Source organism: Theobroma cacao, chromosome 2 (assembly GCF_053813885.1).
Source record: "Theobroma cacao isolate CCN51 chromosome 2, ASM5381388v1, whole genome shotgun sequence".
Lineage (NCBI taxonomy): Eukaryota > Viridiplantae > Streptophyta > Magnoliopsida > Malvales > Malvaceae > Theobroma > Theobroma cacao.
Window position 1 is genome coordinate 41,584,500 of NC_142640.1, and position 72,089 is coordinate 41,656,588.

The 72,089-nt window shown below is 34.0% G+C and overlaps 2 protein-coding genes, 2 long non-coding RNA genes and 1 other non-coding gene across 5 annotated transcripts; 2 read left to right on the plus strand and 3 right to left on the minus strand.

Annotated features, from left to right (window-relative positions):
* Positions 1 to 11,869: 11,869 nt before the first annotated feature.
* On the minus strand, positions 11,870 to 16,890 carry LOC148764291 (uncharacterized). The gene is made up of 2 exons (XR_016024758.1): positions 16,697 to 16,890; positions 11,870 to 12,356 (listed from the first exon to the last, which is right to left on the minus strand). It is a non-coding gene; the product is annotated as an uncharacterized LOC148764291 (long non-coding RNA).
* A 7,582-nt stretch (positions 16,891 to 24,472) lies between these two features.
* On the minus strand, positions 24,473 to 29,850 carry LOC18609460 (Nucleic acid-binding, OB-fold-like protein). The gene is made up of 3 exons (XM_007044579.3): positions 29,714 to 29,850; positions 28,853 to 29,083; positions 24,473 to 25,155 (listed from the first exon to the last, which is right to left on the minus strand). The coding sequence occupies exons 2-3, from the start codon at positions 29,073 to 29,075 to the stop codon at positions 24,965 to 24,967; spliced, it is 414 nt and encodes a 137-aa protein (XP_007044641.1). The 5' UTR covers positions 29,076 to 29,083; positions 29,714 to 29,850; the 3' UTR covers positions 24,473 to 24,964.
* A 169-nt stretch (positions 29,851 to 30,019) lies between these two features.
* Positions 30,020 to 33,022, plus strand: AOR (Oxidoreductase, zinc-binding dehydrogenase family protein). Its single transcript, XM_018115955.2, has 4 exons — positions 30,020 to 30,528; positions 31,248 to 31,571; positions 32,166 to 32,325; positions 32,635 to 33,022. Exons 1-4 carry the CDS (start codon positions 30,112 to 30,114, stop codon positions 32,898 to 32,900), a joined length of 1,167 nt encoding a protein of 388 aa, XP_017971444.1. The 5' UTR covers positions 30,020 to 30,111; the 3' UTR covers positions 32,901 to 33,022.
* TRNAT-AGU (transfer RNA threonine (anticodon AGU)) lies at positions 30,775 to 30,848 on the plus strand. Its single transcript has one exon. It is a non-coding gene; the product is annotated as a tRNA-Thr (tRNA).
* A 10,216-nt stretch (positions 33,023 to 43,238) lies between the features above and the next one.
* On the minus strand, positions 43,239 to 45,111 carry LOC148764292 (uncharacterized). Its single transcript, XR_016024832.1, has 3 exons — positions 45,002 to 45,111; positions 44,272 to 44,345; positions 43,239 to 43,415 (listed from the first exon to the last, which is right to left on the minus strand). It is a non-coding gene; the product is annotated as an uncharacterized LOC148764292 (long non-coding RNA).
* Between the last annotated feature and the right edge of the window lie 26,978 nt (positions 45,112 to 72,089).

The following is a 72,089-nucleotide window of genomic DNA, read 5'->3' on the forward strand; positions in this document are numbered from 1 at the left end:
CGACATCATTCTACGCTTGCATCATATGCATACGTAAGACCAAGTGAATAACTCAGTCTGACAATTCAATAAAAAATTTAATTAATGAAATAGGGATTAAACTAAGAAAAGGCTATATTAAGATAACTTAAGATTGAATGGTACCGTTCGTAGAACGGGCGTCACGGAGATGCTAACCCTTCTCCGTGCGTAACCGCACTCTCGAACCCATCTCTAAAACGTGGACCAGTTCTCGTTCTTTCGACGGACCTAAAATTAGTTTAGGACTTCGTCGATTAAGAATCGGGTTAATAGGTGACCAATCACACCTAGATAAAAAAGATTGGTGGCGACTCCCACACCTTTGAGAATTTTAATTTTCGCCCGCGTCTGGCGGACGGGTTCCCGGACCCGCACGTCACGACAGATGGCGACTCCACTGAGGACTTCGAGAGTCAAGCCATTAATTAATCATAAGTTATCTTTAGCCTTGAATAATTTGTTGTTTTCCCTAGCATCAATTTTGCATATTTTTGTTTAATGCATTTATTTATTTTGCTATTATTACTTCACTATTTTAATAATTGCGGGAAATTTAGGATAAGGGGAATGTGAAATTATTGGTCCAAGGTCGGTATATTCCTTCTCACACACTACACATCTTGCATTCATGCATAAGCCTTCCACCCGGGCTTTATCCTTGATTAGGAGGGAGTTAAGTAGCTACGCTCTCGTGAGGTGATAACCTCCGCATGGGCTAGTGAAGACTCCCACTCAAATCGAACCTAGTCCGTTTGAAGCCTGTAATGGGTGAGGACCGGGGTGCCTTACTAGTCCGTGTGGACGACAGTGAGGAGCGATTTGGGAACCTTTAGCTCCATTTTCAACCCAAACTCAGCATGTAGAATACCGAGAGTCGCCTTTGCTTAGGTAGAGCTTCACCCGTGAGAATATACCTTTTGACTAGGTACACATGAAGGAATTTTCATAATCCCCTTGTTCTAAATGTTTCTCCGCGAATAATAAAGGTATCAGGTTACTAATTACTTTCATTCATCTTTTGGAATTTTTGTTTATAGTGCTAACTTGAACTTTTTGCATATGCATGTTTGCATCATAATTTTGTATATAGGAAAAGTATGTCATTTGACAACCATTGACAAAGTAGATGCAAAAGATGACTCCTGAATTGCAACAAGAAATAATAGCTTATGCATTGAATTACTTTGTTGAGGGGTGTTATGTGACAGATACTTTTAGTACATGATCATTCATATGTGCATAAATCCTCATTTCATGACAATAAGTATTTTCACCTGTAAATAAAGATAAGGGGTTCATTTTTTCATTCATACATGCATCTAATTCACGTTTATGATTACAATAAGGTTCCAAAAATAGCTCGACCACCTAAGTCAAGTGACCAACGTGTTCATAATACGCGTCGACGAGCAAGGATCATGGAAGAAGAACAAAGTGAGCGAATGGATAGAATGGAGAGAGCTCAAGAAGAAATGAGAGAACAGTTAGCAAAGATGATGGAATTGATGATGAGTCTCAGTAAAGGAAAAAGAGCGATCGAAGAACCAGCTCCGTTAGAAAACCCACCAGCATAAGACAGTGAAAACCAAAGGGATGATCCATCCTATCCCCCAGGGTTCACTCCACCACATGCCCAAACCTCTCAAAGGGTCCACCCTCAAGTGATGCCATCCATCTATTACAATGCACCACCCCCGCTAGGCCATCAACCGACTCAGGGGCAATTTGGGCCATACCTTGGGATAAATCCTGCTGAACCAATAAATGTTCCAGACTTAGACGATCCAAAAGAGCAAGAGAAACTGAGAAAGGACTCGTCACAAACGGGGGAAAATGAAAAAGATCAGAAGAAGTACGATCTGTTGGAAGAGCGTCTGCGTGCTATCGAAGGAGTTGATAGGTTTGGTACCATGGACGCAACTGAGCTATGCTTAGTGCCGGATGTATTGATCCCTGCCAAGTTCAAGGTTCCGGAATTTGAAAAATATGACGGAACAAAATGTCCCATGGCACATATCACCATGTACTGTCGGAAGATGGCTGCACAGTCTCACGATGATAAGTTACTGATCCATTTTTTCCAAGACAGCTTGACTGGGTCAGCTGCTCGGTGGTACGTACAGCTAGATCGAAACCGTATCAAGACTTGGAAAGACTTAGCAAGAGCCTTCATAGCTCAGTACAAGCATGTGGCTGAATTAGCCCCTGATCGGTTGTCATTACAAACTATGGAGAAGAAGCAAAGCGAGAACTTCAAGGAATATGCCCAAAGGTGGAGAGATACAGCAGCGCAAGTTCAGCCACCTCTCACTGATAAGGAGATGACTGTTTTGTTCATAAATACCCTCCGAGCTCCATTCTATGAGCGCTTGATCGGCAATGCCACGAAAAACTTTGCAGATTTGGTCTTATCGGGAGAAATAATAGAAGGAGCTATCAAAAGCGGAAAAATTGAAGGGCATGAAGTTGCCAGCTCAAAGAAAGGGAGTATGCCTAAGAAGAAAGAAGGAGATGTGCAAGCAGTCGCTCACGACAGCCAACAAGCCCACAACTTTAACCCATATTACCCGTACCTTCCATACGAACCCTTCTAGCCGCACATAGGCAACATTACACAAAACCCATATGTGTACCAACCCGCCCCGCAACCAACATTTCAAACCAATGTTCTTCCACAAACTCCACCACCAAGACCGGTAGCTTCAACCAATAATCCTGGCAATGGTCAAAGAGGACCTAGAACTACCCTAGAAAAACCAAAGTTTGATCCTATTCCAGTCCCTTACACTACATTGTTGCCACAACTCATAGAAAATCGACTCCTTGCTCGAACCCCTTTAGAACCACTCCGACCACCTTTCCCGAAATGGTATGACCCGAATGCACATTGTGATTACCATTTTGGAATTCAAGGGCACTCCACCGAGAATTGTACTGCTTTAAAACATAAGGTCCAAGCGCTCATTAAAGCAGGACTTCTAAATTTTGCCAAAAAAGACAATTCAAATGTTGATGGGAATCCCTTGCCTAACCATGGAGGTCCGACAGTGAATGCAATACATGAAGGGATGATTCGAAGGGTGAAAAAGAATGTCGACGAGATTCGAACACCGATGGATAGAGTGTTTGAGGCGTTGTCCAAAATAAAAACCATCACTCCAGAACCGATAGAGATAAAAGAAGTAGGACATGATCTCACCCTTTCTTGCAAATTTCATATGGGGATTGTTGGACATTCCATTCAAAATTGTGATGGCTTTCGTCTTAAGTTGCAAGAGTTGATGGATTTGTCAGAAATCGAGTTTTATGAAGAAAGTGAGGAGGAAGAAGTTTGGAAAAAGACAATTCCCTTTTTGTATGAAACCTTTCGATTCGTGGGGTGCAAGGCATCGGACGAGGTCAATCAGGTTCCACGGATGTTTGATGAGCTATCAATTCATATGATCAAAGATGAAGAACTTAACGAGATCCCTATGGTGTATCCAGTACTGCCAGGAGAGGAGCTAAGCAATTGGACAGCCACGGAACTGCCCATCATCTTTAAGTCTTCCAAAATGTAATGAACAATTTTATCTAAATGCCTATGCCCAATGGTGTTAAGATTAATTTTCTGTTTAAGTAGGGCTTTCTATTACCTTCATCATTCGAATAAATGACAATGCATAATGTGTTTCATAATTCATCAATCTTTTTGCATATTTCCTTTCATCTATTCTTTTAGCCAATAAATACCTGCCCATACACCCGTCCAACTTTACCTGTTTGCAGGTCTTTAAATAATGAACACGAAGACAATCTAGACAACGATTTGAATATCGATTTTGAGATAATTTCGAACATTGATGAATTGAAAAATGAAGAGGAGGTGGATGACTACAGCTTACCCCCTGATTTGTCGAGAATGTTGGAACAGGAAGAGAAGGAGATTCTACCTCATCAGGAAATCACAGAAATGATTAACCTCGGAAATGGGGAAGAGAAGAAAGAGGTTAAGATTGGCACCTCGCTGTCATCCGATGAACGGCAGAAGCTGGAAGAATTGCTCCGTGAATACGTGGACGTGTTTGCTTGGTCATATCAGGACATGCCAGGTCTTAATACTGACATGGTTGTTCACAAGTTACCTTTGGAACCAGATTGCAAGCCTATTAAGCAGAAGTTGAGAAGGATGAAGCCAGAGATGTTGCTGAAGATTAAAGAGGAAGTAAAAAGGCAATTCGATGCTGGATTTTTGGAGGTGGCTAAGTACCCTGAATGGGTAGCTAATATAGTTCCAGTTCCTAAGAAGGATGGAAAAGTTCGAATGTGCGTCGATTATAGGGATTTGAACAGAGCGAGTCCGAAGGATAGCTTCCCTTTGCCACATATTGATACTCTTGTGGACAACACGGCAAAACATGCTTTGTTCTCATTCATGGATGGCTTTTCTGGTTACAATCAGATTAGGATGGCACCCGAAGATATGGAAAAAACAACGTTCGTGACCATGTGGGGAACATTTTGTTACAAAGTAATGCCATTTGGATTGAAGAATGCAGGCGCCACTTACCAAAGGGCAATGGTAGCTTTGTTCCACGATATGATGCATAAAGAGATAGAGGTATACGTGGATGACATGATTGCAAAATCTCATACAGAAAGGGATCATACTGTCAATCTCAAGAAACTGTTCGAGAGATTGCGGAAGTTCCAGCTCAAGTTGAATCCTGCAAAATGCACTTTCGATGTAACCTCTGGGAAATTGTTGGGGTTCATAGTCAGTGAAAAAGGAATTGAAGTGGACCCGGATAAAATACGAGCTATTCAAGAGCTACCACCTCCCAAAACGCAAAAAGAAGTGAGAGGATTTTTAGGGAGGCTGAATTACATTGCTCGATTTATATCCCAGCTCACCTGCAAATGTGATCCAATCTTCAAGCTGCTTCGGAAACGAGACCCAGGAGAATAGAATGAAGAATGTCAAATAGCCTTTAATAAAATCAAAGAATATCTCACAAATCCACCGGTGTTGATGCCACCGACGGTCGGAAAACCTCTCATTCTGTATTTGACTGTGAACAAGAATTCTATGGGATGTGTATTGGGACAACATGATGAAACTGGGAAGAAAGAACGAGCCGTATATTACTTGAGCAAGAAATTCATGGAGTATGAGTCCAAATATTCTGCGCTCGAAAAGATGTGTTGTGCACTAGCATGGACCGCTCAGAGGCTCCGGCAGTATATGTTGTATCACACAACATGGTTGGTGGCGAAATTAGATCCCATCAAGTACATTTTTGAAAAACCTTGCTTGTCCGGAAGAATAGCTCGATGGCAAGTGCTATTGTCTGAGTATGACATTTTGTATGTGTCCCAAAAATCAATCAAAGGAAGCGCCATCGCCGATTTCCTTGCAGATCGAGCTAATGAGGATTATGAATCTGTAAGTTTCGATTTTCCAGATGAAGATTTGATGGCCGTCTTGCATATAGAAGAGGTTAGTCCCAATGAACTTAATCCATGGAAGGTGTATTTTGATGGAGCGTCCAATGCTTTGGGGCACGGAATTGGGGCAGTGTTGATTTCTCCAAATGGAAAGTACTATCCAGCCACGACGAGATTGAATTTCAATTGTACCAACAATATGGCGGAGTATGAGGCGTTGGTAATGGGATTACAAGCAGCAATTGAGATGAAGGCTAACGCGATAGATGTTTACGGAGATTCGGCTTTAGTGATATGCCAAATGAAAGGTGAATGGGAAACTAGAGATCCTAAACTAGTTCCATATAAAAAGCTGGTTACAGAATTAAACAAACAATTCAAAGAAATCAGCTTCAACCATTTGCCTCGAGAAGAGAATCAGATTGCTGATGCTTTGGCCACCCTCGCAGCGATGTTCAAAATAAAAGAGGCAGCCGATGTACGCCCTTTTGATTTAGAAGTTCGTGAAGTCTCCGCACACTGCTTGAATGTTGAAGAAGAGGTTGATGGTAAGCCGTGGTATCATGATATCATGCAATACATCAAGCATCAGGCATATCCCGAGAATGTCACGGATAATGACAAGCGAACTCTTCGAAGACTAGCAATGGGTTTCTTCCTTAGCGGAGAAGTGCTTTACAAAAGGAGTCGAGATCAAGTACTCTTGAGATGTGTGGATGTTGCGGAAGCCAACAAAATAATGAAAGAAGTCCATGAAGGAACTTGTGGAGCTCATGCTAATGGACATATGTTGGCTAGACAAATTATGAGAGCTGGTTATTATTGGTTGACATTGGAATCAGACTGCATAAACTTTGCTCGAAAATGCCACAAGTGTCAAGTATACGCCGATAGAATCCATGCTCCACCAGCCCCATTACACGTTTTCACGGCACCTTGGCCATTTTCAATGTGGGGAATGGATGTGATTGGACTTATTTCGCCAAAAGCCTCTAATGGACATCGATTCATATTAGTGGCCATTGATTATTTCACGAAATGGGTAGAAGCAGCTTCCTATGCCAATGTGACACAAAAGGTAGTGTGCAGGTTCATCCAAAAGGAGATCATATGTTGGTATGGACTTCCAGAAAGGATCATTACGGATAACGCAAGCAATTTGAATGGTGCGATGGTAAAGGATGTTTGCGCTAAATTTAAGATCAAGCATCATAACTCGACAACTTACCGTCCGAAGATGAACGGAGCAGTAGAGGCGGCCAACAAAAACATCAAAAAGATTGTCGAAAAGATGACTGAAGTTTATAAAGACTGGCATGAGAAACTTCCTTTTGCCTTACATGCATATCGAACTTCAGTGCGTACCTCCACCGGGGCAACTCCGTACTCATTAGTATACGGTGCAGAAGCAGTTCTACCTGTTGAAATAGAAATCCCATCATTGAGGGTGTTGATGGAAACGAAATTGGAAGATGCTGAGTGGGTCCGCTCCCGCTACGAACAGTTGAATCTGATTGAGGAGAAAAGGCTGGCGGCTCTTTGTCATGGTCAGATGTACCAACGAAGGATGATGAGAGCATATGAGAAAAAAGTTCATCCCAGGCAGTTCCGAGAAGGAGAGTTGGTTCTCAAGAGAATACTCCCTAATCAAACTGATTTTCGGGAAAAATGGATGCCGAATTGGGAAGGGCCATACGTGGTAAAGAAGGCTTTTTCAGGAGGAGCTTTGATTTTGACTGACATGGATAGGGGAGATCTGCCTAATCCAATAAATGCGGATGCGGTGAAGAAGTACTATGCCTAACAAAAAAAAAAAAAAAAAAAAACGAAAGGGGTTCGTGCTGAAAACCCGAAAAGGGCGGCTCGTACCTAAAGGAGGGGGTTCGTGCTGAAAACCCGAAAAGGGCAGCTCGTACCTAAGGGAGGAGGCTCATGCCGAAAACCCGAAAAAGGGCGGCTTGAGGCTGAAAAACAGGAAGATAGAATGGAATTTGGGGATGTCAGCCTAAATACACCATGGATGGAGCTCCACAATTTCACAAAGAAGGGGAAGCTAAGGAATCTGCAACCTACAGATTTGATCAAAGCATCAATCAAGGACAATTCTTGAAGTCGAATATCAGATTGTTTTCTCTTAGTGGTCTGGGTGTTCATTATTTAAAAGATCTAATGTCTGCCCTGTAAATTCTGTTTACCTTGAACTATTTGATTCCTCATATATGAAGTTTTTCTTCGTCTCTTTATTTCAACTCTTTCGTTTTTTACCATCCCATGATTCACATAATGATTGTCATGAAAATGAATGATGATTGGTAAAAGAAATAAACTAATTAAGCAAGAAATTACACTCATTGTTCAGCAAAAGACTTAAGGATGAAAAAAGGAATGGCAGAGCCCTGAACCTAAGGCAAAGTCAAATGTCAAAGGAGAGGTTACTTAAGGGAAAGTCTGGAGTTACCTGAATTCTACAGAAGGAAAGAAAACAGGCAAAGAAGATCGAAAGTTGCAGCGAAAAATCGGATGAAGCAAGAGGATGGTCTTGGAACCTTAATGAATCGTAAACATGAAAAGCATTCGATCATGTCAATCATGCATACATGCATACATGCCTAGCCACGCACTCGACAAGAATCAAAATTAATTCATGACCCAAGCGTCGAAGGTAGAAAGTCACTCGACCTAAAGGGTTGAGATTGTAAAACTCCAATGGAAGGATTTGAGTCTTTTCATTTCATGTTATTTCCATTAAGTTAGCATTAAAGAAATTTTGTTTTTAATCGAACCTGTTGTGAGATAGGTCGAACCTAGATTAAGTCTAGGAATTTCAATTTTGTTTAAATCAAACCTGTTGTGAGATAGGTCGAGCCTAGATTAAGTCTAAGAATTTTAATTTTGTTTAAATCGAACCTGCTGTGAGATAGGTCGAGCCTAGATTAAGTCTAAGAATTTTAATTTTGTTTAAATCGAACCTGTTGTGAGATAGGTCGAGCCTAGATTAAGTCTAAGAATTTTAATTTTGTTTAAATCGAACCTGTTGTGAGATAGGTCGAGCCTAAATTAAGTTTAGGAATCTCAACTTTTAAATCGAACCTGTTGTAAGATAGGTCGAGTCTAGATTAAGTCTAGGAATTTTAATCGAACCTGTTGTGAGATAGGTCGAACCTAGATTAAGTCTAGGAATTTCAATTTTGTTTAAATCAAACCTGTTGTGAGATGGGTCGAGCCTAGATTAAGTCTAAGAATTTTAATTTTGTTTAAATCGAACCTGCTGTGAGATAGGTCAAGCCTAGATTAAGTCTAGGAATTTTAATTTTGTTCAAATCGAACCTGTTGTGAGATAGGTCGAGCCAAGATAAAGTCTAAGAATTTTAATTGAATTTGTTCTAACATGGGTCAAGCCCAGATCAAGTCTAGAAATTTCATTTTTGTTTAAAATCGAACTTATTTTGAGATAAGTCGATTCTAGATCGATTTGATTAAACCAACTGGCTTCGAGATAAGCCAAATGTGGTGTCTACGTCTTTGCACTATCCTTGATTCTCAAGAATGTACAAAGAGGGGCAACTGTAGACACCCTAAACCATCCCCTCACCATCCCTTCACCATCCTTTCCCATCAAGTCCCCAACCACCACGCACCAGGGGTTCTGGCCACTAACTCCCTGGTGCCAGAACCCCCCCCTCGCCGGGTTGTCCAAATTTTTGGACAACCCGGCTCTTTAAAAAAACACAGACCAGAGGAGACGAAAAAACCAAAAAAAATCACCAGCAGTTAGCCACAGAAAAAGAACAAAAAAACAAAAAAAGCAAGCAAAAAAAAGAGAGAAGAAGAAGAGAGAGAGAGGTGAGAGGTCGGCAAAAGAGAAAGAAAGAAAGAAGAAGCCAACGGGGAGAAGAAGGAGAAGGAGAAAGAAAGGAAGAAAGAAGAAGAAGAAAAAAGAGAAGGGGGACCCGCGGGGAGAAAGGAGAGAAAGAGAAGGAGAAAGAAAGAAAGGAAGAAGAAGCTAACGGGAAGAAGAAGCTAACGGGAGAAGAAGGAGAAAGAGAAAGAAAGGAAGGAAGAAGAAAAAGAAAAAAGAGAAGGGGGACCCGCGGGGAGGGAGAAGAAAAGAAAGAGAAAAAGAAAAAAAGAGAAAGAAAGGAAAGAAAGGAAAGAAAGGAAAAAAAAGGGAAAAAAAGAAAGAAAAGGAAAATAAAAAAGAAGATAATGCAAGTTGACCAAGAAACAAGACAAGAAAAAAGTGTGGTCTCTTGAATTCACCTGGATTTCGTCGGACTTAAAATTAGGTAAGTTTTGTATTTTATATTATTTGAGTTATTATATTATTAGTATTAATTTTATTAACATTCAATATAGTTTTTACAAAAATTATAAATGTATTTATAAAATAATAAATAAGAAAAAATATATTTAAGAAATCAAATAAATAATTAAATAATAATAATAACGATAACAAGAGTAAGTAAATGTGAAAAATAAAATAAAAAAAAAGAGAAAGAAATAGTTATATTATAAATATATTTAGATAGTTGTAAATATAATATACATACAAAAATACATGATACGAATATAAAAATATATATATATATATATATATATAAAATGAATGAAAAAATAAAATGATTATTGGAAAAATTTCACTTAAGAAAGGCAAAGAGTTGCTTTTTTTTAAGTGAATTTTTTTTGGGTGCAAAGTTCGAGACGGATTTTCACCGAAGCGTCGGGATAAGTCCGAACTCTAAACTCCAATACCCGTTAAGTCAAATAGTCATTGTTAAAAAATAATATATGTAGAAAAATTTTGTTTCATTCGAATTAATTTAAATAAATATTACTAAATAAAGTTAATCCAATCGTTTAAAAATTAATTAATTATTTATTAGATAAGCTTTGAAATCAAGTAAAAAATTGACCAACAACAAATAGGGATTTAAATAGAAAACCAAAAAATAAAGTATATATATAAATAAAAAATAAAAAATAACAAATAATCAAAATTTTTAAATAATCAATAAACGCGTACATGTACATACCATCCTTTTATAATGTCATTGCATGCCACTCTTATTTTGCAAATGGCGCGGGAATCCCGATGATGGGATTTCCCCGAGGAGCTCGTAGAGACGAGTTCTTCCGGGGATATCTCTAGGTGAGGAGAATTTCGAGACTTCACCAAAGCGTTGGGATAGTCTTTGAATAATTTTCCAATAAAAGATTACCGACTCCATCATTTAAAATAAACAAGTCACGACATCATTCTACGCTTGCATCATATGCATACGTAAGACCAAGTGAATAACTCAGTCTGACAATTCAATAAAAAATTTAATTAATGAAATAGGGATTAAACTAAGAAAAGGCTATATTAAGATAACTTAAGATTGAATGGTACCGTTCGTAGAACGGGCGTCACGGAGATGCTAACCCTTCTCCGTGCGTAACCGCACTCCCGAACCCATCTCTAAAACGTGGACCAGTTCTCGTTCTTTCGACGGACCTAAAATTAGTTTAGGACTTCGTCGATTAAGAATCGGGTTAATAGGTGACCAATCACACCTAGATAAAAAAGATTGGTGGCGACTCCCACACCTTTGAGAATTTTAATTTTCGCCCGCGTCTGGCGGACGGGTTCCCGGACCTGCACGTCACGACACAACTCCATGTAGACTAAGGTAGACTGTGTTGCACATAGAGGCATGCAAGTGTAAGGTGAAGAGGCCATTCAAAAAAAAGTGTAAAGTGAAGAGTTCGGAGATCAATCGTGTGCCACACTATAAAAAAATAGGCTATTATCAATAGAATATTCCATTAATAATATTTTTGCCTCCGTCAGTATGTCACATTACGGACGAAAACTTTCAGTGGCATTATTATCATTGATAATGGCATATTCGTCGGTAATGGAATATTTCGTCAGTATTTTTGTCGATAAAGATTCAGATCTATAAACCAATCTATTTGTCGATAATTGAAAATTTTTGTCAACTATTTCAGTCGATAGTAATGCTGATGGAAGTGAATCCGTCAAAATAGCCTATTAGCAAGCGACGATGGAATACATCTGTAGTAATTTCCTTGCGAATTTAGCGATTACATTGCAGACAGATTATAGACGAAACACTAATAGAGTTGGTTTTGAAGCTTGAAAGCCATATCCATCAAATATGCCTTAGAATTCACAAGTAATCCGTTAGTATTGTTGTTATGAACTTCATTGATAATAGATGATTTTTGTCAAAACTGATGAACTTTGTTGGTAATGGATGAATTTCGTTGGTAATAACTACAAAATTGATTTTTTACTTGAAAATTGAATTTGATCTTGTTGGTATTATAATTATTATATGATATTGTTATTGAAAAACAAACATATATGTTATAAAAAATATGAAAATGTAATACAAACTATAAGCAACACAAATAAAAAAAATCCAATGTTAACGTTTATGAAAAGAATGAAAATACAAAGAAGTACATAACATTTGATCACTGAGGGGGTGGCTACTTGTCTTGTTGTTGCTGTGGTTGGTGCGAATGACTCAACTACTGTGATGGAGAAGAAGTGGAGGAGTTTGAAGGCAGTAACCTTTCAACAATCACCTACAACAAGTGATTAACATTGCCCATTGATGTCATTAAGTGATTAATGTTAATAACTAATTGATGATAGCCCTCGGGCTTAGGTGTAGAATGCAAAAGAGGTCGTGCAATCTTAACACCACAAGCGGACTCAAACGTCATTGCTGGAGCTAGAACTGTAAAAGCGAGGACTCTGATGCTATATTCATAAACGTGGGTTCGAGTAGTTTTCAGCCCTCCAACTGTTGTTTCCCATGCTGCAAGATTAAACTTCGATTGGGATGATATCTCATCACCATACTTTTGCGATAAAGCCACAGCGTATGATTCTTACAAATAGAAAAGTAATTAAAATTATTATGGTATTTAATTGGTAAGCAACATATATATCGAATATAAACACACATATTATCACTTAATTTGACAGCTTTGGACTTGTTGTCTACAAATTCACTGGTAACCTTCTGCCTGCTTGTGATTACATTTAAAGAACTTAGAGAACGTCACTTGTCTCTGCATGGACTCAGACTATAATCACAGAAGACAATAAGAATAAAAACCACATCATTGCATGATAACGCAATCATTAACAACACAAAGAACAACAAGTAAAGTGAATCATTTTTGTAGTACTACAATAAAAACATGTACGATTCTCTTTTGGTGTAGTGCAAAAGGTAAAGAACTGCTTGTATGTTTTGATACACCATCGTCCTTCTTTGTCAAGCAATTCTGTTGGGCCTTGTGTGTGCGTGCCTCCCACTCAAGCATGGACCATATAACCGGTGCCATACCTCTATAATGATCCAAGGTCACGACTTACCTTTCATAAATAAGTTGTCGACTCTAGAGCCACCTGCATCCCTTTTGACCTTCTCACTCTCATCCCCTAATAGACCCTTTACAAATCTTCTCCCATATTTTACAAACCTCTGTTGCATCTACAACATCCCATGTTGTGACAAATGAGATTCGTATCCCAATATGGTAACTCTCAAAATATGATTTTTTAGCCTAATTATGGATTTGATCGAAACTCGGTAGCTTTTAATGGCCAACCTTTGTCCCACACATGATATTTGGAATTGACTCTAATCATTCCAAGATCTTAGCACCAAATAATCGTGGAATAAGGGTTCCCATTCTACATGTTTTTTAAATTTATCTCTTTGGCGATGAAAAAGGATGATTCATTGGCAAAAATTCCCGATGACAATAAAAAATTAAACAAAGCCTCTTCTTGTACTCCAAGGTGAAACTCTTTCCATGTTCCATGCAATATGGACATGATAAATGTCCATGAGTACTCCACCCAAATAATATACCATATGTAGGGAAGTCATTAATGGTCCATAGGAATTCTGCTCGTAGAATAAAATTTTGGTGAGTAAAGGCATCGTACGTGACCACACCTTCATCCCACAAAACCTTAACTCATTTATCAAAGGTTGGAGGAAAAAATCAATGTTCTATCCAGGACTTGTCCTCCCCAGAATGACCATTATAAGAAAGATGTATAATTGCTTCATGCACATCCACGGAGTTAAGTTATAGATAGTGAGCATTATCGGCCAACAAAATACGATTTCGCTATCGACTCGAATGAATTGAAACCATTTGAACATAAATTGAGTCTAACGCTACGAGGTTCAATAACAAAAAACTAATGGGTGCGATTAAAGTGTTGCTAAGCTTCACCATTAATAGGATGCCTAAGCATTCCATCATTGGATTGGTGAGTGGCATGCCATGTCATGTCTTTTGCTGGTTTTTCTAACATATATAGTCTTTGCAATCTCAGTATGAGTAGAAAGTATCGTAAAATCTTATAAGGAATTTTGTTCTCCCTTCTTCCCGTTGATATTCGGTTTATACAAAGAATGACCACAATATGGACAATAAAACAACTTCGAATATTCATTATAAAACAACATGCAATTATTCTTACATGCATGAATTTTTTGATAATCAAGCCTACCTTCCATTAGTTATGTTTTCATCTTATAGAAGTTTTTTGGTAATGATTCATCAAATGGAAACATCTCTTTCACTAGATGCATCAAATGATTAAAGCATGCCTCGCTCATATTAAACTTTGACTTCACATTCAGTAATTGGAACATAGCTGACAGTTTTGTGTACTTATTGCATCCGAACCATAAAGTTGCATCAACATCATTTAACACTGAAAAGAATGATGTAGCATTCAGATTTAGATCTTCAGGAAAGATTGGTTCATTTCGAATCTCTTCATTGAACTGAAACTCCGGTCGTAAAGCATTCATAACTATTTTAGCATATGGATTTTCTACTTTGACTTCATTAACTACTTCATTTTGCTCATCAACAAAATTTCTTGATTGTCCAGCAAATAGTGATGCACCATGTGCATCCCATATTGTATACGCACCGGTAAAACCTTTTCGAAATGGGTGTTTTTGAACCTTATTAGTAAGCAAAAACTTGCTATTCATACACCGAGAGCAAAGACATCTAATTTTATTATTAGTCACATATCTTGGTTGACTGAATGCAAATGAATTAAATTCATCTACGCCATTCACAAAATTTGTCGTTGAAAATCCACTTGAATATACTTGAGAACATATCAAACTCCTATCTCTTTCCATTTGGGGAAAAAAATATTGTAACAAATATATGATGTTGACTGTTAAAAGATGTTAACCCAAACATAAACAAAAAATAATTAATACAATTATTAAGAATTTATTCATCTTCCAAAGAAAGTTTATTTTTATGTTTTTTCCTTTAGTGTAATACTTGCAGTATACATAATTAGCAAAGTGATACATAATTTTTAAATAAATTACTTAAAAATTAAATATTAATTTTAGTTAATTAATAAAATTAGTTGATTTTTAAATTTCCAAAATTATGTATTTAATTAAATTACATAATAAATCCTATATATTTAACAAAAATTCAAAAATTACGTATTTAATTAAATTACATAATAACTCTTAATTTATTTAATTGCTTTTTAAATTTTTAAATGTTACTTATTTAATTAAGTACATCCCTAATAAATTATTGATTTTATTTAATTAATAAATTTATTTAAGTAATTAGTAATAAAATATAATTTAATTTAAACAATCAAATTATTTCATGCTAAATAGTAATTAGTAAATTAATTAATTTACTTAGTTACTTAATTAATTACAATCCTAAAGAATTATTTATTTTATTTAGTGTTTATTTTCCCTGATTTTTTTAACTTATCTATCTTTTAAAAGAACAAGCCAAGCCAAATAGGGATTTTGAGAAATTTTTAAAAAACAAGGTAACTTATTTTTAAAGAACAAAATTAAAAAAAAAAAGAGCTTAAAGAAAAACTCCAAAAAAAAGTTTTCCCTTATCTTCTTTTAAAAACATGTCAGCTTTTTAAGAAATACCCTTTCTCTCAATTTATCTCCTTCTCCTCTCCCTTCTTCTACAATTCACCTTTTCTCCAACACAAATCACGATCTCTCTCTCTCTTTCTACAAAGATTACTAGAAAAAAAAGGAAAAAGAAAATCTAAGTAACAGAATAGCAAAAGTTGAGGTTTTTTTGTTCTTACAAAGATTAAGAAAAAGAAGATCCAAAATTCAAAGCTACATTAAGGTATTATTTAAAGGTTTTCTTTTTTCTTTACAAAAAAAAGATTTTAATGTCAAATACATCATTTTTTTTCTTTTCTTTCTTAGGGAATTGAAGCATTATGATCCAATTGCTTACTAGATTAATAAAAACCTAATACTATTATTGCTCTAAAAAGTTTGAAAGTTATTCCGTTTCTGTATGGATTTCTTTAATTTTAACATCTGAAAATAATATATAAGCTCGAAGCAGACTTATTCCATTTTAGATTATTAAGTGATTGAAGATAACATGAATATATTTTATGGTAATTTTAACTAAAATTAAAGCTTATTTAATTTATTTTGCCAAATAGCTTACCAAATAGTTTTAATTTAATTTTAAACTATTATTTTTCATAAGAGTTTCATAATAGCTTTTAAGTTAAAAAAAAAATTAGACCAAACAGGCTTTTAATCCATAATCTATTTAATTAATTAGTAACAAAAGAAAATTAATGGCTTTCATAGGTGCTTCACTTGGATTATCATAAAATTACCCATTTGTCCATGTTATGATTTTAAACTAAAATTGCTCATTATCCTAAAATTTACTTATAAAACAAAATTGCTCATTCATCTTCACGTAAAATCCCTATGCAGAAACTCATTTTAACAATTATCATAGGCCGAAACTTTAACAACTTTAACAATTTCAAGTGTAGGCAGAAACTCAATTATCATCCATAATTATCATTCCTTGAAACATAAGTAGAAACTCAATCATAAGCAGAAAATCGTCCTCAACTCAATAGGCAAAAATGAACAGCTTCAACAGGCAAAAGTCATGAAACCATAAACCAGTGTTGGAAATTCCATGAAAATAATTGCAAAAATCAAAAATTATAAACAGGCAACATGAAACTAGTGTCCAATTAAGCTAAAATCTAAAGCAAAATTGCCTTAAAATTACCTTAAAATTTAACCCTCAACTTAGTAACTCCAACAAGGCAACCGAATAGGAAAACTCAACAAGCAAAAAATCTTTTTCATGCCAACTAAATGGGAAAACTAAAACAAAATCTTACCTAGATTGTTGGAGCAAATCAAAGGAGAAACAAATTGGAGGAAAGATGTCCACCTAGCCCGAATGGGAGAAGCAAATCGAAGGAGAGATGTCGTCGCTCAGGGTAGGTTGAAGGTAACTAATGTTGAGGACTTTTTAATTGGAGGGAATGGTGGCCAGTTGGCGAGAATAGGGCAAGGGGGGGCTTAGAGGTGTGAAAGGGAGAAAGAAAGAGTAGAGTGAAAGAGAAATGGGAAGTGGGGGGGGGGGGGGGGGGGGGGTTGGGGGGGTGGGTTGTCCCGATCGAGATTATAAGTTCAAATTACCAACAAAATTTCTTTCAGTAATTTTGTTGATAATTAACAATAACACTATTGATGGAATTTCCATCAACAAATCAGTCGCTAACGTTTCTAATAAGTTCAATGGTATTATCGACAAATTTTTCATCGATAATTTCATTGACACTCTAAAATCATTTCTAACTAGATTGATGTTCTATCGACAAATTTAGTTGATAAATTTCATCAATAGCCCTTTTATCAACAGAATATTTTGGTCAGTAATCTTGGCATGCCCTTCATTAATTTCACACCATTGTATTGCTGACGGAATACCGGTAGATTGAGTTTCGTTAGTATATTTTGTCGATATTTCGTTAGTATCTCGTCGGTAATAATTAAAAGACAATTTCGTCGATAATTGCTGATGAATTTTACTGACGAAAAATTTTTTGTTGGTAAAACCCTATATTTTTGTAGTGCCATGAGAAGCAAACAAAATTGTATCAATTGCCAAAAAAAAAGGGGGGTAAATAGACACAACCGTTGCTCATTGATGTGTATGAAACAGATGCGAGTAAAGAATCCAAAAACAATGCTATGGAGACTGAGGAGGACGATGTTGCACACAGAGGTGTGCAAGCGTAAGGTAAAGAGCTAGCAGATCAATCATGTGCCACAGGAAGCAAATGAAATTGTAGAGCAATTGGAAAAAAATGAGGTAACTAGGACACAACTATTGCTCATGGATATGTATGAAATGGATACAAGCAACGAGTATGCGTGAGGTGAGTTTTGCTGTTTCATGTTGGTCGCGGTATGCTCGGGATATGGCTATTGAGCGGTGCTAGTTGTCTAAATCTGTGTTGACTAGGCAGGAAAAAAGTAGTGGTGTGAACAAATAAGTTACTTGTGTTATTGTAAATTCATTGGATGTTGTAGGGGGGATAGTTTAGTCTGTGGTGGTGCGATGATACCGATTTGTGAGCCTAGGAGTCCTACCAGAATGTGTTGAACAACAATGAGAAGTGAATATCTTATTTAGCTTGATTTCAGACACAACTGATACAGGTTGATTTTATGTTTCTTATACATTAGGGTATCTGTAGGTGGGGAGTTTGATGCCCCCTGTGTGCCACCTGCACTACTACCGTTACCATTGTTGTGTTTTGTAATGTAATCTTTATTAATGAAGTCAATATTTATACTTTTCAAAAAAAAAATCCATTCATCACATTCATAAAATGATAGGTTAAAGTATTTGAAAATTTTGAAGTTCAAATTTTTTTCGTTTGTTAGTGTATGTGAATTTTATTGATGTGACTATTTAATTTTTTAGAGTGTTTATGATCTTTATCTAGTTTAAACATTATTCATTCTAGAGTTAGATTGGTTGAACTCTTTCTCTAGCTAGCATCATATTTTAAAATTTGGTAAAAAGCAATAAGGTGAACAACAAAAATGAGAAACTTCTCACATGGGTGTAACTCAAGTAGTAAAGATATTCGTGAAACAAGATAAAGATTTTTTATTCAAATCATAATGTTTTTTACATAAAAAAGTTGAAAAACTTACATTTTTTAAACATTTAAAATCTAAATCCTTCAAGAATAGGAGGAAATAAAAGGAGACGTCTATCAGAGTTAACTATATATAGTCAAAATTTTACTAAATATATAAGCTTTACTTATCTATGACACTTATCAATCCATCATAAATCAAACAAATCATGATATTTTATGTTATTAACACACATAATATATTTAGTTACGTGTCAAATCTTGATTTATCAAGTTTATAATTGATTCCTTTTATTCAACGAAATAACTAGAAAAGTCTTTTCCATTCATTTCTTTCCATTTCCCCTTCTATTCCAATTTTCTATTTCTCAAATTTTCAAGAGCATAAAAGAACAAAGCTATTAGCGAACTATTGTCGTGTGAACTTATCTTTATATCTTATCCAAGTCCAAACAAAATCCTACCATATAGGTATAGAAATGCCACCAAAAATCACCATTCAAATATATGAAAGAAAGAAAATAGCTAAATAATATGTGTCTGTTGTATGTTTTTGTGTGGTATATGAGAATTGCAAAGAAAAAAAATATATAAAATAGTATACTCCCATATGAGTCCAAAGAAATCGTTCCATTGTTTTAGTGCCCTCTTGGAGCTGCTTTGCTGCCCCTCCGCGTTTTCTTTATTACACAATCTTGTTTTTTTCCTTGCATCAAAGACATCCCCCAAAAACCGCGTACAACTCTCTCTTTTTCTCTCCCTTTCTTTTTAGCCTTGGCCTTGAATGTTGAATCCCCACCATGACAACCCCATATCCAAGTTATTTTTCATGTCACTACTTTCTGGTTCACGATCTCAAACACCTACTCACGTGCCCTTGTTAGTGATAAAGACTCTTTTGTTTTTATGCAACAGGGAACTTATCACAAGTTACTAATATTTTCCATTCTTTCATTTAGAAGGACCTAAATTGATTAATATATACTTCCCAATAGAGCTTGAGGATGCGGCTGCTCTATCTATGTCCTAATGGAAATATATATGATGTTGTAATTGAAAATAAATTACACAATATTGAGATGGAAAACTCGTAAGTATATATGATGGTGTGTCCTTTCCTTTGTTGAAATTCCAATTTTCCTTTACCAAGAAAAAGGGTGGAAGGCTCCAAACAAAGCCTCCATATATGTATTTCTCTTTCTCCACCCACCAACTGATCGCAAAAGTTAAGAAAGGAGCAAATGGGAAAAGAGGAAGCTGATTCCTACTTTCAATATTTGTCAATTTGTCATGTAATCATCTCATATCATGACTTACAATTGATGTAATGTGTTTGGGGTTTTCTTTTTCTGTTTTTAAATTCCCTTTTAATGCTAATGGACCACACATATCATGCCTGTAAACCATGTGTGCGGAACATGAGCAGTTAAGCACACTGTTGAGAAGTTCGAAGCCCAGTCCCACAGATTCAAAAAAAAAAAAAAAAAAAAGAAAAACCCCAAAGCGCAGATTTTCAGACCCTGTGGGGATTCATGTTCTCTGTATATCTACAGTCCCCAAAATTGTCTGCATGTTTGTGTAAAAAGATGCAACTTGTTTGACTCTCAACCAATACTAATATGATCATCAGTTACGTACCAGAAGTCCAAACCCACATGCTTAATATAAGTTACCAAGAGAGATAAATTTCGCTGGCAAAAAGTAGTTTGAAATACAAATTAAATACACCCTCCTTCCAGATTGTATCTTGTAATTTATTTTCTCCTCTTAATCATTTGTTATTTTAGTAGTTGAAATCCTGGAATCTAAGCGGATCCAAGGATTTAAAAACAACGGATAATGCAAAATTAATCCGTAGAAATTCCTTTGGTTGACTACAGTTTTGTAATGATGATTCCCGTTAAGAGGAAAGGCATATATATTGCGGAGACCAACATCTGACTCTTAGCTGTTGCTGAACACTAAAAAAGATTAAACAAGTGTATAAAATATCTTTGATTGTGATTAAGATAAACATTTTCAATGTGGATTTAGTGTAAAGCTGATATCCCCATTTCTCCTAAAACAAAGATTCTCAGCATTTCAAAGGTTTTCTCTTGCATGGAAGAGAGAAAGATATATAGTTATCTGATATAGGAAAAAAATTAAAATATATAAAAAAAAAACATGAAATTCTTTGGATGATTAAGGAAGTCCACAATGTGGACCTCAAAGTTTCCATTAGCTTCTTAAACCTCATGTGCTCTCACATGCACTGCCACTCCTTTCAAAGAAAAACTGGTCAAGTTGTTATCATTAAGTAAAGACTCCAAAGCCTGAATTTGGAAATTAAAGATTCTACCAACAAAAAAGAGTTGCTCCCACATTTTTTATATCGATTACCTAATTGTTTCTTTTCCTGCAGAGCATTATTTCATTGATCAGGAATTGCCATGAGTTGATGGACAAGCACTATTGAGAAGATACAAATGGGAGAGAGAGAGAGAGAGAGAGAGAGAACACACGCATTTTCTGCACATGTTTGCTGCTTTTCTGAGCTAGCTAGGGTAAGCAAACAAGATTATCCTTGAGTTCCAATGTTTCAGATACCCAACTCAGAGCCAAAGAGTGCCGATGAAAACCATATTTCTTGCATTATCTAGGAAGAAGAGGCTCCAGAACCTAGAATAAAGTTGCCTCTATTTAAGCAGCCTTTAATCAAATTCTATTCACTTTAATATTTTAAAGGCATTATCCACTCGTTATATAAACTTCTGCTACGTGAAACATTCTACATACCAAATAATTAATTCCTGTCGACATTCCACTTTTAAGCAAGGGATTCAAGAAAAAGAAATTAATTAGCATTTAAAGTTTTGAGTTTTACTATGGCTTCTGATATACGTTGAAGAAACGCCATGAATGTGTCACGATTTCCAATTTGACATGGTAGGACCAAAATATGATGATCCGCAAAGAGCACTTTTACTGAATCCAACTTGGTCTCTCCTCCTTTAATTCTCCAAGTGCAGCAGTGACCCCTCAAAGTGGGAATCCGTGTCTAAACGTGCAATAGAGTTGGTGAGAAATAATAAAAGCAGCTTCATAATTTGTTCTTTGTAACTAGGTACATGGCCATGAAAGTAAGTCAGAAATGAGATTTGACGGATATATATATATATATGGACCTACCACAAAAATATCAACTATTAGCAGGGTAAAGTGCCCATTTGGCTTTGTTACGCACAATTATAACTTTTGGATAAGAACCATTGGTGTGAATTTTGCTTTGCATCTAGATTAGACTTGACTTGGAAAGGTTAGATGACCTCCTTGATTCATTATGATCAGAATATCCCATCATCGTTATTAAGAAATTTTAGATGTGCTTGTTTCAAGGCCCACAAAAACCAAACACGATCACGTCCAACAATTTGAGTATCCACAAAGTGCTGCATGCATTAATTTTTGTAAAGGAACATAAAGCAAAACTGCACTTGAACCACAAGGCAGCAAGTACAATTATTAGGAGGAAAACACTTAAAAATAATTCTCTGCATCAAGGGGCGGGCGTTAGAATATTCTATACATACATATGCATATATATATGCACATGTATCTTATTAATCTGCTCTAACCAAACATTGCAATCAGTAAGTGTTGCAAGCAGCAAATCGTGCTTAATTTTTAATCAATCAACATCCAAGTCGTACTCATTGACAATATAAAGTATGGAAACAAATAACTTTCTGAAACGAATTAAAGAAGACAGCAAAAGACAACAGCGTGTATTGTTGGAGGGGGGATTTAATTTCGTTAGAATAAATAGAAATCTCTATTTCTTTCTTGATTTCCATTGGGCAGAGAATCAAAAATTCATATGGTTGCGACGTTACCAATTTGTCTTATGTTTACATCACATCAATCGGTCGTAACAGCATATATATACATACAAATTAAAATCCATGTCTGTTTATGAATTTATGTTGAGGCCTAAGGCTAAGGTTAGAGGTGTCAATATGGGCTGGCATTGCCTAAGCTATTGTGGGTTGAAAAAATATGAGTTGGGCAAAACCAATCTATTTTTTACATGAGTTATCAAAACTCTAACTACTCACCCCTTGTTAACTCATGGGTCGGGTTGAGCCAGCTCATTCTTTTTTTTCAAAAAAAAAATTATTTTTATAATTCCACCTAATAAATTTTTTATTAATAAAATTGTTCTATAATTTAATCCATAAATTGAATATAAAAACATATTAATTACAAATAAATTACATCAAATATAAATAAACAAATAATTACATAAATAAAGTTTAAATTTTTAACACAAACTACTATCGTATAAACATAAGTATATAACCAAATAATAAAAACTTCAAGACTCATTTATATCCTCCTCAATCCTCATCCTCAAGTAAAATATTTAAATCTTATTTAGACTGCAATGATATCTTAAGATCTGAATCATTATCAATATATCATCTAATATTCATTACCCAAAAAAAAAAAAGAGATAATAAGTTTTAATCTAAACTAAAATTATTAATTTAACAAGTAAAGATTAAAAATATTAAAATATATAAAATAAGTAATACTATTTATAACTAAATTATTAATTTTATATAATTAAATATATAAAATTATTAAATTTTTTTGAACCACAAAGTTGGCCCGCCCCAACCCACCCTAATCCACTGATCAGATGGGTTGACTCATTCAGATCTGATTTTAAAATGAACTTAAATTTTTAAGCTCCTCCCATCTCATATTTAATAAAAAATGACCTGACCCAATGCATCGGGCTTATTTTGACCGGTCTACTTAAGGCATGCACATTTACATACTCCTTTTTCCATGATCATGTGTGCCATTCATTATTTTTCATTATCAGCCATGTGAGTGGTCCTCTCACTATGGTTTATTGAGAGAAAGGCATGATAAAATGATAATGTTTGGGACGCGCGCGGAGTCCCACAATTATGCGCAGACAAAGCTGGTGGTGAAAGCTGTCGGTCTCACTATGGTTTCTTGGTAAGCCGTGGCCTTGGTTAATCTTGTAACTCTGCCCTTGTCGTGTAGTACTAGGTTTAAGAAAAGAAAAAAGACAACAAAAAAACCAGTAAAAAGTGTTAAAGTTGTCAAGCCAAGAACACCAGCCAAGTCATTCAATAGGGTAAGGAAATCCCAGGCTTTTGTAAATAAGAAGGCACCCAACTTCTAGACGTCACGTATTTGATATTCCTCCTTATTTTTATTGTCCTCTCTCTCTCTTGCTCCTTGTGTTATCCAATTTTCTTTTTAAATGAGGGGGAATTGACAGGCACTGCCAGTTCATCAAGAACTAGCAGTTTCCGACAATGTATACGGGGGGCAGCTTTCAGTTTCGACCAGTATTGTCCCATGTAATTTGGGCCTTTGCATCCTCTACTCGACTAGTAATCTCCCAAGTCTTCTGCAATTGGGGTTGGGGTAGACTTTTTGCCTGTACCAAAAAACATAAAACATGTGAATATGATTGTTGTTCGTTTATAATTAAATGCTATGAAATAAATAATCGGCTCGGCTATGTTAGAATTCTCAAATCTTTGGAACCCTTTCATGTAGGGATGGGTCAGATTTAAACCCAGGCATTGGCATCCAATTATTTTGAACTCAAATTATTGATTTTTTTAAATCCAAGTTAAATAAATTATTTAATTTTATATTAATTTTTTGAGTCATTCGAATTCAAATTATTCAAGATTAAAATTTTTTCTAATTAAATTGAATTGAATCAAATTCTTCAAGTTAAAACCACATTTGAAATTAGAATCTACTTTACCAACCCTACATACATGACTTCCAATAAGCAACCGAGTCCTCCAATACCCAACTCTACAATCCTAAAGTCAACTGTTATCCAGGATCTAAGCTCCGAAACCAACGGTTTGAGAAAAATAAAAATTACATATTTATAACCAGTGAAGCAAGCACCAGCTATAAAAATATATGCTCGTCAAGTGAAACGCTAGAGAGTAGCATAGAATGCCATTATCAAGTTATAAAATGAAATACGTTACACCAAATCACTTAGACATAACTTGGAAAGGTTAGGCAAGCAAGATATTGAAAGAGTCGTATCAAGCATGTAAGCATACATTTTATAATATTAAACTTCTTAAGTATGATCTAAAAACCAAACAACAGTGGCTGCCCGCAAAATTAAAAAAAAAAAAAAAAGTCAACAAAGGAAAGCAAGTTCCAAAAGCCAGCTGTTTTCAACTCTAAAATTTACAGCCATCACCATCTGTTTGGAGGTCCAACCAAAAGGTTCTGCTGGATCTGCTGCAGGGGCAAGAAGCAACTTCGAGGAGTACTACACTAGCTTCCAGATTTCTTCTTTCTAAAAGTGAACTTCCATGAGCATTTTGAAGATGAGATGTCCCGTAGACCAAAGTAACACGTTTAGTGGAGTTAATTTATTCTTGGATGACAATATAGAAGCAAAGCAAACACCAACCGGAAAGGTCACTCTTCAACAACATTAACCAGTTCATACTCAATCAGTGACAGATTGTTGTCTTCTTTCACAGTGAAACTAGCAGGTTCAGTGACCTCAACACGACCCCACTTGTCCACTGCAAGCCTCATTGATCCTTTAAACATGTCAATTTTCGCATTACGAAGAGTTACAGTAGTACCCTCTTTCATTAAGTCCACTACAAAATAAAAAGATGATGTTAGTTCTAGTTAACAGACTTTATCATTGAATAAATAAAACATGGTTCCTTGTCTTTACTATCTGATAACACCATTCGCAGAAACCTTCAAAAGATTGAGGATACATATTTCTAATCACTATCTGGCAAGATTTCACATCAAGTTTCCTCCACAATTCAAATTAAATCCGAAAAGAGGTTTTGCATCAGGAAGAAAGAAAGGGAAACAAAATTTTGAACACTATCAAAGTATATGCAGCAGAATGCACTTGAACACCTCAACTGTAATCTATCTACACTCAACAAGACACCAATAAGCTCTGGCATTATAATTGATGCCATAAATTGTTTGCAATGAGTAGATGTGAATGGAATTTTAGCACTAAAATTTTTTATATAGCTACCGATAAATAAAATACAGCCTGGAAGCCTTGTCTGAAGGAGACTACTCGGAATATTTTTACTCCATCTAGAAACAAAAACCAAAATTATCATACTTTAAATGTGCAATTCTGTTTCCTTATAAGTATCAGTAACCATGCCAGTTTTGGAACTATAGAGCTGGCTGTGGCACATCACAAGCTCAACTGTCATGCCCAATATTCTCAGAACAGCATCAAAGAATTGGTGTTATATGTTTATAAAGTTTCTAAAAGACATGAGGAGGAATAGTGAATGGATAAAAATCACCATATCTTGCATGTATGTCTACAAGTATACATACCATTAAACAGACAATACCACTGAAAAGTGTGAATTTGTATCAGCCATGGAATCTGAACACTAACCTGACCAATTTACACTAATAATATGTGATAGCGAAAGAAGTATGATGTAAAACAAACAATCCAGAGAAATAACACTCAACAATAGTTTGGAAATCTCAGTAGTATAAACTCAAATCTCAATATCAAATATCATTAATCAAAACCTAATCTCCAAATCTAATTTCATTAATCAATTATATATAAGCTTCATCAACCTAGGTTTTAAGCCAATTTAACAATATTTAAAGTATGTAAATTAACTCCATTAATGCAAGTGGCAAATTTCATTGATTTTCATCACTTTTTATCCAATAGTCAATAAAATTTGAAGTATAGTAGCAAAATTCAATGAAATTACAGCTACAAAATTTAACATTAACCGATAGCATAATGGCAAATTTCGTCTTAATCCCAAAACTCATAAATAGATTAAATCCTATTTCCTAAATTTAGGACTAGAATAGACATTCTTTCAAAACTCGCAAGACTATCCTACTAATCGTCAAACTGAAGTAGTAAATCACTGTTTAGGGAATCTGTTGCATTGTGTTGTAGGAGAGAAGCAAGCTAATTGGCATTTATTTGGTTTATTTTGTTGTACTTTATTTGTTAGTTAGGTAAGCTTTATTCTCTATAGGCTTAAAACCTAGGTTGATGAAGTTAATCCATGTATATGCAAGAATGTCCTACTAATGGTCAAACTGCAGTAGGGAATCACTGTTTGGGGAATCTGCTGTGTTGCATTACGTTGTAGGAGAGAACCAAGGTAATTGGCATTTATTTGGTTTATTTTGTTGTACTTTATTTGTTTGTTAGGTAAGCTTTGTTCTCTATAAGCATAAAACCTAGGTTAATGAAGTTTATATATATATATATATATTTGATGCATTGACAGTGTATAACTTCTATACACTGTCAATCCATCAAATGATGTCACATCATTATAAAAATAAATTTAAAATTTTTAAGGCTTAAAACCAGATATTAATAATTTTTAAAAAAAATACATAAAAGATAAATACAATTTTCTTTTCTTCTCTCTCCAAATCCCTCTCAAGCATTCTTTTATTCTTCTCCTCTTTTTTTATCTCTCTCCAACTCCATCTTCTTCTTCCATTAAGAGCAAATTTGAGAAAATTGTGCAACTTCAAGAACACTAGGATAATCAAAGGCTTCAAGGTAACTTTTACCTATTGGCTCTAGTGATATATTTCTTAAGTGATTGCTACATTGGGCTTTGGGTTACAATGTGATATAATTCTCTCCTTCCCAACTAGAAGCTTTCATATTGAAATTTCAGATTTTAATCATTGAGTATCCTCTTAAAAATTACTTGCCTTTGTGACTAAAACATATAAATTAATATTTATGTTGCCTAACTAGTTGGCTTGACTATTCAGCAATGTTGTTTGCTTTGCTTATAGCACAAAGTAAAAAGTTTTCCTGTTCAAGAATTTCTAGAATTAAATAAACAATATTAATCCAGATATCTGTCAGTTTATAGCTATTCCTCTTCAGCCACAGATTGGCGTAAAAGGAATGTCACAGTTAACCAATAGAACAGATGTGAGATTGAGCACTTGTCATTCAATTGTGCACAAATGCAACTCACAATCGAGAATAAGGCTGAAAAATAATCCCAATTCCTAAATAATCCCAAACTTGCTCTGAATGGAAGAAGAGGAGAAGAAGATGGAGTTGGAGAGAGATAAAAAAAGAGAAGAACAAAAGAAACGGTTGAGGAAGTTGGAGAGGAAAAAGAAAGTTTTATTTATCTTTTATGTATTTCTAAAAGAAAAATTTTAGTTTTAAGCCTTAAAAGTTTTAAATTTATTTATATAATAATGTGGCATCATTTGATAGCCAGGGTGCGTATAAAAGCTTTACATTATTAGTGCATCAACTATAAACTCAATATATATATATATATATATAGAGAGAGAGAGAGAGAGAGAAAGAGGTTTATTAAATTTGGCGGTTTGATTTTGATTATTAATTATCTAACATTGAGATTTGAGTTTATACAATTGAAATTTTCATACTATTGTTGGATGTTATTACTCCGAATTATTTGTTCTACATCAGCGCAACTAGCATTTATTTCATTCAATGTCACTATTAGTAACCCCAAAATAGACCTCCTAGTCAACTAAACTATGTTAAGAGTAAGCAATTCCCAATTCCTAATCTATACTTCTTTCCTTCCACAAAAGAATAAACAATATAATCAAATCAAACACAGTCCCAGCAGTTTAAATATATGAAACCTTTACTCGCCTAATAGAAAAAAAAAAAAAACAATTTAGAAAGTGACGAGTGACAACAAAATTGCATAACAGAAAATACAATCAAACATAAAAGGGATAACTAAATTAGGGGCTCCAAATTTACCACTCTACTTTTTTTGGCTGCATTGTTACCATTCTACCCCAATTTTTTGTGCAATTTTGCCATTATTTGGATGAAAAAGGCATATTGCATTAAGAATTACAATTATTCCATTAGTTTTTGCTATGTTAAAAAAATAGCATTTTTTTTCCAAACACCAATTAGGGATAATATCAATACTTAAATCAAAAGTAAAAATAATTCGAATTTTTAAAATAAAAAATACCAAAAACGCCACTGAGTTTCTTTTGTTAAAATATATATTTTGAATATTTTATTTTAAACAAACACTATATCACCATCTATAACGGTTAACATCTACTTTTAATAGTCAAATGGTGAGATTGCACCAAAAATCAGGGTAGAGTGGCACATTGCACCAAAAAATCTAACGTAAAGTGGTAAATTTAACCATTATTCCAACCATAAAAATAGACAAAAGCAACACAGTTAGATGAATGAAAATGAGACCTCTGCCAATAATAAAAGTAAATCTATTCCCTAAATTAAAACTTGCCGGGAGAAGATTATAAAGAAAATACCTTGTTCATTCCTAGCGGTAAAGATAATCATTCCAGTCTCATCCCCTACTAAGCATTCAGCAATTCGCATTTGGCGAACTTGAGGACCATCAGCACGACCCTTCTGCAATACCATCTTCGTACTAACAACCTTAACAGTAAGAGTGTGGCCACTAGTCCCCGGACGAAGTTGGTCAACCTTGGTAAAAACAGGTTTTCTCAATCCAGACTTTGATTCCGCCATTTCAATACCTTTCAAAAAATAAAAAATAAAAGAAATAGAGATTAAGGTTATCGGCAAAACCACAAGAAAAACCAGCATTGAAAAACAAAAATTGCACCACACTAAAGTAAGCCATATAACCACGAAAGAAGTGGGGGCATTATAGCAGATGCTCTACTACATTCCACATTTAATATTTTTCAAATCTAAACATACAAATTTATATGGAAAAAATGATTTGAAACTCCGATTGATTTTATAACAAAATTCATGATCCAAACAGTTGGTTGTAAAAACAAGCAGTTAAATTTAGCGTCCAAAGGCAATTCTTGGATCTAAGCAACGCGAAATTCCATCTAATAAAAAAGGAGAGCTCTAATCATTATCGATAATCTTAGATAGAACAGTAAAATCCCTAACTTTTCCCTAAACATCACAGATTTTCATAGAAAAACAGACAGATCAGAGAACAACAGGAAGCAAATCTAACGAATCAGAGTCCTCTGATTCTTGTTTTTGATAATTTAACAGAATGTTAACGAACAATGGTGAAATAATCAAATGAAATAGTATAAACGAAAAGGAAAAACAGCAAATTGGAGAGAAAATAAATTTAAAGAATAATGTGAGAGTTAAAAATTTTGGGGTTTCGAAGTTACCCTTGGAGATTTGGAGAGCGAAATCGAATCGGGGATTAGAGAGAGTGAGTTAAGGTAGAGAGAGATCTGTTTAAGGAACAAAGCTTAGCAGTTGGCAGTTAAAGTCGGCTCTTGGAAGGAAAGGTTTGCGCATCAATATCCACCGTTGATCGCCTATTCGACTAGGACAAATCTTTACCGTACACGTATCATCTCTGACTTTAATTTTAAACATAAAGCGGTGTCGTTTGATATTGCTGATGTTTTCGTTTCCCCTCCGTACGGGCTCAGCAAAAACAGAATGAAACAATATATACTAGCGTGGGATTTTATTTTGTAAACCAGAAATAAGGAGAGAGAGAGAAAAAACAGAAGAGATAGGCCGTTGGTTGGGTTGAGGCTCTGAGCAAAGTGGAAAAATGAAAGCCACGCTTCCATCAACGACTCCTCAGCTTAGGACTTTCACTTCTCCACCGCTTTCTTTCAACCGTTCCTTCGGTTTCCCGGAAAACAGAAGGAAACTAAGCGGTACCAGCTCTCTTCTAAGGGGTGCACCACCTTCATTCTCTTACGTTCCACTAAGGGTCACTGCAAATTCTCAATCTGCTGCACCTGCTTCTACTGAAGCGGCCAAAGCGACGGTTGTGCCTAGTGAAATGAAGGCCTGGGTATATGGGGAATATGGAGGTGTTGATGTTTTGAAGTTTGATGAGAAAGTGGCGGTTCCTCGAGTGAAGGAGGATCAGGTTTTGATCAAAGTGGTTGCTGCTGCCCTTAACCCTGTTGATGGCAAGAGAAGACAGGGCAAGTTTAAGGCTACCGATTCTCCTCTTCCCGTAATTCTCCTTCTCTCTTTTTCTTTTTTTTCATTTAGTGTTTCTTTTTATCCTTAGTTTTCATGCAAAATTTTCTTTTGGGATTAATTTGGTTGCTAAGGAAATGTGGGAATATTAGAGTAGGATTCAATTTGGGTGATTATAGCTTTGCCATTGGAAGAGGCGTGAGACTGTTGGTAAAGTCTCAAATTTCAGTTGGAGATGGTATAACAGACGTAACTGTAACAGTGTTCTTAACTTTGTATAGCTTTCATAGCTCAGTCGGTTAGAGCACCCGTTTAGTAAGCGGGAGGTCTTGAGTTCGACTCTCAATGAAAGCAAATATTATTCATTTTGTATTGCAACTTTTCAGTTTTCTGCTGCTATCCAATGACAGATGCTAGACAACAAGTTCAAAGGATGTCTTTGTGAAAGTCTGAACCTTTATTAAGAGGAAATAAAATTGAAAACTTTTGTTATATTGTTATTCATACACTGACTTTGATTGCCAGATTGTTTTAGAAGTATGAATTTGAAGAGAAAAGTACGAAAAATAATGAATTTAATTACCCTCAGTTTTTCTTCCCTTGTTGGTGTGCTTGCATATTCTATCTATTACTGAAGGATTTCTTTTATCTGTATCTCTGTAACTCTGTTTAACATGATATAAGCATGTTGCTTGTCATGGCTCTTTTAATCTGCAAATTTATGGAATTTTCTTTAACTTGGTTTGCGTGTAGACTGTTCCAGGCTATGATGTTGCTGGTGTTGTGGTAAAGGTTGGAAGTCAAGTAAAGGAGCTAAAGGAAGGAGATGAAGTGTATGGAAACATAAATGAGAAAGCATTAGAAGGGCCTAAACAGTTTGGCTCCCTTGCTGAGTACACTGCCGTTGAAGAGAAGCTGCTCGCATTAAAGCCCAAGAATCTGGATTTTGCCCAGGCTGCTGGACTTCCTCTTGCTTTTGAGACGGCCTATGAGGGTCTTGAGAGGACTGGGTTTTCAGCTGGTAAATCCATTCTTGTTTTGAATGGTGCTGGTGGTGTTGGAAGCTTAGTGATTCAGGTATGTCATCCCATAATCATGGATCATTTTGGCCTGCCACTGCCCGAAAAACAAAAAAAATCAATTTAGATTTGTAACAGAAATCTTGTGTGAGAAAACCTAATTTTATCTTATGAATGTTGAATGCCTACATGAAGAATGTCTTTTACTCTTTTTCGTTGCGCTTGGCATTACTGAGTCTTCAATTTGCTTATGTTCAGTACGATTCTGTTAAGCAGTTGAGCTAACTGGCTCATATCATCCCTGATAGTCATTTTATTTGACTCAATTCACAGATCAAAATGGTTAATGATAACAAATTCAATTTCTTTTTATTTCTGCTCAATCTCTTATGTTTTTCTGCCTTCTGTTACTCATCATATGTTGTGTTTTGATAGTTAGTCAAATTCTGAAAGAGGTAGTCAGTTTGCTTGGTGTGGTCAAGCATAAATATTGTCTTCTAAGCTTCAAGTCAAATTCTTCTTAAAAGATTCAGGGACTTGCCTCAAAAGTTTGGAATAGCACGCCACTGTTATTATGAAGCTATTAGATTGTTACACACTAGGCTTTGTGCATTCTAGCTTTTCTACACTGATCTTCTTCTCATTTGTGCAGTTAGCGAAACAAGTATTTGGTGCTTCAAAAGTTGCAGCCACTTCGAGTACCGGAAAACTTGAATTGTTGAAGAGCTTAGGTGCTGACTTGGCTATTGATTACACAAAGGAGAACTTTGAAGATTTACCAGAAAAATTTGATGTAGTCTATGATGCCATTGGTATGATTTTACGATAAGTGTTCTTTCTGGAAGAGTATTAGCATCATTTCAGTCACAAAGGATCATTAGAAAACGTAATGAGGATATACCTGATTGTCTCAGTGAGTCAGTCGTACAAGGTTACTCGTATTCTAGAAATTCAGTCTGCCAAAAACATTATTACTGTAATCTTTAGTGCTAGAGCTACAAAAGAAGTGTCTGTAAACTCTGCTTTGTGCATTGCATCTCTAAATGGAATTTAGATTTCTTTGTCCATTTAAATTATGGGGATTTGTTTGCATAAGTGATTGTTTTCCTTTTTGATTACAGGGCAATGTGATAGGGCAGTCAAGGCAGTGAAAGAAGGTGGCAGTGTTGTGGCCCTAACTGGTGCTGTCACACCTCCTGGTTTCAGATTTGTGGTTACTTCCAATGGAGAGGTTCTGAAGAAACTAAATCCATATTTAGAGAGTGGAAAAGTGAAGCCAGTTGTTGATCCCAAGGGGCCGTTCCCATTTGCTGAGGTTGCTGAGGCTTTCTCTTACATTGAAACCAATCGTGCTGTTGGAAAGGTAGTTATACACCCAGTCCCATAAATCCAGTAGAACAAAGAAACAGCCATTTTGTATTGCATGCTGCAAGTCCCTCTATGGTTAATTAAGAACAACAAATGCCAGTTTATATCAATGAATAAGACGTTATGAGATTTTGCATGCTACTTAATACGTTTCCTTGGTGTTTGGTAGATTTCTTGTTAAGTTTGAAGAATGAAGAATCACAAAACTATCCTCTTCTTTAAAGGAATGAAAAGGTCAAGTTAGCCTTCATTATCCAGATAAAGTGTCACATTATCAAGCTGCATTTTTACGCAATGGAAGGCCTTTGGTTCTGATAGAATGCCGTAATGCTATATATGTATATTCACATGCCTAGCTAGTCTTGGTCCTTGCGGCTGGTTATTTGAGCTAAGAAGAGAAACCAATGTCTTCCAAGGGAATACTGAACAATTAGAACTTGAAATTTTAAATTTGAAAGTCTCGTATTCAAACTCTAGGAGATAAGACAACAGAAGTTCGTGGGACAATCAGATCATCTCTCATTGGTAGCTCACTCTTGAGGTTCATGGACCGTCATATATTTCCTAACTTGCCTAATTCTGCCTGGCCTAGCAATTTCTGGTTGGACTTGAATACAAACGCACTGCCTCAAGCCTGGAAGCTTAGACATGAACTTCGCTTCTGCTCAAATTACTCGTGAGCTGCTTGCCCTCCTATGTCCTAGTCCTATCCCTAACCTTACCGATGCAGACAAGGCTGACTAGAGGCTTCTACATGATTGCCAACAGAGTGGAAAATGGCTGTATGCCTTATGTCGCACTCACAATAAATTCAGTGTGCATGGGCCGCATGTTGGTGTACAGATATATGTCTTATTGACCTTAGCTTGTGGTCCAACAATGTGTGGAAACAAATTCAATCAACCGATTCAGATGTTTTGCTGTTTTTTGTGTGCCATAAGCTCTGAGCTGGCATCATTCCACATTCATCCAATAGCTACCGGCTGGCTTTGCTCCTACGGACTGTCTCCAAGACTGTAGGTGCTGTTACACAAGGAAAGTGCAAATAAAGTATAGGATCAAAAAGCAAGACATAGAATCACTGGTAATATTTGAAATATATTACATATTATTAATATTTCAAAATAAAAATAATCCTAATAACATTTAAATTTATCACTAAAATATTAATAATTTAAAATGTTAATGATTCAATTATAAATAAAATATTAATATCTAAATTATCGATTATTAATATTTTCATTAAACTATAAAGTATTAATATTTAAAAATGTTAATGATTAAATTGTAAATAAAATATTGATTTTTAAATGATCAATTATAAATATTTTAAATAAATTATAAATTTTAATATAAAAACAAAATAAAATAAAAACAAATAATCAAAATAACATTTAAATTTATAAATAAACTATTAATATTTCAAAATGTTAATGATTAAATTATAAATAAAATATTAATATTTAAATTATCAATTATTAATATTTTAAATAAATTATAAATTAATAACATTTCAAAAATAAAATAAAAATAAATAATCATAATAACATTTGAATTTATAAATGAAATATTAATATTTTAGAATGTTAATGATTAAATTATAAATAAATTATTAATTTTTAAATTATTAACTTTTAAAAAATAAAATAAAATAAAAAATAATTATAATAACATTTAAATTATAAATAAAATATTATTATTTTAAAATGTTAATGACTGAATTATAAATAAAATATTAATATTTAAATGATCAATTATTATATTTTAAATAATTATATATTATTAATATTTAAAAAATAGAATAAAATAAAAATAAATAATCATATATTATAATAAATGGTATGTTTGTCTTTTTATCCTCTATTCTTTTCTTATTTCAAAGTTATTTTAACCATTCAAACACTGCAATAAGTCAATAACTATTCCTATCATATTTCATTCGTTGTACCAAACTACGTAATAACTATTATATTCTATTTTCATCTTAACTATTCCCATAAAATAAATTTTTTATTTCATTCTTGTCTATTTCGTGAACCAAACGTGTTGTTAAGACTATAGATAAGCCAAATGTCGTGAGCCAACCTTGTATTGGGGTATGACAAGGTAAAACTGTCTAAGAGACTAAGTCTTTTGTACTCTCAACGGAGATGTCCCATTTTTAAACATTGCAATAGCACTTGATGACGTCTTTAGAAATATTTGTTAAGTCTTTAAGGGGAAGACCTTTTAGGAAAGGAATGTCTCTATCTCACGCCTTGTAATGGTTCTTGGTGATATACTTGTAAAATCTCAAAAAGTCTTTATAAGGGGTGAGCAGTTGGTGAATTGTTTGGCAATCTCACTAGTAAAGGTATATAAATAACATACCATTTAAGGCTGCCCTTATGGCTTGATGATGGTGTGTCTTGATCCCTTTGTACTTATCTTGATATTAATAAAACATTTTCTTTATATGGCTCCAATGGTTGTGTACATAGCATTTGTTATGCCCTATAATTTTGATGTTGTGTTTCCTTAAACTAATTTGTGGCTATTATTTACGTTTGTTTAGATATAATCAAGTTATTGGTTGGCTTGTGTGGAAGCTTCCATCTAAGCGCCTTATGGACTTTTGCATACTTAAACGAAAAATTGTAGTTTGTGACAATTGGTATTAGAGCACGGACAAGACGTGGTAAATGAAAGAACAAAATTGGTGACCACACAAAGTACACTAAAGGACCATCAGAGAATTGATGAGTTAGATGTTGCGATGGTTGCAATAAAAGCTCAAACGGTCATGTGTTAGTGAATAAATGAAGTTGAGACAATCTAACAAGAACTATCCAAGATGATAAATACCTTGAGTTATGAGACTAGGGATACATTAAGCACTCTCATAAACAAGTTTGAAAAAATTAAAAGCTCAAGTAAATCTCTTGATTATTATTGCAGGTAATACCAGTGCAAACCGAAGAGATCGAGGGAAAATGGTTAAAGTGCCAAAGCCTAAGCTATATGAAGGGGCCAGAGATGTAAAGGAATTAGAGAACTTCTTTTTTTTTTTTTATATTGTACAACTCTTTCGAGATGTACACATAAACTCAAAGGAAGACAATGTGGTGATGGTCACAATTTATCTTGTTAAGGATGCAAAGTTATGGTGGCATTCCAAATTTGTCGATGATGAGTGCCACATCTACACTTGGGTGGGCCTTAAGCGAGAACTGAAGAATTAGTTTTTCCTTAAGAATGTAGAGTACATGGCTTGGCAGAGTTTGCAAGAGTTGACGCAAATTGGGTCAATATAGGAATTTGTGAGAAACTTCTTTACCTTAATGCTAGATATTAGAGACATGACTAAGAAAGTTAAGTTGTTATATTTTCTTAAGAGTCTGAAATTGTGGACGAAGACGGAATTGCAATGACAGAAGGTGCAAGATGTGACTTGAGCGATGGCAAGTACTGAGCCTTTCACTGATTATAGTGATAACTCAAATAAAAGGAAAGATCCTCCATCAGAAAACAATAGCTCAAGCTCTAATAGTGGGGTGAAAATTCCAAGAGTTAATAAACCTTCGAGTGGGGGAAGAGAAAAGAAACCACCCGTTAAGGACACACCCTAACCCTGAACAACTAAGCCATGGGGCTTCAAACTTTGAGCCATAATATCTTATTTTCTATGCAATGAGCTTCATCAGGTAGCTGACTACTCACATCGAGCAACTTTTAATATGATATATACTGCTAACGTGGAAACACCTCGAGCCCAAACCTTAGTTAAAGAAGTTAAGGAGGAGTTGATGCGAATGGGTTCAATTCGGTTCCTTAGTGCCTTACAAACACAACTAAAAAAGAAGAAGAAATAGCCTTAACGAGGTTTCATGTATGTGGATGTGTTTTTGAATGATAAAAGGACCAAAGCCATGCTCGACACAAAGTCTTTCGATACCTTTATCACCCTGGGAGAGTCAAAGAGATGCAGTCTCAAAGTTAGGAAAGATTCGGGCAGATGAAAGCAGTCAACTCTCTAGCCTCAACTATTATGAGGAACTTTAAAGACGTGAAGATTAAGATTGATTCTTATAAGGGGAAGGTGAACATGACTGTTGCCATTATATATGACTTTGACTTTATTTTGGGCTTGGAATTTATGATGAAAGCATAAGCCATCTTATTCCCTACTACGAGTTACTTAATGTTTTTCAGGAAAATAACCTTATGTAATGCCAATTATAATTCTACCCAAGAGTGGGAAGAGGATCATATAAGTTATCTAGTTGAAGAAGAGGATTAAAAAGGGAAAACCTTCTTATGTGGCCATGCTCATCTACAAAGGTGAAGATAAAACAAATTCAATACCCATTAGAGTGAAGTTGGTTTTGGAAGAATTTCAAAATATGATGCCAAAAAACTACCTATAGTCCCACTACCTCGACGAGCTATTGATCGTGAGATAGAATTACTTTCGAGAGTCAAGCCATAGGCAAATGTGACATACAAGATGGCTCTCTCAAAGATAGTGGAGTTAAGGAAACAATTAGACAAGCTGATCCAAGCGGGATTCATCTGACCTTCAAAAGCACCTTTTGGGGCCTTGGTACTTTTTCAAAAGAAGCAAGATGGGAGTTTGCGATTATACGTGGATTACCAAGCTTTGAATAACGTCACGGTAAGGAATGAATATTCAATTCCCTTTATAGCAAATCTTTTTTACCAGTTGAATCATGCATAATACTTCTTTAAATTGGATTTGAGATCTAGCTACCATCAAGTAAGAGTGGTCGATGGAGATGATCCAAAAACCACTTATGTAATGCGATATGGTGCCTTTTAGACTAACCAATGCTCTTGCCACTTTTTACACGTTGATGAATCAAGTTTTCCATGATTATCTGGACAAGTTCATGGTAATCTACCTAAACAACATTATGGTTTACAGTTCAACTTTAGAAGAATATCAAAGGCATTTATGGCAAGTCTTCTAAAGGTTACGAGACAACCAATTGTATGTGAAGAGAGAGAAATGCATATTCGTTAAAACTTAAATTCAATTCCTTGGCCATATAATTATGCAAGGTCACATCTGGATAGATATGCAAAAGGTTAAGGTTATCAAAAAGTAGGCAACCCTTAAGAATAGGATTGAACTTCGCTCATTCATAAGGCTAGCAAAATATTATCGAAGATTTATTAAAAGGGTATTCAAAAAGAACAGTTGTACTTACAAAACTACTTAAAAAGGGACAAAAGTGGGATTGGATACCTTAATGCCAAAAAGCTTTTGAAGATTTGAAGGAAGTGAGGATGACGGACCTTGTCCTGGCACTCCCAGATATTGAAAAACCTTTTGAAGTACATACAGATGTGTTAAACTTCACTCTTGGAGGGGTATTACTGCAAAAGGGACATCTAGTTGAGTTTGAAAGTCAAAAGCTGAATGAAGTTGAGAAGAGATACATGACGTAGGAAAAAGAGCTCTTAGTTGTAATTCATTACCTACGGGCATAGTGACATTACTTATTAAGGTCCCAATTCGTGGTTAAGATAAACAATTCTTTAGTTAGTCACTTCTTCACTAAGCTAAAACTCACGACCAAGCAAACGAGATGGCATGAGGTCTTAGTCAAGTTTGATTTCTACTTTGAACACAAGTCTGGAAAGGCTAATCAAATGGCAAACGCCCCTAGCAGAAACGTTGAATTCACAACTCATAAAGTGATAACTCCGATCACAACAAGAAAAGTAACTACGAATATCTACAACTTTATTAAAGAGAACTTGAAAAGAAATCCCTAAGCCATTGCCATCATGAAATTAATGGAGAATGATAAGTCCAAGTATTTTTGAGTGAAAAATGGACTCTTACTAACAAAAGGGCCATGAATATTTGTTTCAAGAGCTAAAGAGCTGAGACAAAAGTTGATGTGGGAATGTCATGGCACTCTATGGACAGGACATCTAAGTTACCAATGCATTGTGGCATTACTGAAACAAGGTTACTATTGGTCCCATATGTGACAAGATGTAATGGATTATACTAAGTCATGCCTTATTCGCCAACAAGACAAAGTAGAAAAACAAAAGTTGGCAAGAATCCTTAAATCGCTACCAATACCGACCAAACCATGGAAAAACATTTCCCTTTACTTTATAGTAGGGCTCTCTAAAGTGGGAGATATGATAGCAATACTGCTAGTTGTGGATCGTTTTTCAAAGTACACTACATTTATCCCAATACAGAAGTTTGGCTCTCCAAAAGAAATAGCCTATATGATTTTCAAACATGTGGTAAAATACTTAGGCGCACCTAAAAGCGTTATCAGTGACAGAGATCCAAGGTTTACTAGGTTTCTTTTTTTAGGAAAAAGCTTTTCAAGCTATTGCAATCAGAACTCAACATCTCTTCCAGTTACCATTCACAAACAGATGGTCAAATAGAACGCTTCTACGAATTGGCAGAGCAATATCTACAACACTTTGTACAAGCAAACTAGAAGAATCAGCCTAATTTACTAGATGTGGCTCTAATATGTTTCACTTCGTAGAAAAGCTTCTCCACAAACAAAACCCTTTTCGAAGTTGTCATTAAGCAATAACCTAGACTTTTCCATACCTCGATGGAATCCTATAACGAAAAAAGCCCCTAAGTTTTTAACTTTGCTAAGGAGTAGATACAAAACACTAAGATCGCTTAAGCCTATTTAAAGAAAACCTCCAACCACCTGAAAAAGTGGGTAGACAAAGGTTGAAGTGAGCAACACTTTAAGGTAAGGGACCTTGTGCTAGTGAAATTAGTACCCGAACAACTCAAATTCTTAAGGAAAAAAGATAGATACTAATGTACAAGTATGAAGGCTCAATACCGATTACGCCTAAGGTGGGGAAGGCCTTTTACAATATTGACCCACCCAAGTGGATGAAGGTGCATCTAGTGTTTAACGTCAGCAACCTGAAGCCATTCTATATTGATCTAGTAGATGCAGGTAAGAGTCAAGCCACGAGAGCCACCATCACCACCAAGCCACCATTACAATGTTGGGTAAAAGAGATTTTTATAGAGATAACAACCTTAATCAATTGATAGCCAACACAAGAGTACTTGATGAAATAGAAAGGTTTTGGGATAGATGAAATCACCTGGTACAAGGAAGCCAACCTTCGTTCCTTCAAATAGAAGATTGAAAAGTTTAAAGTCAATTAGTCAATGAAGACATCGACAAATTGAGTGGGGGAGGATGTCATGAGCCAACCTTGTATAAAGCTATGACGGGGTAGAACTATCTAGGAGACTAAATCCTTTGTATCATTAATGGAGATGTCTACCTTTTAAACATTGTAATGGCATTTAGTGACGTCTTTAAAAATACTTGTTAAGTCTTTAGGGGGAAGACCTTTTAGGGAAGGAATATCCCCATCTCACGCCTTGTAACAATTCTTAGTGATATACTTGCAAAATCTCGTAAACTCTTTATAAGGGGGGAACAGTCAACAAATTATTGGGCTGCCTCACTAGTAAAGGTATGTATGTGGCATACCATCTATGGTTGGCCTTGTGGCCTGATGATGGTGTGTTTTGGTCCCTTTGTACTTATCTCTATATTAATAAAACCTTTTCTTTGTACGACTCCAGTGGTTGTGTACATGGCATTCGTTATGCTCTATAATTTTGATGTTACATTTCCCTAAACTAATTTGTAGCTATTATTTATGTTTACTAAGATATAATGAAGTTATTGGCTAGCTTGTGTGGAAGCGTCCCTCCGAGCATCGTATGGACTATTGCATACTTAAGTGAAGGAGTATAGTTCATGACACCAAGTCTCGTTTATAAACTTAATAACAACAATTTTATCCTTATTTATTTGGATTGAGGGGTATTAAATGGGGTTAAATATGTTTGATATATGAGATCCAAATACAACTCATCAAGCAATTAGAACTAGCTTGGCTTGATGGTTTAATTCCTTTATAGGAGAAGATTAATTAATTTATCTTGTAAGGTATACATAAAGGGGTTTTTTACAAAGAAAGAAAGGTGGCGTTGTAAATAAGTATTGAGAATAACATAGAGAAAAATTGGAGCAAATCTTGAAGTATCTACTATTGGGAAAAATTGAAGTGCATAAATAACTCAAACAAGTTTGAGGAGTGATACATTATCTTTAAGGATAATTTTCGCCCCTTCGAAATATGAAACTCAGTGCAAAAGGATTAAAGCAGTTATCCTTCAAGATTCAATAGATTCTTCTTGAATAGTTTGCACAAACTATCAAGGATATAGGAGCAGCGGAAAAATAAAGAAAGAAAAAACCCAGAAGGCTAAACAAAGAACTGAAAATGAAGAAAATTGAGGTGTGTTATCAAAAACCAAATCAAATTCTATTTTCCACCCATGGTAAAAAGACTTGATTAATGATCAAGGAAATAAAAGAAATATAAACAAGGTACAAAAATATCATTTGGGCCTAGTCCATGTGTATACTCATTCGTAGGGGGTGAAATCCACATTTTCTCAAGGCTTGGCTCGATCTCATCTGCGTGCAAGCCCACTTTCTTTTTTTAGCTTTCAACAAGCCCATAGTGAGTTTGCTTGTATAAAACACTAACATCTTTTGTACTTAGGCAATGTGGGATAGAAACCTTATATTATATCACTATATGTCCAACAATTCCCCATATATTTCTTAAGGTTTCATAATATGGGGTTTTTGCTAGTTTTAATCTCACTCGAATGTAATGCATCGAGACTGGTGCTTTTCAAGCTATGAACCAAGCCTAGAAAAAATGAAATATAAATCTTAGAATTTTGGTGAAGTTTGTAACTTATATGAATAAAAAATTCTTTACGTGAAATACTATTTTCATCATTCACATTACACCCCCACAATTTCTGTTGTTCAACACAATTTTGCACGAATAGGCCATGCGCGTTCTTAATTATTCAAAAGTTGTCACAACCTAATTCTCGAGCCATGACCGGCGCAAAGGCCCAATAGGCATAGCCCACCAGGCCCAAGCAAGCCTCTCTTTCTTTATGATCTATTACTCAAAATTTCCAATGAAAGTTCTTTCGAAATTAGACCGTGAGAACCAAGTATATATATATAACATCCCCAAAATAGGGTTATCATTCTTCAACCCTAACTGACAGGGATAATCAATCAACATACAGAGTGCATAACAATCTTATAATTTACATTTCAGTAAATATATACATTGACAAGAGACCTTGACTATCAGCGGAGTGACTCTGGGCATAGGTGCCGCTGCAAGATGCCATGGTACCTACCAAATGGCAAATACAAATGGACACTTCAATCTAGATCCCAACTTACTTCGAATATGAAAACATGAAGTTAAAAAGAGTGAGTATAAATCCAGTGAGTGAACATAAAAAGGGAATAAGCAAACGATACGGAGATATTTTGAAAACACGATGCATTTATTTTTAAAAAAATGCAATTTAGTTTAATTTCTTGTAAAGCCCTTAATTCAACCCTTGACTATTTAATCCCTTAAGGTGAAGGATTTATAAGCCACAATGGAGTTGAAAAGAGTAAAAACTACAGCAAATATCCAATCAAGACAAGCAAAATAAAGGGTTTCTCGCTGCAGCGAAAAGACATTCTATAGCATATAGTACAATCACATTTCTTATTTCATAACTTGTCTATAGCATATATATATATACATGTGTACCACCGTCGCCTTACTCAACTCATGTGCACTTCCTACACACACAAGGCAATATCATAATGTGCACTCCCTGAAAGCACATTTCAATATCATCATGTGCACTCCCTACTCGTACATTTCAATATCACCACACGCACTCCAGCCCACATCATTATGGCATGTGCATTCCCACACCGCACACCACCAGCACCGTCACATGCACTCCCACACCGCACATGCACGGTTATAGCTATTATACATGTCACGACCCGGAACTCCCCATCTAGCCAGTGACAACCGCCACAAGGCCTCAACAGACATTCTTCACCCCGAATGCCGATTGAAACCCCGCAAGGCTCTCGTATCAGCTTTCGCACTTTCCCGATGAGCAATAGTTATCAAAAAATCAAAATACGAAGGATTACAAATTATTTTCAAATCATAACATAACATATTTTTTTTTGCTCACAGGGGCATTTTCGTCATTTTTGTCAAAAATCTCGAAACTTGTTAAAAATGTAGTAGGTAAGCAGAAAATATATATTTAATGATTTAAAAACAAATAAGTATCTAAAACGTTCATTTGAAAGCAAATTGTTGACAACTAGTACTATTCAAAAATAATAAATAAAATATTCTATTTTCTCATAAAATAAATTTTTATAGAAATATTCGTAAATAATTTTTCGCACATGAAAGTAAAGTAAAAATTGTATGAATAGAAATACAGATAACCAAAATATAAGTTTTGATCTGCAATGACACGTGGGCTCCAATTGACCAAGAGGATGTAAGACTGTGAACTCTTACTTTCTATAATGCAGTTCCGAGCTTAGTTCTCGTCCTACTCAACTATCTACAAACTGTCCTGAGCCTGAAAAATGTATAGGAAGAAGGGGTGAGATTTTATAATCCTAGTGAGTAAACAGATACCATCTAAAGTATCTAAAGCTGAGTAAATGGAGACAATTAAAATAAGTCATCATATTGTAATTTCATTACCTTTCAGTTCATTTCAACCAAATAAAATCAATCCATATAAATCGAGTAATCAACTTGGCTTATGAATTTCTTAAAACTTTGGCTCGTGCCAAAACTCATACTCGGTGATACCTTGCGCAGGGCATCTAACCGAGTCCGCCAAGGCTATTAAAATTTTGTATACACTTAAAATATATTTTAGTTTGAGAAAAATACAGCCGTTCCTTGGCGTTGGCTGAGTTCCCCTTCACGTGGTGGTTAGGCGTGAAGTGAACCCTAAGCTTTACCCCAAGAGATACCCTACGCGCCTCTCCGTTCGAGGTAATAATATAATGGAGTTTACCGTGCCCCTCTAATAGACTGGTCCACGGAACCCCCTCTGCAGTAAATAATTAATATATACTCCACCAATTTAATAAAATTCATTCTAGCATGACATGACAATTTATCGCAATATAGCCTCTCAAGGCTGAATACACAATACAAATAATTCTGACACCAAAATCAATTTAGCCATTCATGCTCATTTATTGTCATAAGCCATTCAATTCAAAACCATAAATTTGCAACACAAACTAGCAGTCTCCAATTACTCTATTTTCAAAACCAATATTCGATTTTCCAGAAAATTTATAAAATTACAATTTCTCTTAAAACATAGCAATTTACCATTTAAACCTATTTTCCATAAAATCACACAGTTGTATAAAACTACTCTAGATAATTAAGACGATAATAAGTTTACTCACAGTATTAGGAGTAGAAATACTCCTATCTTCCGCCCTTGGGTGTAGTCTCTTACCCGAAACAATTGACTCACCACCTATCCATAATCCATGACACAAAATTCAATAAATTGTGTCAATTTATCATAAATTATTTCAGGCTCTTATCCATGCGTATGCACTAGATAGGATTTGAAATGTCTAGACAATCACTTAATTGCGGTGTCCGACCTAACTCGCCTATACACGGTGTAAATTCCTAAAATCCCCAATTCGACTCCAATTCCATCCATTTCAATTTCAATTATCCAATTATATCCACAATACCTCAATGACTGTGAATTTGGTCCAATTTATCAGTTCGGACTATAAATTACGCTTTTACCCCTAGTGGGTAAAAATTTCAATTTATTACATCGAAAATTCCCATTTAATTTCCAACCTCATAATTCATCATTTTTCCACCCAATTCTCTTAAAATAAAGTCAACCTCATCCTCACATACCATTGGCCAGATTCGGCCTAGAGAAATTCATGGAGAAGATAAATATTTTTCTTGTTGTTTTGCTCATAAACATGCTAAACTAACACTAAACACTAACATAGCTCAAAATCAAATTTATCTAACAACTTTCTCTCTCTAAACCCATATGACCAGAAATGAAATCATCCTCAAATCACATGATTCAACCATGGAAAATGATGGGAAATGCATGGGAAAGGTAAAGCACAAGACAAATTTAAGAAATGTTACCTTTTTTCACTTGATTTTTGAATTTCCACTTATTTTCCCTTTAAATTTCTTAGCTAGGGTTTTATTTTCTCCTTTCTCTCTCTTATTTCTTGCTTGGCCGAATGTTGAAGAAGAAGAATGGGTTATGGGCTGAATTTTTTATGCCTTTTTATTGTTTAATGAAATAATATTATTTTATTCATATTTTAAATATTTTATTAATAATTTTTTTTTTCTAGCCATCCACTTGTCCTACTTTTTCCACCATCCATTCCCTTTGACTTATCCAAGTCTTAAGTGAAATTTCCAGATTTTCCCAAAGTTTTGGTGGAGCAAATTTTTCAAAATTACACTTTTGCCCCTGAACTTTTCAAAAATTACATTTTTGCCCCAAAAATTGAAAATTTGCCATAATGCATAATTTTCACTCCTCATACTCATTTCACACTCCAAATAATTAAATTTGATCAAAATCCTTTCAAAAATTAAATTTTCGATTCTGGGTGGCAAAATTACCATTTTACCTTTTTTCTCCAAATTATACCGAAATTAAAATTTTTCACTTCTAAACCTCAATTCTTACTCCAATAAGTCAAATGCAGCCAAAAATCTTTTCTAAAAATTTTCATTTTGTCTCCAGGTGGCAAATGACCATTTTACCCCTAGATAGCGAAAATTTCGATTTGACTCCAAATTGATCCTCGAACTCCGAATCACCATATTAAACCATTCTGAGACTTTAAAATTCTTAATTTCATCGTGAATTCTATATTTGATCTAGTTCGAGGCTTAAATCAACTTTGTTGTACGTCTAGGTACAATATCGACTTTTGTAATTTTTTTTGGGACTCTCCTAGTATGCAAACATGCTATCCATCACGTGTATGTCATGATAAATATTTTTATAGAGTCGGGGTTGTCATCGTCTCCCCCACTTGAATCAACCATATGATCTTTCTTCTTGACTGATTTCGACATCCGACTAAATATTAATATTTTAAAAATTTTATCTTGTCTCCTTGGTACCTGAAATACCTTATTATGCCTCACTTGACTTCTGAATCGCCTTTTATCTCACAAATTCTCCTCTGATAAAATTATTATTATTTTATTGTTATTTTCTCACTTGCGAAATATTTTATCCTAAACTACTCCTTTCGTCTTTTATCACTTTTAAAACATTTTAATTGACCTCAATTTGCATTCGATCAACTTTATTTATCACTATATCAAAGTATGGGGTATTTCAATACAGCATTATCACTTAAAGCATAACACAAATATCCGCATAATATAGGAACACATGGTTTCATTATATCACATATTTTACATATAAAAACATTTCATCAAGGGCTTGTTCCCATGCACGTTTTAAAGAAAAGTCCGATAAAACATTTCAGGTGATTCAATTAAACACATATACGTTATTCCCAAAACATTTTAATGACAGTTCACTCACCTTACGATAGCGAGATATTACATCGCTATTAGTTCGGAGGCGTATCTAGCTATTTCTATTTGCCGGTCGCTCGTTATTTCCTCCAACACGCCACCACAATCTACTATCTTTACTTTTGTACTTCCTAGCAACAATCCAAATTCAATATTTTTAGTGTACATCATTTCTACTTCTCTTTTTCCTTCAATCATGAATCCTTATTCAACTAACTTATATCTTGACACATTTTTACCATAGTTGCCTTTATCCTTTACTTGCGTAATTCTTTAAATTATAATAACCGACAACTTAATTATGACTCTAGCACCCATATTAACCTTTTCTAGCCATTTTCATTCAAATTCGTCTTATATTTCCACACATAATCTACATATATGACAATAATAATCATCCTTACTTTCACTCAATTATTTCCAAGCTTACAATTAATATAATTGCCTTCCAACCATACCCATGACATCACAATAACCTTACATATTGCACACAATCATTCTCACCATATTAAACCAATCATAGGCTTCAAATTGTAGCATTAAGCTTACCACTTGGTTTTAGCTTGGATTTCACCCAGCAAAATTCATAATTTTCTCACACCCATGGCCACCATAGCTGCCACAAAATTATTCACACATTATTTCTCCAAAGATTTAACCAGCTATGAGCTTAAAACACAAAAATCCTTACCTTATCTTTATTGAATCTTGAGACCTACTTGATATTTCTTCAATTACTTTTGAATAACTCATTACGCAAGCCTCTCACTTTTCTCTCATTTCTTTCCTTGGCCGATTCTCTCTATTTTTCATTTCAAATGCATGGTGGTAAGGTGAAATGGCATGGGAGCATGAAAATGGCGTTGGGTGGGTGAAAATGGCATTGGGAGCATGAAGGTGGAGGAGAAAATATCTTTTGGCTAGAGATAAGAACCAGCCATGGGATAAAGGACCAACTAACGACAAAATTATCATTTTACCCTCCAAGGTTTTCACCCTTTTTAATTGTATCATCCCACAGTCTTTTAATTTCAATTTCTTTTCATTTTTCTTCTTTAACACTTTTATCAATAAAATATCAAGTTTATACTTCAATGCGGTATCATTGTAATATTTCAATATTGACTTACCCGCTCTAGCTTTATTTAATAAAAACAAGCGAGCCCAATTAACGTCATTTTTTTCAAAATTTCCTCGTTCTTCTTCTCCCCCACTTAGATTGACCATATATTCATTCTTCATGGAAAATTCGACACTGAATAAAATATGAATATTTTAATAATATTTTATTAATAAAATATTATTTTATTTCAAAAATTTTTACTTGTCTCTTTGGTATCCAAAATGTCTTATTATGTCCCGATTCACTCTTGAATCACTTTTTATCTGGCTAATTCATCCTTAATAAAAATATTATTATTTCCTCGCGTGGAAAATATTTTATTCCAAATTATGCCTTTCACCCTTCATCACTTTTAAACACTCTAATTAACCTCAATTGGCATTCGATAAGTTTTATTAGCCAACATATCAAAGTATGGGGAGTTACAAAAGTACTTTAAAGAATTTACCATAATTCTCATAAGAGTTGCCTCACTTTACACTTATATAGGTGATTCCATTAAGTGTATACTGTAATTTAATACATTACCCATAAGGATATGGAATTCATTATGTCACGACCCAGAACTCTCATCGGGCCCATGACAACCATCACGACGTCCCGATAGGCATTCATTACCCTGAATGCCGATCAGAACCCCACAAGGCTTAACATCACCTTTCGCATCTCCCTGGTGAGCGACAGTTATTAAATCTCGTATTTTAAGAAATCATAAGTCGTTTCCAAATCAAAATAATAAAATATTATTTTCTAGCTCATAGGGGCATTTTCGTCATTTTTTTTTTGAAAATACCAAAACCCGCCAAAAACATGGTGTAAAAGCTAAATATGTTCATACATACTTTAAATCAGATAACTGAAGTATAAAATTACTTTTACAGTGACACGTGGGCCCCCAACTGACCAAAATGCATCGGAAGCTAAAAACTTACAGCTTTTGCCGATTTAAGTCCAAATGAAGGTCCTTGTTAAAGTCAACTAACTATGAAATTTCCTGAGCCTGAAATGTGAGGAAAGGAAGGTGGTGAGATTATAAAATCTCAGTGAGTAAACAGACACCGTCTAAACTATCTAAAGGCGAGTAAATGGAGACGAATTAAAATATTCTTTTTCAATATATGTTTCATAACATGAATATTCTATTTACTCAATTAATCAGCATGGCTTATGTATCTCACAAAACTTGGCTCCTGCCAAAATCATTCTCGCGAGTACTTTCGTCAATGTATCCCACTGAGATCGCCAAGGCTGTTAAATATCCCATACCCATAAACATATTTTCGCATCTGACATACAGTCGTTCCTTGGTGTTGGTTGAGTCTCACTCTCACGCGGTGGTCCACGTGAAGTGCACTCAAATCTTTACCTCAGGAGATACTTCATCCAACATCTCCCTCGGAGGTAAATTTATAACTGAGTTATCGTGCCCCTTTCATAGACAGTCCACGAAAACCCCCACCACTGCAATGACTATGGATTATTTTATCTACCACCTGATTTTCAAAATCCTTATCTGCATGACATGCCAATTTATCGCAATATAGCCTCTCAAGGCTGAATACATAGTATATATAATTTTGATACAAATACCGACTTTGCCATTCATGCTCACATATTGCTATAAGCCATATAATTTAAAACACAATTTATAACACAAGCAGACAGTCTCTAATTACTCTATTTTCAAAACCAGTATTCAATTTTCCAAAAAATTTATAAAATCATTTTATAAAATCACAATTTCTCCTAAAACGTAGCAATTTACCATTTAAACCCATTTGCTATAAAATCACACAATTGTATAAAACTACTCTAGATTATTAAGACGATAATAAGTTTACTCACAATTCTAGGAGTCGATGTACTCCTAATCCTAGTCTTTAAGCATAATCTCTGTACTTTTACCAGTGTAATTTACTCACCACCTATCCACAATGTACAATATATAATTCACCACATTAATGGTTGACCACTATAAAATCAATTGAGGCTCAGTGTATATGCATGATATGATATGCAACTTATCCGACTGACGCTTAAATGCGGTGTTGACCTAAGTCGGCCTATTACCCGATTAAATGACAATTATGTCCGATTTGGCTCCAAATTGCTCTATTTCATTTCTAATACCTCAATTCACCAAACATTATTCAAATAACACTAATTTCAGCATCGAAACCTTCCCATTTCTTCATGAAAAAATTCGGCCATTACAGTGCACTAACACCATGATTTTTCCTACTTAATTTTCTCACCATTATTCATCATTTTCTAAGCCATTTCTCTTGAAATAATAACAATCTATCACCCACACACATCAAGGAAGATTCGGCCAATGAAGATTCATGGGGAAAATGGATTCTTTTCTTTTTGTTTTGCTTTGAAATATGCTAAACTAACTAAAAACACTAACATATCTTAAAATCAATTCAATCCAACATCTTTCTCTCTCCTTACCCATTTTGACCAGCCATGAATTCATCATGAAAACATGTAATTTAACCATAGAAATTAAGGAAAAATGCATGGGTAAGGTAAATCACTAGCAAAATCAAAGAAATTTTACCTTTGCTTGATCAAATCCTTGAATTCAAACACTTTCTCTTTGATTTTTCCCACCTAGGGTTTGTTCTTCCTTGGTTTCTCTTCTCTTCTGATTTGGCTGATCACTATGGGAGAAATGGGCTGATTTTTTGTCTTTTTATAAAGAAATAATAAAATAATAAAAGCATGACACATGGTATTTCCTTATTGGTTCAAATTTTAAATATTTGACTTTTAATTCTTTAATTCTCCACCACACATTTCTCATGTTTATCCATTTGCATGATGAATAAAATCCCTTGGTGTTGACAAGTGTCAGGGGTGAAAATTTACCGATTTGCCCCCGATGTGGCAAAATTATCATTTCACTCCTATACTCCAAATTATACCGAAAATTAAAATTTTTCACTTCTAAACCTCAAATTATACTCCAATACTCAAATCATACTCCAATAAGTCAAATGGGGCCAAAACCAATCTTTTCTAAAATTCTCATTTTGTCCCCAGGTGGCAAATGACCATTTTGCCCCCGGATAGTGAAAATTTCGGTTTGACTCCAAATTGATCATCGAACTTCAAATCACCATTTTAAATCATTCATGGACTATGAAACTCTTAATTTCACCTTAAAATTCTTATTTGAACTAGTTCGAGGCTTAATCGATTTAATGGTACCATTAGGGGTAATATCGTCTTTTAATGATTTCTTGAACTTCCTAAATATGCAAACATTTTATTGAGCATGTAAATGACGTCATAATTATTTTATAGAGCAGGGTTTGACAACACTACCCCTCTTAAAATAAAATTTTGTCCTCAAAATTTCACTTATCAAACTAAAAGAAAATGCGAGGTATTATCTTTTATTCGATGCTCAACTTCTCCTGTTATCTCCTTTATAGGGAATCTTGAGTTGCTCCTCATATTTATTTCCAACTCAACTTGAATACTTCACTTATATCTATTATTACCCTTTAGAATTTGATCAGCAATAATCCTCTTAATCATGAGTCTTTATGTCATTTAAGATTTCACTAGGTAATTTTCCAAGATAAAGAGTTTACGCAGTCTCTTGTTTATAATTGGTGCTGCAGTCACTGACTATAAATAAGACTCTACGTCAACTCCACTATTCCGCTGTTACCACAAGAGTTGCTTCATTTAATCACTTTTCATTCAACTGAGTTAATACAAGAATTATAAATCCTCATAGTAATCCTTTATAGTACTCATTTTCTATGCCACCATCGTAATCCTTTATTCATAAATTCGTTACTTTACATTGATGTCCCTTCTCATTAATCTCTCATCTTCTTTATTTCTTAAGATTTGACTTTGATCAATATATTATTGATCTTAATACTCCACAAGATAATATATTTCAATGTAGCTGTTGGAATCTACTTAATTAAAACAAATCTTTTACTATTGGAGTTACTACCTTAGTCGTTCTCAACGGCTTGACTCCTTTTTGAGTCTATACTACAATTAGCAAAGTAAATTCTCTATCACAGATGCATGATCGGGACACTGACCCCAACATATCTATATTATCTATGTGATATGCCACAGTTATCCCTTAGGGCATATTTCACTTCCAATATTCACATATCTTTACCATGATAATTTTTCGAATAAATTAAAACTTGTGGGGGAAAACATACTTTACAATTTATATCTCCCTCTATAAGCATCTCTAAAAATCCTCATGTCTTATGTCCCACCTTAGGACAGTCTTCCCATATGGTTCAATAGATCACAACTTCATCACACGCCTAATGATTCATTATTTATAGTATCCCACTGTTTTCATAGTCGTAACCGATTATATTTCTCATCTTATAATTTTACGATATCACCTTCTAATTCCCTCCATACTCAAATTTATAATCCTTGACTTAATCCCGTTAACTGGTGATCAATTCATAGTGCTGCAAGGTTTAATCGTTATTAAATCTAATAATTGCTGGAACCATTAATGGCTTCCTATTTCAACCTTCAGTACTTATTTAAAATAATCGATCTTGCCACTAAGATAATTATTCATCCTCAATACTTATATTACTAATCTACCTTTGTCATACTAAAAGATTTTTATACTCTTTCTGTCATTTAAACAATTACTCCATCATCCGTTTATATTATACAAGACAAAAGTCAACTCTTAAGCCTTTTATGCAGGGGATTATTATCCTTTTTATACTACATCTGCCTAAGATTACAGTATTACAAGCTTCAACAAGGCACTAAACATCTTTAGGATCATTATCATCTTGATACTTTTTTGAGTCAGTTTCAGGTTTTTCCTTTTTCTTCTCTTGCCATTTACTTACATTGCTCCCATAGCTTGGGGGAGAATGTCTAACGACAATTACTTAATCTCTTATACACCCTGAAAACAAATAGGTCTCTATATGCAGACTCATACATTCTATTTGACTTAACTTAACTTAATCCGGGGCCACTCAGTATTAGTGTGGATTTCCTAAAACAACTTTAAAACTAAAAACTTTAAAATTCAAATCTTCAAAATCAAAATCTTTAATCTTTAAATCATGCTTTGATACCAATTTAATTGTCACAACCCGGAACTCTCATCGAGCCCATGACAACCGTCGCGACGTCCCGATAGGCACTCATTATCCCGAATGCCGATCGAAATCCCGCAAGGCTTAGTATCAGTTTTCGCATCTCCCCGGTGAGCGATAGTTATTAAATCTCGTATTTCAAGAAATCATAAGTCGTTTCCAAATCAAACAATAAAATATTATTTTCTAGCTCACAGGAGCATTTTCGTTATTTTTTTTCGAAAATACTGAAACTCGTCAAAAACATGGTGTAAAAGCTAAATATGTTCATACATACTTTAAATCAGATAACTGAAGTATAAAATTACTTTTAGAGTGACACATGGGTCCCCAACTGACCAAAATGTATCAAAAGCTGAAAACCTACAGCTTTTGCCGATTCAAGTCCAAATGAAGGTCCTTGTCAAAGTCAGCTAACTATGGAATTCCCTGAGCATGAAATATGAGGAAAGAAGGGTGGTGAGATTATAAAATTTCAGTGAGTAAACAGACACCATCTAAACTATCTTAAGGCGAGTAAATGGAGACGAATTAAAATATTCTTTTCCAATATATGTTTCATAACATGAATATTCAGTTTACTCAATTAATCAATATGGCTTATATATCTCACAAAACTTGGCTCCTGCCAAAATCATTCTCGCGGGTACCTTCGTCAAGGTATCCCATTGAGACCGCCAAGGCTGTTAAATGTCTCATACCCATAAACATGTTTTCGCATCTGACACACAGCCGTTCCTTGACGTTGGCTGAGTCTCACTCACACGCGGTGGTCCACGTGAAGTGCACTCAAATCTTTACTTCAGGAGATACTTCATCCAACATCTCCCCCCGGAGGTAAATATATAATTGAGTTATCGTGCCCCTCTCATAGGCAGTCCACGAAAACTCCCACCACTGCAGGGACTATTGACTATTTTATCTACCACCTGATTTATAAAATCCTTATCTGCATGACATGGCAATTTATCGCAATATAGCCTCTCAAGGCTGAATACATAGTATATATAATTTTGATACAAATACTAATTTTGCCATTCATGCTCACATATTGCTATAAGCCATATAATTTAAAACATAATTTACAACACAAGCAGGCAGTCTCTAATTACTCTATTTTCAAAACCAGTATTCAATTTTTCAAAAAATTTATAAAATCATTTTATAAAATCATAATTTCTCCTAAAACGTAGCAATTTACCATTTAAACCCATTTTCTATAAAATCACACAATTGTATAAAACTACTTTAGATAATTAAGACGATAATAAGTTTACTCACAGTTCTAAGAGTCGATATACTCTTAATCCCAGTCTTCAAGCACAATCTCTGTACTTTTATCAGTGTAATTTACTCACTACCTATCCACAATGTACAATACATAATTCACTACATTAATCGTTGACCATTATAAAATCAATTTAGGCTCGGTGTATATGCATGATATGATATGCAACTTATCCGACTACTACTTAAATGCGGTGTTGACCTAATTCGGCCTATTACCCAATTAAATGACAATTGTGTCCGATTTGGCTTAAAATTGCTCCATTTCATTTCTAATACCTCAATTCACTAAACATTATTCAAATAACACCAATTTCAGCATCAAAACCTTCCCATTTCTTCATGAAAAAATTTGGCCATTACAGTGCACTAACACCGTGATTTTTCCTACTTAATTTTCTCACCATTATTCATCATTTTCTAAGCCATTTCTCTTGAAATAATAACAATCCATCACCCACACACATCAAGGAAGATTCGGCCAATGAAGATTCATGGGGAAAATAGATTCTTTTCTTATTATTTTGCTTCTAAATATGCTAAACTATCTAAAAACACTAACATATCTTAAAATCAATTCAATCCAACATCTTTCTCTCTCCTTACCCATTTTGACCAGTCATGAATTCATCATGAAAACATGTAATTTAACCATGAAAATTAAGGGAAAATGCATGGGTAAGGTAAATCACTAGCAAAATCAAAGAAATTTTACTTTTGCTTGATCAAATCCTTGAATTCCAACACTTTCTCTTTGATTTTTCCCACCTAGGGTTTGTTCTTCCTTGGTTTCTCTTCTCTTTTGATTTGGCTGATCACAATGAGAGAAATGGGCTGATTTTTTATCTTTTATAAAGAAATAATAAAATAATAAAAGCATGACACATGGCATTTCCTTATTGGTTCAAATTTTAAATATTTGACTTTTAATTCTTTAATTCTCCACCACACATTTTGTCACGATCCGAAACTCTCATCGAGCCCTTGACAATCGTCGCGACGTCTCGATAGGCACTTATTACCTCGAATGCCGCTCGAAACCTCGCAAGGCTTAGCATCAGCTTCCGCATCTCCCCGGTGAGCGACAGTTATTAAATCTCGTATTTCTAGAAATTATAAGTCGTTTTCAAATCAAAATAATAAAATATTATTTTTTTTGGCTCATAGGGGCATTTTCATCATTTTTCTTCAAAAATATCGAAACTCGCAAAAAACATGGTGTAAAAGATAAATATGTTCATACATACTTTAAATCAGATAACTGAAGTATAAAATTACTTTTACAGTGACACGTGGGCCCCCAACTGACCAAGAAAGTGTAGGGCTACGAACCCTTAATTTCTAGGATGCAATTCCGAGATTAATTCTCGTTTTAATCAACTATCAACAAACTGTCTTGAGCTTGAAAAATGGATAGGAAGAGGGGTGAGATTATGAATGCATAATCTCAGTGAGTAAATAGACATCATCTAAACTATCTAAAGGCGAGTAAAGGGAGACAATTAAAAATAATTCATTTCAGTAATTTTTTTCACAACACGAATATTCATTTCAACCAAATAATCAATATGGCTTGTGAATTTCTCAAAACTTGGCTCATGCCAAATCTTGTACTCGGGGACACCTGGACCAGGGGTATTCAACCGAGTCCACCAAGGTTGTGAAAAATTTTATATAATCATAAAACTTGTTTTTATTTTGAAAAAAGAGCGGTCGTTCCTTGGCGTTGACCGAGTCTCACTTCACGTGGTGGTTAACGTGAAGTGCACTCAAAAAGCCCTCCTTAGGAGATACCCTACGTGCCTCTACGACCAAGGTGAGAATATAAAGGAGTTTATCGTGCCCCTTTAATAGGCTGGTCCACGGAACCCCGCCACTACAATAGCTGATCTTTATTTTATCTACCACCTGATTTATAAAATCTTTATCTGCATGACATGGCAATTTATTACAATCTAACCTCTCAAGGCTGAATACATAGTATATATAATTTTTTATACAAATACCGACTTTGCCATTCATGCTCACATATTGTTATAAGCCATATAATTTAAAACACAATTTATAACACAAGCAGGCAGTCTCCAATTACTCTATTTTCAAAACAAATATTTAATTTTTTAGAAAATTTATAAAATCATAATTTCTCTTAAAACACAGTAATTTACCATTTAAACCCATTTTCTATAAAATCACACAATTGTATAAAACTACTCTAGATAATTAAGACGATAATAAGTTCACTCACAGTATTAGGAGTATAAATACTCCTATTTTCAGTCTGCGGGTACAATCCTTTACCCGTATCCAATGGCTCACCACCTAGCCATAATCCATGACACATATTCCAATTAAATTGTGTCTAACAGTCATAAGTTATTTCAGGCTCTATATATATGCATGATATGAAATGAAAATGCACGGGTAGCCATCTAGACCCAGTATTGGCCTAAGTCGATTTTTCATCCGATAAATTGGCCAATGCATCTAATTTCACTCCAACTTGCTCCATTTATTTTCAAATCCCTCGATTCACCAAACACAACTAATTAACACACAATTAGGCAAAATTTATCTTCACTTTTCTTCTTGAAACTTTCGGCCAACAATGGTACACTAACTCCGTGATTTTTCCTACTTAATTTTCTCTCCATAATTCATTAATTCCTACACCAAAAACTATTATTTCTTAATCAAATCACTTAGAATAACATCCCATTCTTCCTCATTATTCACTTAGAGAATTCGGCTATTGATGGGCACCAAACCTTTGGTGGTTTTCTTCACTTGTTTTCATGCTACGCATCATTAATCACCTAAAAACACTAACATACCTAAAAATCAAACCAATCCAAGATCATTCTCTCTCCATACCCATTTTGACCAACCATGAATTCATCATGAAAATATGTAATTTAACCATGGAAATTAAGGAAAAATGCATGGGTAAGGTAAATCACTAGCAAAATCAAAGAAATTTTACCTTTGCTTGATCAAATCCTTGAATTTCAACACTTTCTCTTTGATTTTTCCCACCTAGGGTTTGTTCTTCCTTGGTTTCTCTTCTCTTCTGGTTTGGCTGATCACTATGGAAAAAATGGGCTGATTTTTTACCTTTTTATAAAGAAATAATAAAATAATAAAAACATGACACATGACATTTCCTTATTGGTTCAAATTTTAAATATTTGACTTTTGATTCTTTAATTCTCCACCACACATTTCTCATGTTTATCCATTTCCATGATGAATAAAATCCCTTGGTCTTGACAAGTGTCGGGGGTGAAAATTTACCGATTTGCCCTCGGGGTGGCAAAATTACCATTTCACCCCTATACGCTAAATTATACCGGAATTAAAATTTTTCACTTCTAAACTTCAAATTATACTTCAATACTTAAATCATACTCCAATAAGTCCAATAGGGCCAAAAAAATCTTTTCTAAAAATTTTCATTTTGTCCCTAAGTGACAAATGACCATTTTGCCCCTAGATAGTGAAAATTGCCGTTTGACTCCAAATTGATCATCGAACTTCAAATTACCATTTTGAGTCATCCCTGAACTGTGAAACTCTTAATTTCACCTTAAAATTCCTATTTGAACTAGTTCGACGCTTAATCGACTTAATGGTACCATTAAGGGTAATATCGTCTTTTAACAATTCCTCGAACTTCCTAAATATGCAAACATTCTATTGAGCATGTACATGGTATTGTAATTATTTTATAGAACAGGGTTTGACACATTTTTCATGTTTATCCATTTCCATGATGAATAAAATCCCTTGGTCTTGATAAGTGTCGGGGTGAAAATTTACAAATTTGCCACTGAGGTGGTAAAATTACCATTTCGCCCCTATACTCCAAATTATATCGAAAATTAAAATTTTTCACTTCTAAACCTCAAATCATACTCCAATACTTAAATCATACTCCAATAAGTCAAATGGGGCCAAAAAAAATCTTTTCTAAAATTCTCATTTTGTCGTCAAGTGGCAAATGATCATTTTGCCCATAGATAGTGAAAATTCCTATTTGACTCCAAATTGATCATCGAACTCCAAATCACCATTTTAAATCATTCATGGACTGTGAAACTCTTAATCTCACCTTAAAATTCCTATTTGAACTAGTTCGAGGCTTAATCGACTTAATGGTACCATTAGGGGCAATATCGTTTTTTAACGATTTCTTGAACTTCCTAAATATGCAAACATTCAATTGAGCATGTAAATGACGTCGTAATTATTTTATAGAGCAGGGTTTGACACATTAAGAGTTTAACTCAATCTCTCATTCATTACGGTTTTGCACTATTAACACATCATATGAGGGACACCAATTTTAACATTGTATCAATTTATTAACGTATAAATTGTTATTACCCATATGAACCTAATTCATGGGATCGCCACTCACATAGGTTGGGTTACTATTATTGTTGATTTTTCTCAATTGACTTAAGTCTCATTCCCCTCAATATTTCATTAATTAATTTTCTTCCCAAGGGTTTAGTCAACGGATCGAGCAAATTCAGTGCTCACTTCACATAATTAATGAACATAATTCCATCTCTAAGCAACTATTTTACCAGATCATGTCTTAAACAAATATGTCTATTCTTACCATTGAAAGTTTTATTCTTTGCAATGGCTATTGTCACTGGCAATCACAATGCATAGATACAGAAGGTGTTGATTTCATTTCCAGTAAAATATATGCTAAAAGATTTCTTAACCACTCAACCTTATTGTCAACCAACTCCAAAGCTACAAATTTTGATTTCATTGTAGATTTAGCAATTATTTTTTTTGACTGATTTCCAAGTTACAGCACCTCCACCAAGGGTGAATACATATTCACTTTTGGATTTTGTCTCATTTAAATCTGAGATCCAGTTAGCATCACTATATCCTTCTAATACAACGAAAAATCCATTATATAGAATACCATAATTTATGGTACCTCTCAAAGCAAGAAGAGGAAGTATCTACACCATCACAAGTCAAGCCATAGGTACCTCCCATTTTTTTCTAGATACAATTGATGAGTTACTTGAAGAGGTTGTTGATATGGAAAATCCAAAGAAACTCCATGAAGCTTGATTAGTTCCAAACGCAACAACAAAGGACAAGAATGAAGAACTCACAAATGTTACACATGTTTTGAAGGCTACACCAAAAGTGCATTATTCAAAAAGAACTCAATTTTATAAGTTAGGTAAAAGTCAGCCTATTCCAACACCATGGGTTAAACAACAACTAAATCTTGAGTCAAAGCCACCACAACCTTACCTTAGGATAAGGCTACTTTCACACCTTAAACCTTTTCCATGCAAACTCAAACCTCTTTAAAGTGTGAAGAAAGACCTCAACCAAAGTCAAGCTATTGACTATAAAGAAGCCCTTATTAGGAGGCAATCCAAGCTTTCGAAACTCTTATTTTTTCTTTCTATTTATTTATTTTTTTACATTAATCTCTATTTATTTCTTTATTTTTTCAGTAAAAAAAATCCTCCTACAAGTGCCAATGAGGATGATGAGGAAGAGGAGGAGTATTAGAGCTCCTTCATATTCATCCAACCACTAGGAGAGTATTCTTTACTATTCTTTTATTTTTTCTAACATTGAGGACAATGTTTAGTTTTACATTTGAGGAGTGTCTTTATTTATTTTTAAGTTGTTGGTCTTTATTTATCTTTATTTGCTTGTCTTTATTTTATTATTTTGCATGTTTATTTGGTTTTAATTTTTAGCTTTTATAAATGATTTTTTTCCTATCCTAAGATGATATTTTGATTATTTTATGATTTTAGCTTTTGGGAAGAATATGGGTATGATTTAAGTTTTTGTTGATATTCTTGTGACAGCTTCATTGTAGAATGTGACTTCCAATAATTTGAACACTATATATAACTTTTTACTTAGAAATGTCAAGTGATTTAAAAAAAATTTATGTTAATAAAAGTATAGTGAAGTTAACGATTCTAAAATTTATTTGATTCTCTCTTGAGGCGAAATCTTAGATAACATTTAGGATAAGAGATGATTTAAACCATTGTTGGACCATTTGAGCCTTTTCAAGCTTAGTCAAGCCTACATTGATATATATTTATCCCTAGTAACCCTTTTTGAGCCTATTTTTCCTTTTCTTTGTAACCACATATTAGCCTAAGCCTTTTTATTTATTTCTAATTTTGAACTTTTCACCTTTAAATATTTTGATCTTCCTAGGAAGTATTTTGAACTTAAAATTAAATTAAGGGAGAAAGGTGGATTAATAAAAAAAAAAGGTGATTGGTGTTAGAAATTTATTCCTTTTTCATAAGTGTCAAAAATAAGTGTGGGGTGAAAAAAAATTAAAAAAAAAAAGAAGAAAAAGAAATAAAGTATGTTGTACAAAGGAAATTTTATTTCAAGTTTGGGGGCACTATGAAAAAAAATTTTGAGCTTTCCACAAGTCCTAGATTGATTAAGTGCTCAAAGTGAATTTGAGCCTAAATATATCCTTTATCATACCTTGACCCTAGCCTTCCATTATGAGTCTAATAAAGACCTATTAATCCTTGAATAAGTATTAGTCTACATTAGTGGATAAAGAAATGAAAAGCAAACTTATGGAATTCTAGTACTAAACTGTGCTTTGAATTGCATACTATTCTTTGTAAGCTATTGCTCACACACACACACACAAGAAATCCATTCAAAAATAAGTTTTCACTTGAATTGTTGCATGAAATTAAAGATTATCTATATTTTACTTTAAGTTTGAATTGGAGATAATTTTTGAGGAAAAAATTAAGAAATCATGACTTGGTAATTCTATCTCTTGCAAAAGTCTTTTATTTTTAAATGTTTAGTTTTCTTTGTTTTATTTTCTTTTGCTCCAGGACTAGCAAAATCTCAAGCTTGAGGGTGTGATAATTCTATTTTATAGAATTATTTTAATCTAATTTGTTCTTAAATGTTAGCTAAGTCCTTCAATTTTAACTAGAAATTTGTTAATTTTAATTATTTTTCTAATTAGTTTATTTTTATTGAGTCATTTTAATTTGTTTTATTTACTTTAATTTGACTACTATTTATTAGTTTTTATGCTTTTGTAGGGTTTAAAAGAATACGGCTTAATTTAGGAAAGAAATGTGTTTAAAGGACCTAAAATCCTGTTCGTACATATTTTAATATTTTAACCATAACCCTCACTCTAGATGTCCAAAAAATGCAATTTTTAAGCCATTCAAAACATAAGAGACAGAGCTAGAACTTTCATAGGATCACTTTGCCCAATTCTACTTCAAAGATAGAGAAAATCGTATCAGAAAATGACTTAGTGTAATGCTACTAGAAATGCAATTTGAAAATTGATATTTGATGTTTGGGCCTCATAACACTTCTTAGCCCACTAGTTGAGTCATTAGGTTAAACTATGTTTAATTCAGAGAATTTTAGGTCAGGATTATTAGTATTTAAAGAGTGCTTTGGGAGAAGTTAAGAAGAAAATCCTAAGAGATTCAAGAGGCTAAAAGTTAAGGCTGAAACTTGGAGAGTAAGGCTGCAAATATTTGTTTTGTCTTCTTCCATAGCTTTTATTTTTCTTATTACTCTTAATGGTTAAACTTCACATATTTTTATTTAATGTGGACATGTTCACATGATCATGCCAAGATTTAGCACAGATGTAGTGGTAAGCAAGCCATTGTTGGAACTACAATGCAAACTAATCAAGAAAAAATTGAGATGAATAAAGCTTTAAACATGAAGGAGAAAAAAAAATTGATGGTAACATCATCCACTTAAGATACGTAAATGGAAAGAAAATCTTCAAAGCTTGCTCTTTAATGAAAGGAACAATATTTGAGATGATAAATGGCCATCTTTCAAATTCCCTTGACAAATATTTAATTATCCATTTGTTATCCCTTTAAAGTTTATTGAATTCTTTTTAAATTGAACCTTAATGAAGGATCACCCTCCACACTAGAGGGCAAATGCAAAGAAGAATTACTAGTAGAGGTTTTACTTCAAGGTAAAAATGCCTTGTATTGATTGGGTCTCAACATCATACAAAGAAAAAAAATGATGAAAAAAGAAAAAGAGAAAAAAAGGTAAAAAAAACCTAAGAGGCATACAAAGACTAAGGCCTTAAGAGAATCCTTTACATGACAAAAAATGGTCCTTGGTTTGATTACCCTTAAATACATATTTTGAGCCTATTTACCTTTTTTTTGAAACCCCTAACCCAGAAAAAAAAAAAGATTCAAGTTGAAAACCAAGAGAATGTGCAGCTTGAAGACAAGGAAAAAGACCTAAGCTGAAAACTTGAAAAGGCAATTTAGGTATGAAAGGCAAGCACTAAAGTTCACACAAGCTGTTGGCAAGATAGAAGCAAGGTTTTATCAAACGCGCTTGAAAAATCAAGGACAACATTGAATGAGTTTCTTTCTAGAAAGAATCTTAGATCAATTAAAAATTGTTTAAATGTTCATTATTCAAATACAAATTTGCTATCCCAATTCACAATTCTTATTCTTAATCATAATTTTTCTTGGAACATCAATTGTTTCCCCAATTACCCTTATTTCCATCAATTTCCTATTTTACCATGAATTGAGGAGATTTGAAAGCGCATTGCATTTTTCATTAAATTGATATGATAATGAATATAGGATTAATGACATACTTTGAAATCATTGAAAAAAAAAAAGAGAAAACAATCAGTGATGCATGCGCAAAGAACAAAATGACCTTAATCTCTTGGTGATGAAGAAATCCGAAAGCATTCAAAAGAAAATGGGGGCTCAACCAAATGCAAGAATTTCAAGAATAAATCATGATTTGATTAAAGAACACGAGAAAGCATCAATGATTGAATTTGAGGACCTTTGAAAAACCATAAATATGGATTCATGATATCGCCAAAGTAGTTAAGCATTTGCATACCATGATAGCATTTTGCACCATATGCATTAAGGATGCCTTTTAAAGTTACGTAACTTTATTCTAGATGGGGAGCTTATTCCTTTTAAAGTTACGTAACCTCATTCCAGATGAAGAGCTTATTCTTTTTAAAGTTACGTAACCTTATTCCAAATGAGGAGCTTATTCATTTTAAATTTATATAGCTTTATTTTAGATGAAGAATTTCTTCCTACTTTAAAGTTACGTAACCTCATTTCAATTAAGGAGCTTTTTCTTTGAAAAATTATCTTTTCGGCCAAAATAGTGTCTACATTTGTGCATAATTCATGGTTCCCAAGAAATGCACAAAGAGGAACAACTATAGACATCTCATTTTGTCTAAGGTGTCTATCGAAATTTTGAAAATATAAAAATCAAAACAGGGGGAGATAAATATGAAAAAAATAAGGATATGTTTGCATCAATCCTAATCGTAGATAAAATTGAAAATCTAAAAAGAGATTGAATCAAAACTTAAGGAACTAATTCAAGAAGGGATAGAACATGTTGGCTATAAATATACCCAAGCATCAATGGCAACAAAGGGGAAAGGAGAGGAAACAATTGGCAGAGAGATGAAATTTTTTTTTTGAGGTTTTAGGTTCTAAGGTTTCAATTTCTTTTTAGATCTAGGAGATTTATTTAGTTTCTAAAAAAACTATCTTGATTAAAGGGAAAGATAAGGAAAAGAGAAGCAGAAAAAATGTCTTAGTTTTTTATTAAGGTTTTGAGAGAGCTCCTCATTCTTGATAATGTACATTTGGTATCTGGATCTACGTGAATCCATCTAAAAAATCTTGGCCCATTAGTTTGGTTTTCTTTTTGGATTTTTCAATCCAATTAGGTGAGTTTCTTTTTTATTTTATTTTTTATTCTAATTTTTATTTTTATTTTTATCTTATTTTATTTTATTTTAATTTTTAAGACATTTAAAAATTAAGGATTTACATTAAATAAATAAAAATTCTCCAATGATGGATTCAAAAAGGTTATGAATAATAGCTTCTTGAAAATTTCTAAATGAGAGATTTTTCTTAAATTCTATCATAATTGTTCAAGTTTTCAAGGAATATTTCAATACCAAAGAATTTTTGTTTATTTCAATCACATAGTAAACAAATAAAAATTCCCTACTGATGGAATTTCAAGAAGTTATGAATAATTGCTTCCTGAAAATTTCTAGGCGAAAGATTTTTCTTGAATGCTATCATAAGTGTTGAAATTTTCAACGAATGTTTCAATATCCAATAGTTTTTTTTTTTAATTTTGGAGAATAGAATAAAATTAAATATTTAATAGACTAAAAGACACCTAATTAATTAGCCACCAATTAAATGGGCGTTCTAAGGGTGCTAATACCTTTCTCACCAGCAATCGTACTCTCGAACCTAAATCTATTTTGGTAGACCATAACCTATTTTTTAAATGAACCTAAGTTAAGCCTAGAACCTCATTAGGAAAAATAGATTCACCTAGGTGGTCAATCACACCTAAAAAAAAAAAAATTAATGGCGACTTCTTTTAAATCGAACTATTGAGTTTTAGGACTCACATGTTAGGATAGATATATTTAAAAATAATTGAAAGGAGCCATATGCAATGTGAGAATTAAAGGAAAACTTGAGAGAAAAAACAAGTCATTGCGGAGAAACTTCTTGTATTCTTTAATCCAAGTAAAAGAATTGTACATATTAGAGTATTTTTACTCTGTTACTTACCAACTAATATAAAGAATAAAAAATACTCTTCAAGTTAATTACATTCCAACTAACCTGTATTTATGGCAAGTAAAAAAAATAAAAGAACACTAAAGTAAAATATAAATATACATGTGCCATTGCCTTTGGCCTATTCTAACATGTCATATGTAAGACACGTGAACTCCTTTTAATCCATTTCACAAATTTATAGTCTACCAAGACTTTGTAGTCAAGCACCAGAACTATAAACAGAACATCAAAATTTTGATCATTTAACTTCCCCTGGTTGATACTCCCCCTCAAGATGCACGTGTATGTTATGAATATGCATCTTAGATAGCAGCTTATAGAATTGTTTAAGCTACAGAGCCTTGGTAAATAAATCTGCAACTTGTTCTTTTGTTTGAATATAAATAGGTTGAATGATCTTTGCCAGCACCTTCTCACGTATAAAGTGACAAGCTATCTTAATGCGTTTTGTACGCTCATGAAAGATGGGATTCTTACAAATGTAAATCATTGACTGATTATCATAGTGCAACTTCATAGTTGTCTTGTTTTGCCCCAAAATCTATTAAAATATTCTTTAGCCAAATCACTTCACAACAGGTTGCTACCATTGATTTGTACTCAGCTTTAGTGGAGCTAAGTGCAACCACTAATTGTTTCTTTGACTTCCAGCTGACTAAGGAATTGCTTAGAAAAACACTATAGCCTGTCACTAATTTAAGAGTATTAGGGCATCTAGCCCAATCACTATCACAATAAACAAAACCCTTAAGCTTGAATCTGATTTCATCAGTATTTCTTGCCTTAGAGAACCTTTCAAACATTTCAACACTTTATATGCAGTAGCCATATGCTCAAAAGTAGGCTTATCTATAAATTATGATAACACCTGCACAGAATATGAAATGTCTGGCCTAATAAAAGTTAAGTATATCAACTTTCTTATCAATTGCCTATAACCTGTTAAGTCAATCTCTTTATCTGTATTAGTCTTCTTTCTCAGCTTATGATTATAATCGATTGGTGTTATCATTGGTTTTGTAGCAAGTAATCCATGATCTTTTAAATGATCCAAAACATACTTTCTTTGGCACAATGGTATACCTTTAGATGACCTTGCAACCTCAAGCCCTAAAAAAATTTCACAACTCCCAAATCTTTAAGTTTATACTGGGAACTCAAATATGTTTTAACATCACAAGCTGCTTGAGCTGAACTATTGCCTATCAAGATGTCATCGACATACATTTAGTAGAGCAATAAACTCACCACTGCTTGTGTTTAAAGTAAACAATGAATAGTTAGACATTGACTTCTTAAATCCATACTGTACTAGTGAAGAAGTGAATTTAGAATTCCATTGCTTTGAGCCGTACTTAAGGCCATACAAGGACTTGTGTAACTTACAAACCTTTGCTGAGAACTAGGATATATATACAATCTCTTTCAGGTCTCCATTGAGAAAAGCATTATTTATGTCAAGTTGAGATAAATGCTAGCCTTTGATTGCTACTAAAGCCATGAACACCTTTATTGTGGTTTGCTTTGCAACAGGGCTAAGAGCCTCTTAGTAGTCAAAACCATTTCTTTGGTTATAACCCTTGGTAACCAAATATGCCTTATATCTTGTCACAACCCGAAACTCCCCATCGAGCCCGTGACAACCGCCACGAGGCCTCGACAGACATTATTCACCCCGAATGCCTATCGAAACCCCGTAAGGCTTAGCATCAACTTTCGCATCTCCCCGATGAGCAACAATTATAAAATCTCGCATTTAAAAAAATCATAAGTCATTTTCAAATAAGAACAATAAAATATTATTTTCTGGCTCATAGGGGCATTTTCGTAATTTTTTTGTCAAAAATCTCAAAACTTGCTAAAAATGTAATAGGTAAGCAGAAAATATATATTTAATGATTTAAAAACAAAATAAGTATCTAAAACGTTCATTTGAAAGCAAATTGTTAACAACTAGTACTATTCAAAAATAATTAATAAAATATTCTATTTTCTCATAAAATAAATTTTTATAGAAATATTCGTAAATAATTTTTCGCACATGAAAGTAAAGTAAAAATTGTATGAATAGAAATACAGATAACCAAAATATAAGTTTTGATCTGCAATGACACGTGGGCTCCAATTGATCAAGAGGATGTAAGACTGTGAACTCCTACTTTCTATAATGCAATTCCGAGCTTAGTTCTCGTCCTACTCGACTATCTACAAACTGTCCTGAGCTTGAAAAATGTATAGGAAGAAGGGGTGAGATTTTATAATCCCAGTGAGTAAACAGATACCATCTAAAGTATCTAAAGCCGAGTAAATGGAGACAATTAAAATAAGTCATCATACCGTAATTTCATTACCTTTCAGTTCATTTCAACCAAATAAAATCAATCCATATAAATCGAGTAATCAACTTGGCTTATGAATTTCTTAAAACTTTGGCTCGTGCCAAAACTCATACTCGGTGATACCTTACGCAGGGCATCTAACCGAGTCCGCCAAGGCTATTAAAATTTTGTATACACTTAAAATATATTTTAGTTTGAGAAAAATACAGCCGTTCCTTGGCGTTGGCTGAGTTCCCCTTCACGTGGTGGTTTGGCGTGAAGTGAACCCTAAGCTTTACCCCAGGAGATACCCTACGCGCCTCTCCGTTCGAGGTAATAATATAATGGAGTTTACCGTGCCCCTCTAATAGGCTGGTCCACAGAACCCCCTCTGCAGTAAATAATTAATATATACTCCACCAATTTAATAAAATTCATTCTAGCATGACATGACAATTTATCGCAATCTAGCCTCTCAAGGCTGAATACACAATACAAATAATTCTGACACCAAAATCAATTTAGCCATCCATGCTCATATATTGTCATAAGCCATTCAATTTAAAACCATAAATTTACAACACAAGCAGACAGTCTCCAATTACTCTATTTTCAAAACCAATATTCGATTTTTCAGCAAATTTATAAAATCATTTTATAAAATCACAATTTCTCCTAAAACATAGCAATTTACCATTTAAACCCATTTTCCATAAAATCACACAGTTGTATAAAACTACTATAGATAATTAAGACGATAATAAGTTTACTCATAGTATTAGGAGTAGAAATAATCCTATCTTTCGCCCTCGGGTGCAGTCTCTTACCCGAAACAATTGACTCACCACCTATCCATAATCCATGATACAAAATTCAATAAATTGTGTCAATTTATCATAAATTATTTCAGGCTCTTATCCATGCGTATGCACTAGATAGGATTTGAAATGTCTAGACAATCGCTTAATTACGGTGTCCGACCTAACTCGCCTATACACGGTGTAAATTCTTAAAATCCCCAATTCGACTCCAATTCCATCCATTTCAGTTTCAATTATCCAATTATATCCACAATACCTCAATGACTGTGAATTTGGTCCAATTTATCAGTCCGGACTATAAATTACGCTTTTACCCCTAGTGGGTAAAATTTTCAATTTATTGCACCGAAAATTCTCATTTAATTTCCAACCTCATAATTCATCATTTTTCCACCCAATTCTCTTAAAATAAAGTCAACCTCATCCTCACATACCATTGGCTAGATTCGGCCTAGGGAAATTCATGGAGAAGATAAATATTTTTCTTGTTGTTTTACTCATAAACATGTTAAACTAACACTAAACACTAACATAGCTCAAAATCAAATTTATCTAACAACTTTCTCTCTCAAAACCCATATGACCAGAATTCAAATCATCCTCAAATCACATGATTCAACCATGAAAAATGATGGAAAATGCATGGGAAAGGTAAAACACAAGACAAATTTAAGAAATGTTACCTTTTTTTTCACTTGATTTTTGAATTTCCACCTATTTTCCCTTTAAATTTCTTAGCTAGGGTTTTATTTTCTCCTTTCTCTCTCTTGTTTCTTGCTTGGCCGAATGTTGAAGAAGAAGAATGGGTGGGCTGATTTTTTTATGCCTTTTTTATTGTTTAATGAAATAATATTATTTTATTCATATTTTAAATATTTTATTAATTCATTTTTTTTTTCTAGCCATCCATTTGTCCTACTTTTTTCACCATGCATTCCCTTTGACTTATCCAAGTCTTAAGTGAAATTTTCAGATTTTTCCAAAGTTTTGGTGGAGCAAATTCTTCAAAATTACACTTTTGCCCCCGAACTTTTCAAAAATTACATTTTTATCCCAAAAATTGAAAATTTGCCATAATGCATAATTTGCACTCCTCATACTCATTTCACACTCCAAATAATTAAATTTGATCAAAATCCTTTCAAAAATTAAATTTTTTTATTTCGAGTGGCAAAATTACCATTTTACCCTTTTACTCCAAATTATACCGAAATTAAAATTTTTCACTTCTAAACCTCAAATCTTACTCCAATAAGTCAAATGGGGCCAAAAATATTTTCTAAAAATTACCATTTTATCCTCAGGTGGCAAATGACCATTTTGCCCCTGGATAGCGAAAATTTCGATTGGACTCCAAAATTGATCCTCGAACTCCGAATCACCATATTAAACCATTCTGGGACTTTAAAATTCTTAATTTCATCATGAATTCTATATTTGATCTAGTTCGAGGCTTAAATCAACTTTGTTGTACGTCTAGGTACAATACCGACTTTTGTAAATTTTTTTTTTTTTTTTTCGGGACTCTCTTAGCATGCAAACATGTTATCCATCACATGTATGTCATGACAAATATTTTTATAGAGTCGAGCTTGTCATCTTCTCCCCCACTTGAATCAACCATATGATCCTTCTTCATGACTGATTTCGATATCCGACTAAATATTAATATTTTAATATTATTTCATTAATAAAATATTATTTTATTCTAAAAATTTTATCTTGTCTCCTTGGTACCCAAAATACCTTATTATGCCTCACTTGACTTCCGAATCGCCTTTTATCTCACAAATTCTCCTCTGATAAAATTATTATTATTTTCTCACTTTCGGAATATTTTATCCTAAACTATTCCTTTCGTCTTTTTATCACTTTTAAACATTTTAATTGACCTCAATTTGCATTCGATCAACTTTGTTTATCACCATATCAAAGTATGGGGTATTTCAATCTCCCCCACTTAAATAGAATTCGTCCTCGAATTCCCGTCGATGTTGCGTTATCAATTTCCTTCTATGATCCTACTCCTTGTTCCTTCTATAGGGACATTCAATTTATTCACCTCGTTCACCTTCAGTTCAATTAAATACTTTATTTATGGCAATTATCATCCTTTAGAACTGGATCAGTAATACTTTTCATAACCATGATCTCTTATATCGAGACACTAAGCATGCCTTTATCACCATTATTAAATTTGAACCATAACTTCACCTCAATTATACTGATTTCGATCACATATCATACTTACTTATGTATACCTAATCATCGTTTTATTAATCCGCTCCGTACCAAATTTCTCAACCTTGATTCATCCATCTTATACTGGTCTATACACTTCCTTTAATAGAGTTCCATTAAGAACTTAAACAATCCAAGGTTTACCTTCAAAGTCACTCATAACTTTAATCGTTCATTGCCTGTCCGTTAACACTTTAGCTCACTAACCTCTCTGGACACTATTTCAAAATCTCCCAATTACTGATAACCATTCTTCACTTTAGTTAGTAAAATTATCAATTTCATATATACATAGATACATGCATTTTCAAATGTCAACATCTCTCTTTATATATAGGAATCCATGTGTTCACATGCTTTGGACTACATTCCCCCTTTATTCATCTGTATCCCAATCCTAGTTTCAATATAATAATTCTTATAGTGCATGTCAACCTTCTTATTATACTTGTGTATAACTTCATATCATTCATATCATTTCCAACCATATGTTTGAGTTTCCTTATACTATATATCATTCACCACAATGTCATCTCCATTGAATTATAATCTATTATGCGTGTATGCTTTATAATCCTATTGATGCCTCAAAGATTTATCTCAACTTGATCATTGCATCTCATGCAATACCACAATTCCTAAGAGTCATCCTTTTGTCCTTAATCATCTTTCATGCCTCTATATTACCTTGTATCTTTCTTGCATTACGATATTGATTTGTCACTTAAGACTCGAACCCATTTGAATCATGTATGCCTCAAGCATTTTCGAATTCCAATTTCCATAATATATTGGGAAAGTTTCATTATCTGACTTCATTTTCAAGGTCAACTTCTATTATCCTTTGTTCCACTCCTTCATATGAACATAACATCATTCTTCCTTAACCAATTTATAAATTGTACTTGAAATTGTAAAACTTAAAACTAGATTCTCCTCAAGTATTTTTCAATATTAATACTAATATCACTCTCAGCTTACAGCGTCCTTTTTATAAACACATAACTTAGTGCTTGCTTTAACGAGATCTAAAGTAAAACTTCTCTTGAGTTTTTCCTTGGGAATATCTATCTTAAACTTATGTCTCACAGCATATGATCCCTTAACTTGTGATTTAGCCGTTAGGCTTCTCAGCAAGTTTTAAAAAATTTTATGTTTCATACTTGCTGTGTATGATTATAATCTCTTCTCAAAGATGTTTATGTATTCCTAAAACACTTAATCTTAAAGATATATAAATACGTACTCATCCATTCAATCCCTAACTCATCTTCAGAGGTTTCCAGGGTGCCACACAATTAGCCTCTTGTTGTTACTAACCCTTGTCATTTTACTGTATCAAAACAGATATTACAAATTCTCATAATGATATTCTATATAAACTGATTTTTTTATACCAGTCTCGTAATTCTTCCTTCACACTTTCATTACTTGGTATCTCATCTCAATATAGTCATCTCAAGAATCTTTCAAATTTTTTTCTTTTAATTATATGCCTATATGCAAGGCAATAAAGAAGTTTTCAATTCATTTGGGTAAACATTCTCCAGAATATTTAAGACTCCCAAATAACAAAACACAATGACCAACAACCAAAATTCAATTTGTAAGCTCATTATCGTGTCACTCCCATCTTACTCATGTATCATAGGCGTGAGGTATTCGGAGCAGTATAATGTTGAACAGTCAATGCTGAAGTACTGTAGCTATTAGAAATTTTCCCATCAAAGCTATTTGTTTGCATTCAAAGTCACCACATCAATCATTCTCAACCAGTGGTTTCCCTTTTTAGATATATATCATGAGGTCCATAAGTATAGGTACCTTCTATTTTCTTATCATACACATTAAGCCAGATTAATACTTCCATCTCATGTCATCTTTTGACATTTATCAACATTCATAAAATTCCACCTCAAAACATCCTTTCCATACAGTGTAATAAATTCATGATAAATATACCACTCCACACATAAGTTGCTTACTATCTACAACTTTCCTCAAATTTATTGTCATCCCTATCCAATTATCTTCTTGACTTTCGGTA

Excerpts from the sequence above, each read along its gene's own strand:
- LOC18609460 (XM_007044579.3), bottom strand. The coding sequence starts at position 29,075 with ATGGCGGAATCAAAGTCTGGATTGAGAAAACCTGTTTTTACCAAGGTT. Across the intron at positions 25,156-28,852 it reads TACCGCTAGGAATGAACAAG|TGGACTTAATGAAAGAGGGT; the intron begins GTATTTTCTTTA and ends TTTATTTTGTAG.
- AOR (XM_018115955.2), top strand. The coding sequence starts at position 30,112 with ATGAAAGCCACGCTTCCATCAACGACTCCTCAGCTTAGGACTTTCACT. Across the intron at positions 30,529-31,247 it reads CTACCGATTCTCCTCTTCCC|ACTGTTCCAGGCTATGATGT; the intron begins GTAATTCTCCTT and ends GTTTGCGTGTAG. Across the intron at positions 31,572-32,165 it reads TTGGAAGCTTAGTGATTCAG|TTAGCGAAACAAGTATTTGG; the intron begins GTATGTCATCCC and ends TCATTTGTGCAG.